Source organism: Uloborus diversus, chromosome 7 (genome assembly GCF_026930045.1).
Source record: "Uloborus diversus isolate 005 chromosome 7, Udiv.v.3.1, whole genome shotgun sequence".
NCBI lineage: Eukaryota > Metazoa > Arthropoda > Arachnida > Araneae > Uloboridae > Uloborus > Uloborus diversus.
In genome coordinates this window covers 88357882-88429970 of record NC_072737.1, presented here as the reverse complement: position 1 = coordinate 88429970, position 72089 = coordinate 88357882, and the positions used below count along the sequence as shown (strand labels likewise).

At 32.0% G+C, this 72089-nt stretch overlaps 1 protein-coding gene across 1 annotated transcript; it reads left to right on the top strand.

Annotated features, from left to right (window-relative positions):
* Positions 1-26900: 26900 nt before the first annotated feature.
* Positions 26901-41740, top strand: LOC129226782 (chaoptin-like). The gene is made up of 6 exons (XM_054861411.1): positions 26901-27155; positions 27880-28026; positions 30301-30600; positions 35383-37697; positions 39715-40130; positions 41370-41740. Exons 1-6 carry the CDS (start codon positions 26901-26903, stop codon positions 41738-41740), a joined length of 3804 nt encoding a protein of 1267 aa, XP_054717386.1.
* Positions 41741-72089: the final 30349 nt, after the last annotated feature.

Below are 72089 nucleotides of genomic sequence, written 5' to 3'. Positions count from 1 at the left end.
AGATAGAGGTTGAGTGGACAAAAAATGTTTTTGTTTTCGAATTAATACTTATATAAATAAAAAAAGATTGTACTGTCAGGAGGTAGATATGCGCAGATCGTATAGATTGATAGATAGACAAATATAGAGTTCGATATAGCAGATGGACAGCAAGAAAGAGGCATGCCCGTCATTTAAGGAATTTCAACGGGGTGTCAGTGCCTCCCTCCCCCCACACACATGACTTTGAAAAAACAATGCTTTCACATAAAAGTGGAAGTGCTTTTTGTTATTTTTCGACAAAATTTGCATGAAGAATACGTCGTACCCCCTCCTTTAAAAATATTCCAAACGACGGAACTGGAGATAGATCTAGAAAATATTTTATTCAAACTACTAATGATATACATAGATATAGATTGATTGATACCGCCACGAAATTTTTTTAAGCAGTAGCCGAAGGCGGCAACATCGGTGTAATAAGGCGAATGATAATATTGAGAAAAAAGAGAAAAACATTGATTAATACCGTCGCTAAATTGTCTAAGCAGCCGCCGAAGGCGGCAACTCTGGCGCAAAAAGGCGAATGGCGTAAAAAGGCGGACCAGCTGGTCGCCGCAGGCGGATAGTTTAAAATAAAACTTGAGTTGAAACATTATTTTTCATTTTTGGCAGTTAAATTGAGTCTTCAAAAAAAAGTGGAAATTTTTCGCTTTTTTTCATGGGACAAATTGAAAAATAAAATCAAAATAAAATAAAATATTTTCGATTCCACTATAAAGCACATTTTTGATTTAAAAAATATCAGTAAATAAAAGGTTGAATGAATAAATGAAAAGATAATGAAGCAATAAACGAAAAATTAAATGAATAACTCAATTAATACATGAAGAAAAATAAATGAGCGAATAAAAGAATGAATGAATGAGTAAATAAATGAATTACTAAATGAAGGAGTGGAAATAACTAAATTAATAAATGAAAATTTTGAAGTGATTTATATTAAATGATTAAGTAAGTAAATGATGCTATTTCACTTTGCCCCGTATGTACTTGAATAATTGTACAATTTATTTAAAATACAAATAAGCTTAATACTAACTAAATAATTACTGCATTGAATATTAAGAGGTCTCAATTAATATTTTAAATGTTAATAACAATAAGTTTATCATTTTATAGTAACAAAAATAATTTTTGACTTATAACAAAATATTACAATATGAGTATCAATTTTTTAAAATTGCCTGTATTACCAAATGCTTTAATCTTGGGAGGTATTTTTTTCCTGACTGGAATAGGCTACATATAGTACTACATAGTTAAAGTGATACCAAATAGGTGGAGCTAAAAGCAGAGTAAATATTCCACCATTTCACTTCGCCACATGTTCTCCTACTTTAATTTATTTGTTTACATTTTGTTTATTTATTTATTTATTTATTTATATTTGTTTTTGACAGATATATTTTTCAAAACATTGAAACATATGTTTTGAATTCAGAATAAGAAAATTCGAATTCCCGTCACAAAACCAATTTTTTCTTAAGTAGCATAAAGTCTCGACTTTTTTAATTTTTTTTAAAAATAAATTTAGCATTTCACTCTACTATTTAATCTGCCGAAAATTAATAGGTTTTTAAAATTTACGATATTAATAAAATTTGAAATTGCTACAAGTAAAAATGCATAAACATACTTTGAAGGTAATTTTTATTGCGCTTTATTCGTCCATCATCAATTAAATTTTATAAGTCACATAATAATATGCGTTTGACATCTTTTTACGAATGTCAGTAGCACATACTTCAATTTCTAGCGCCACTTTGAATACCAACACACCAGCCCCAACATCTAAATTTATCTTCAAATTACCTAAATTCAGTTGTTTCATGGCGCAGTGACATTTATCTCTTCTCCTTTTCGCCCTTAATTCAGACAGTGTTGCTCCAATCGCCGTTTGCCCCTTAAACCCTCCTAAGACTCGATAACAAATGTTGTTAAACCCCTCTGAAATACACACCAGCGTTTTGGACATAATTTGTTACTATCAGCCAGCCATTATGGAAAAGGTTTATGCGGATTCTCTTTGGTGTTCTCTCCCGCCCATTCCATTTCGCCTGGGAGGAACTAATAGCTTTCGTCGAAGCTTGATCGTTATCGTCCCCTTCACTCCATATATTTGTCGGATGGGGGGTTTACTTGCAATCATACAACGGGGAAACTATTGCGCGCTATCGGTTTGCGAACGAGGCGATGAGAGTTGAGGTTGGTTTTCGGATCAAATGCTGCAGGCTTTTCTCGGCTGCAAACATTACAATTTTTTAGCCTGAAATAAAATGATGATTAGAGGCTGAGCGTAAGACTGAGATTAAATGTTTCCAGTGGCGGCGATTCGAGGAGGGGGGGGGGAAATCCCTCCCCCTACATTTTTACTGTTTATTTTTTATTTTATTTTCTAATTTAGAAACCAAAACTAGAAATTATAAAAAAAAAGTAGAAGTGTCAGAGTTTTCAGATCATTATTATTTGTTTTATTTTGTAGATGGGGTCATTCTCCAGAAAACGTAACTTTTGAACGCAAATATTACATAAAAGTCTTACCTACTAGAAGTAACCATAAACAATGGCCCAGCTAAGTTCCAATTGTTTTACTCATAAATAAAAAAATAAAAAATGCCTTACTTACGAAAATAACAAAAAATAAAATAAAATAAACTTTTAATATTTAAAAATCGAGGTCAATTTAATATCAAAGTAGTAATTTTGTTAATTGTGACAACAATAAACTATTTTAATGATGAGTGGGAACATAATATTAAGCTCTCTTAATTAAAGTACGGCTTAATTAGTAGTTTCAAATGTATGTTAAAAATAGTATTTAGTCAATTTGAGGATATACCGGCAGTTTATAATTTTGGTAGAATGTCTATTATTGATGTATTTCCCCTCAAACATTTATTTTCACCTCAGAAATAATTACATTGATAAGGTCTGTCACGGAGGTGAGGAATTTTCCATTCATATAGACCTAATTAGACATATTTTTCAGGGATTTTTTTTTTCTTCGTTGCTACAATCTGCAAATGTTAAGCATGTGAAAACATGTTCACTTTTTTTACATTAATTTACACTCTGAAATTCATGTTCATGGAGGTGAGAAGTCAGAATAAGCACACTAAGTTTTTAAAGCAAAATCTATCTTCTTCTTTTTCGACAAAAATCTCACAACTTCAGCTATGACTGAAAATAAACAAAGTGGCTCTCTTGTATCACAGAAAATAAAATTTGATATCATTCTGCCACGTGTTAATGAGGAATTGCATTTTGTGTTTAGGTAACGGAGGTGAGAATTCATTGTGTGACATGACTCTTTGTCCTACTAAAACTAACTAAAACACAACATTAAAAAATTAAATATACTTAAACAATTAGTATTTGAGACACTTGTGAAACAGGGTGGCGACAGATCAAGGAAAAAAGGGAGATCAGGGAAAAGTCAGGGAACTTTATTAATCAGGGAAAAGTCAGGGAAATATCAGGGAATTTTGAAAAAAATTACAAAAAATCAGGAAAAATTGATTTTATGAAGAAAAAAAAATTTTTTTTGCTTTACAATATTAAGTACTTTAATTCCCTACAAATTTTCCGCCAATTATCTGTTCAAAAAAAAAAAAGTAAAATTAATGAGGTGCGATTGTAAACTGCCGCATTTGTGCATCTTTTTTCCTCAACGTCAAAGTATTGAATCTTACTTATTAACCACAGGAAGAACTTCCTAAGATTGCTTCTGTGTCTGTTAGGTTGTTTATTTTACCTAGCTTGTAATTTCCTTTTACGCTTTCAATGCTACGTAAAATAAACAACCATACAGGCAAAGAGGAAGCCTTCATTAATGCCTTAGCTCCTTGACTTTATTCCATTGTCCAGTGTCTTTCGTCCATAAGCTCATTACGTTTTGCATTGAGAAAGGCGTTCCCTGAAACGCCAAAACACGTGTCTGCTGAAATCGGCAATTTGTGCTTTTTTGACGTTGTTTTTTCTTACTTTAAATATCTTTATTTTTTTATTGTTAAAATGCTGTATTAATTCATTAAAACCTATGTTCTTGATTAGAGAAAAGCTCCCTATTAATGGATGTCAAATAGTTTCATCTGTTTTGCATAAATATGTCAATTAATTATATAAGAATAACTACATTACTTCTATTCTTTCACTATTACTTGTTATTATTGCAACAATTATTATACTGTTTGGAAACTTAGTTCAAAATAATTTCAATTACTTTTTAGTTCTATCATAAATACACATGTTTTTAAGAGTAATTTTAATAGTTTCTTAAAATTCTTATGCTAAATGGTTTCTGGAAGTAAAGTTTTTTTTTTTTTTAATTTTCTCGAATCTTTCCATGTAGAAAAATTTAATATACTGTTTCGTAGGGGTTTTTTTTTCAAAAAAATTGACTTGATATGTTTACAATACTGCATTTTATACAAACATACAATGGATTTCAAGTAGAGCAAAGAAAGAAAACCATTATTATTGGTAATGTAAATCAGGGAAATTTGGTGAACTTAATCAGGGAAATCAGGGAAAAGTCAGGGAACTTTTTTCACAGTTCCTGTCGCCACCCTGTGAAAGGAATAATAAGTATATACTTTTAATTAAACAAGTTATTAAGCAACATAAACAGTCACACAAGGTATGTGACGTGCCACGGACGTGAGAATTCACATGTTGTGAACCAAAAATATACTGAAATAACCATTATTATTAAAAATTTTTTGGCAGGTTTTTGATGAAATTTAAAAGTATTGTTAAATGAATTGTGTTCCTTAAATTTTTTTTCTGTAAAAGGCGTGTGACAGAAAAGTTACACTTTTTGAAGAATGACTCATATCTATTTTCGAAACATTATTTAGCACAAGCAGTAACCTTTAGTCTATATATTCATTGTTTAGATATTAGTAAATCAATTGTTTTACTTAAACAAGTCATACTTGCTTAATGGAATTATTATCAAGTGTTTGTGACATCTCAAAATGCTTAGGGATAAATAATGTAAGTTGAGCTGTTATATTTGCATCAATTACCACTCATGTGCTTTTAAAACCTGCCTTAGCAAAATTTTGTACTTCTTTTTTTCTTTCATTTTTTTTCTGCCGCTAAAAATTCTGTGGTTAGTACTTTTTTTGCCCCCTTCCCCCACCCTCACCCCCACTTTTCAGTCTCAATCGCCACCTGTAATATGATACGCATGGCATAGTTTCGGAGTATTTTAAGCCATTCTATATCTGTTGTTTCTTCAATACTTAGAAAAGTTTTATTTGCTAAAGAAATTAAATAAGTTTAAGAGTTGGAAAATTGATCAAGCTCCTAAAAATCAGTGCTGCTCAGTCAGGATGTATTTTTGGGTAAAAGAGTAGGAGTTGGAAGTACGTATAAGGTATAAAGCTCCAAGAGGCGATCATTTTCCCTCAATGTCCGTTCCTCTGCCAGCGCTTGTTGAGTCGGAATCAGATTCTGACTGATTTTCGGGTTAAGAAGTCGGAGTCAAAGGTTCTAAAATTTCCGGAGTCGGAGTCTGTCAATCAATTTCCGCCCGACTCCTCAGCCCTTCTAGAAATACTAATACTTTTGTGCCGAGTTCCCACAAAAGTTTTTAAAAATGAATAAAGACATGAAAGAAGACTGTATGTATAGCAAAAATACAATCCCATCCTACCTAAAAAATAAGTAAAATCGGTAAGGAAACAAATATTTTAAAAATTAAAAATTCGGCATCAGAGTGAAAAGATGAGGAAATGTATCTGTCACTCTCTGTCCATTGTTTGTGGGCAATTACTGGAGTGCTAAATTGATTTTAACTATCAATTTTAAGGTAATTTCAGTTTTAACGAGAGAACATCTGCCACCACCTTGGTGATTGACTCTTCCCGACTGATCATTCCGTATCAAGGATGAAACTGATGTCTCTGGATGTCATGACCGGGCTGTTGGTATATGCGTGTAGTTCTGACTTAACCTAGAATGAACAGCGGTAATTTACAACATATTACTTAAAGCTGCGCCGACAGAGTGGTGTAGTTGTTAAGACGCTGGCCTCTTATGCTCAAAGGCGCAGGATCAAACCTGGCTCCAGTCGGTGGATTTTTAAGATGCAGAAAGTCGACAACGTCCATGTCGTCTGACTATGCATCATGTAAAAAACCCCTCGAGTACTGCATGGATTATCTCTTGTCAAAATTAAACTCCTAGTGCAGTTTCGCATCAAATGGAGCCCAAGTGCCTCCACCTAGTGGAAAAACTGGACGTCAAAATTCTCGAGGCAATGGCATCGCACCGATAGGGTGCTACGTGAAAGAGTGGATGCCAGGCCAGGGGATCCCACTTAGTCTGCAAATGGCGGTGCATCTACCGAAGCCCCATTAGAAAGAAAATTGTAAAGCTGTCGCCTTCCTTTTATGAGCTGAGCCGCACCACTACTTGAGGACTCTCGCTAGAGTGCTAAATTTATTTCGCTACCAGTTTGAAGGTAATCATAGTTTGAATAAGAGAACATCTGCCTCTAGCTCGGTGATTGAAAATTCCTGACTATGAAACTGATGTATCTGGATCTCATAATCAAGTTGTCGGTACATGGATGTAGTTCTTCCTTAGCCCTGGCTCGTGGAAGGCTTAATGTAATAAAAAATATCGATTTACAAAAAAAGTCAAAAATTTGCCTTATTAGTAAATAAACATTGAAAATAAGAATCATTGGAAGTAGGGTTTCGAGATGGGAAACTGTTTGTATGTCGGTCTATCTGTTCTTATAAATTATATAAATAATTCGATTCGAACAAGCTTTTTTTTTTTTTGAGCAATCGCATTGCTTGTTGTTCTCATTTGACTGTTTTGAATTCTTATAATTTTATTTTTCCCCGCCTCCCTCTGCAGCATCACCGTCGACCGGCCTCCCGATGCTGCTCCTCTTGCAAAAACCGTCTCCAGGTTGCGTCCATATCCTACACACACACGCATACACTCACACACGTACACACACACACTCACACACACTCACCCACCTACACACACACACCACCTCACACATACACAATCCTACACACACACCAACTCACACATACACACTCCTACACACACACACACCTACACGCAGACACACTCTCACACACACACATACGCACACACCTACACACACATACGCAATCATGCCTGCGCACAGACACAAACACACACGCCTACACACACACCATACTCGTGATTGCGAAAAACATAGTTTGAATTACAGATGTCAAAATTCAAATTAATTTTCAATATTTTTTTTTCGAAATATCGACAATTTATAATTTTAACCTGTATAAATACAGTGAAGCACCGTTTATACTTTTCTCTTTTTGCATTTTTATCATTTATACGTTTTTTTAAATTGGTCTCTGCAGAGTCCAATACACATTGATGTATACCTGTTACACGTTTTTTCACTTATGCACTTTTTTCATGAGAGTTTTTCTTTCATGAGTTTTTCTTATGAGTTTAAAAAGTAAAAAAAAATAAAATAAATGCTGAATACACAGATATTTAAATCGAAAAACCCACTTGGATATTAATAGATTAAAATATTTTGCTAACTTAATTCTGATGTTTTTCATTTGAAAAGTTTGAATTGCAAATCATATTTACACAAACAATCAGTAACAGGACAAACTCTCAATGGTAAAATGGTAAATGAAACTATAATGCTCCACGTTACTTTAAGCCAGCGGTACCCAACAGTTTCCCCCTTGCGAACCCCTTCCAAACTTCGAAAGAAGTTGGCGAACCTCTTGGGTACTAGGTAATAAGTAACAAGCAAAAAAAAAAAAAAAAAACACGCACGCACACAACTATACATAGACAATAAAATTTGTGAGAGTTTTTTTAGTTTGAGCTGCTGCATATATAAAGTATACCAAGAACGAAAACATAATTGCAAAATATAGAATTACAAATATTGCTACGAACTAAAATGATCGCTAAACAATGAATGCAAAACAAATTCACCAAAAAGTAAACACAGTGATTATTCTGTGTTGAGCTTCAATCAACTTTGAAAAAATAATGAAATTGGGATATTTGTGAAACGAGGAAACTCAAAGTTGGGCTGAATTATTTCTGACCCTAAGGTACATTTATCTATATATCTGATCTACTAAATCAGAAATTAATTTTAGAATGATATAAATGATAAAATACCTTTCAGGGAACTCTAGATTAACTAAATGAACTTTTTTTTCTTACAGTAAAATGAAAAAGATCTAAGTTTAAGTCTTCTTGAAAAGAACTAGGAGCCTAGCAGTTTGATAAAGATTTACTGCTTACATTAATCGTTTGATTGCTGAAGAATTTTATAGTAATTATGCTATAAGTGCGGAGTAAATTGCGTAAATTGAAAAATAATAGATGCGTCTATTTTCAAAAAACCAATTTACTATCATTTTTACACAAAAGGTAAGTTTTAACAAAACAAATATTGTTAAGCTCACACACTACAAGAGAAATTTACTACACAAATTTCATACACTGTTAAAAAAATTTCCTGAAAATAACGGATAAAGTACCGGCAGCAAAATTGCCGTAAATATTACGTTTCCGTTAAATTATTTTCCGTGACTTAACAGAAGTTTCGTTTTTCATTTTTCCGTTTAGTTCTGTTCTTCCGTTCATAAATTTTCCGTGATTTATCGAAAATTCCATTTCTCTTTTTTCCGTTGATCTATTTTTCCGTTTTAAATTTTCCGTTCATCTCTTTTTCCGTTTTTAAATTTTCTGTGTCTTTACAGAACTTTCGGTTCTTGATTTTTCGTTGCGCTATTTTTTCGTTTTTCATTTTCAAATATTTTACTGAAATTTCATTCTCGTTTTTTTTTATCCTATCTCTAAAATGTATTTATTACTCAAATATATTTTAAGTGAAAATTTTGCTTGATAACTTACCTACCATACACCTTTAGATGAATTAAAATAATCAAATAGTACCAGCAGAAAAATTGATGGATTTGAATATGACACCAATTATCCCTGCTGATACTGTTCGATATTCCCTTCGTCGTACATTGTCTGGGGTGGCATGGAAAAGCATATATGAAAAATAGAATATTTTTATTTGAAGAATGAGTCAAATAAAATACCATTAAAAACTGGTTGACTTTATCATGGAATAATATACCTGGTTGGAGAGTATACCAATTTACTGTGTTTAAAAACAGAATCATTAACATACACGTAAAGAATTTTTGGCTCAGATGATGTATACCCCCCCCCCCGGTGATTTCCTCATTTTTCACTCATTGGAATACAACATAGATTTTTAGTGCATAATCATTATACTTAGGCTAAACATATCAATCAGTTCGTTTTACCCGAAATGTTTTTACAAGAAATTTGCAATAATCTCAAATAAGTTGTTGGATGAGATCCTAATAAAATAAATTAAGTAATTTATATTTATTATTATAAATGAAATCCCGAAAGAAGTAATGAATGTTTCCAGATTTCTAAGTAGTCAAGAAAACTTATTCTTGTCAAAATTTTAATCGTATTTTCAAAAATTAACAATCTGCAATGCCTTTTCGCAAAAAATAAACAGCAAGAAATACTTTTATTTAGAGATTTAAAATGTTTACTTTCAATCAGTCAAAAAAAAAAAAAAAAAAACTGAGTGATTTTTTTTCTGCCTTGCTCGCACACCGCGGTAATCTCCGGTTGATACGAAATGTTGGCATTTAATGTTTTAATGACTTTCAAAAGAATACAATGCGTTAGCGCAAAAACAATAACTTTATAATAGTTCTATAAATTCTAAATCAGCTACCATAGGAATTCTATCAAATGCATATTAACAAGAAAAATACATTTGTATATTAACATATACAAAGATATTCAACAATATTTACATGTGACCAGCGGTGCTAAATTTAAGAATCTCCATTGCATCTGGATACAAGTAATCCAATAAATAGCCTTTATTTTAAATGGATAACACGAGATCCTAAAATTATTCTCACCGCTAGAACGCACAATATGACTAACGAATAGAATTGTTCGAAGTATTGAGCAAAATAATACACCGCAATAATATTCTGATACTGACTCAGTAAAACCCACAACAAATCACCGGAGGGATCAAAACACATCTGCCTGTTTGAAAATGGCGCGATCATTTTTTCCAAACCTACAAAGCCCAAAGGCGTAAAAACAATTTCGACATACGAGTATATTACTCTCCAGACATGAAATAGCAAGCTACCTAGTTTGTCTACGACATCTGAACTGTTATTCTAAATAAGCTTTTAATGAACAACATGTAACAGTGCGATTTAATAAGCACTATCAAAAAGTGACGTTTATCATAACTTGAAGGTTAGGAGAATACTAACAAAGTACAGCACAGTGGCAACCCTAAAAATGGAAAAATTCCGTTTTCGTTATTTTCTTTCGTGATATTTCTGTTGTTGTAAGGAAAAAAATACGTTTTGAAGCTATTACGGAAATATTCTGTTAAAATCAGTCAGAAAACTATCTGAACTTTCAGGGTTTTTTTAACAGTGTAATTCCTTATTTACATAGAGCGCAAATTAAGTTGCATGGTTAAATTCTGTTGATTTTTTTTGTTTTACTGCGTAAACCTTACACTGCCAAACTTTTACCCACGAAAATTGTCTATAATAGTTAATTTTTCATTCTGTCTGTGGTATTTTTTTGGTTGCCAGCCATTCTTTAAATTTCTCAACAGTAAAGTTCGAATAAAGTTGTAGTCTACGTAGTGCGAAAATTATAGCAGCAGACAACAGCTTGCTCACACTTCTATACATTTTTGACTCAACACAAGAGAAAAGTTAACTTTTTGTCAGACTCAAATGGTAAAGAAATTAAACATCAAAATGTTTTAGACGCTCGTATATGCTCCATGAAAAGTTTTTATCAAGTTTAACCAATCTTTCCGATCAAAAGGTTCTGAGAAAACTTACGCTTTCAAATTATTTCATCTGAGGGCATTGTATTCATAAGTAGAGCTTTTTCAGCATGACTTCAGGGCATCACCTATTATTTTCAATGGAAGCGCTAAAACCGGCACTTTGTAATGACAGACTAAAATTTTGAAATGTAAAATATGTCAAGAAATATGCGAATATTTTCAAGCTAAGAGTATCGAATGTGCGAGAGACAGATGAATAAAAAAAAGGAGAAAAATTTGCTTGAAACCGCTTGAACATAAAACTTCATCAGAAACAGGCATGTTAAAACTCCGCCATTACAATATTTTTTTCGCGAACACCCAGGGGTTCGCCAACCACCGGTTGGGAACCGTTTTTTTTTTAAATTTGGAATTTGAAGTTTGCTCACTATGTGGGAAAAGGATTTTTATAACGAGGGTCATTGCATCGTATATTAAAGGTAAAAACTTCATTTGCTTGTTCTGAAAGAGCAAACCTTCCTATTCCTTCTAATACAAAATACTATACCTTCGTATGCTTAAAACTCGACAGGAAAGAAGATACAAATCATGTAATAGTTTTTTTTTTCCTTTATAGACATTGGTTCCTGATTATTTTCACGAAAAATGATAGAAGAAATATAACGGAAGTGTGTTTTAAATAGCAGAAAATGCAATCAGTAAACGTATTTCGTCAGTCTCAAGTATTATTTCTTACATTATTGTTTGTAATGAAAAAATAGAATATTGTTTTATCTCATAAAGTGCTTTCGAAAATCTTGAAAAATAGACAACAGAAATGTTCTCGATGAAGTCATAAAGAAGCTCGTACTATTTTAACTCAGTGAAAATAACTTCGCTACATTACGCTTTCGCTGAAACTTAGTTTACCTATTAAAACACACATAAAACGAAGTTTGATTTTTTACACTGGAACGGACATGCGTTTCAATAGCCTTTATCAGATGAAAAAGCTATAAACACCTTTTTAGCGGCAAATTCACCGTTAAATAATGAGAGCGTATAGCCTAGATGGTTATAAGCACGATAAAAATCTGTTACTGAGTAATAATTGAAAGATGTAGTTGTAAATGACAATAGAATTTCTACAGCCTCCACAGAAAGTTTTAGAAGTTTTTGTTTTGAAAGTTTTTTTTTTATTTCTTATAATGTGCTAGACATAAATGCGCTCTTAGCAGTTTAAGGCATCTTAGATATTATAAAATCTTTTTAAATTGCGTCAATATTACAGTCAACATCATTGAAAGAAAAACTGACATCTTGTCAATATTTTCCCCGACAATGAAACATTATCGTTTCTCAAGGAGATGCAATTCAATAATCAAAATATTAGTAAAGTTGCTAATTATTCAACAAAACACTTTTACATTTTATGCTTGAATAATAACTTCATATGTTTTAAAATAAAATAATCATAAAAAACAGGAATTTAAGAAAAAAAAAACATTTCCGTTTCAAATTATGTTATTTGGTATCAAGGCAAAGTGTCTTACCATATTACTCCGCATTATCCGGCATGCTGGAAAAAAAGTGAGGTTGACCAGCATGCTGGAAAATTCGAATTTTCCGGCATGCCAGATAATTCGAGGTTTATTTTGCAGCAATACGAAAGTAAATTTCCTTATTCAGTTCCAATCAGAAAGCAAACCACTGTAAGAAAAAAAATAAATAAATCCCGAAAGCAATCTTCTTTCAAAAAAAAAATTTGTCTTGCTTATAATATGTGATTGTTATTCATGGTAGGTCATTATTAATGGATTTAATTATATGCCAGTAAAGTAATCAATAGCGAAGCAATCATTGTTACTGCGATTTGTTCACAATTGTTTTAAAAATATTATCTTAGGTTCCTTTTAGAGAGGTAAGTTTAATTTTTATTTATTGAATAGCTATGGTAAGTTCTTTAGCACTTGTTTAGGGGTGGTAAATTACTGCTTAAACGTTTGCTTACTTAGTTTTAATTAAATTTTTATAAAATTATTCGTTATTAAAAAATATTTTTCTTGTTAAAATAACAAATGACTTTGTGAGTAAATATTTTTTAAAAATTAAACTGTTTCTTAATACTAATAAGATACTCATATGTATAGAACTTATGAAAAATCAGCTTAAAAATGAATATAATTTTTTTTTCCCAGCCTCGATTTTTCCGCCATGCCGGATAGAACCAGGCAAGTGTTATTGAAAATCTGTTGACCCCCGAAGTTTGCGGCATGCCGGATAATGCGGGGTAATACGTTATTAATTTTCCATGAAGATGCCGTAACAGATTCTATCATGAAGATACGAAAATGGAAAATAATTGTTTTGGCGCATCACTTACTTTTATAAACCAAATTTCACAGAAAATGTCTAGGACAAGCAAGAACAATAAAAATATATGCAAATTTTTTAAATTTGAGCATTAATAACGTTGTTTTTCCTACTATTATATTGATATAGTGCCAATAGGAATCATAAAGAGACGGGGGAAATGTATAATATTGTAATGTATGATATTTTCTGTATATTTTGCTTTCAAATCTTTATTGTAATTATTTCTTTTTCAAACATTAGAGGTCCTGCTCCCTAACGCTCACCAACCCCCGAAGATTGCTTCGCAATCTTATTTGATTCGCAAAGATTTAAATCGTCAGTTAAAAAGAAACAGATTAGAAACGCATTATGAGCTCTCTTTGGAACAAAAAGCACCCCTTCGCCGGGTTTCAAAATAACTTGTACCAACTTGCAGAGCCGTAAGGGCTAAGGGGCTCCTGAGCATTGCAGAACTGCAGTTTTGTACGTTTGAAAAGTCGCTTTCATATTCGTGGTCTCTAGAAATATATTTTGCTCTTTAGCTTGAACTGAGTTGAGCCTAAGATTGTCCGTTAAAATTGAAACCCTTAAGATTTGTGAATAAGAAAGAAGAAACCAGCGAATCGAAAAGACGTAACTATGGCAACGCCAAATAAAACATCAATAATTTTAATGGAGATGAGATTATTCGAACTTGATTTTTAACGGCTTGTAACTTTTTTCCTTTGGGTATAGAAACTTAGTTTATTGACCATTGGTCGAGTTAGATCTGGAGTGAAAAAAGCCGCTCTTTCCAGTAGTATCAAAAAGAAATTTGTGGGAATTAGAACAACTAGTCTCCTTTAAATTCAGAAAAATGTGAATTTTTGAAAGTGCTCCAGTATTTTGGTTACATAGTACAGTGAAACCCCGATTTAACGTTTTTCAAGGGACTGTGTTAAATACGTTAAGTATGAGAAAAACGTACAATGTAAATACATATACTGTTAAAACTACAGGATGCATTCGGCACCTTTCAGGGGAGAAACGCTTGTTCACCAGCGGCACCCAATACGGAGCCGAAATCGCACCTCTAAATAGGGTGAAAAACAGGCACCTTTTAAAAAATAGACAACCGGAGTGAAAAAAAGGAACCTTTGGAGATGGCACCCTTACTATAGATCCTCCTCCCCCCCCCCCGTATTGTGTGCGTTTTTGAATACAGTTGTGTATATTTTTTTTCTTTTTTTAAGCTTTGTTTTCATTTATGATATTCTACGTTTTGGACATTTTTCACATTGAACTCGGTACTGGAAATGATTAAAACATGTAATTACAGCATTTGATCATATTTCAGAGTTTTCAACATAGTTAAGAAGTGCTTATTGCTCTAACTCGGTGTTTCTCAACCTCTTTTGACCCACGGGCGTGGTAAAAGCGAATGAAAAAATTTTCGGACCAGTGAAATATTTATCGTTTTCTTAAAAATTCATAAAATAAATAATATTAATAATAAATCTGAGGTCGTTAAAAACATGTGAAAAATTCAGAGTTCTGATGAGTTTTTTTTTTTTTTTTTTACAAAAAGTAATGTTAATAATTAATAAAACAATAAATATCTACCCTTTTACTTGGTATCAAAGATCTGTCACAAATCGTTATCATTTAAAGACGAGTAATTATTTAAATAATGTGTAAAATTATTACTAAAACATGACGCATTCCGAATATGAAGCATAGCTGTACTTATGAATAATTTACATGAAAAGCCAAAAATATTCAGGGATATTACAGTTACGGAAAAACAAAATCGTTTCATAAACGTTAATCCAAGAGTAACAAAATCAAATGCACATGAAGTTTTTCGACAGTTAAAAAACCAAAAGAAATTTCTAACGCTATCGAGACATTAACCACTAACAGGAAATGATTCTAACACTTGAATGAAAAAGCAAAAAAAAAAAAAGAGCTAGACTGAGAGAGATTTTTTTTTCGCTAGCTTTTTGTTATAATCTACAAAGCATAAGAACCATTTTTATTAAGATTCTCGCTTGTTGATTATTGATAATCTTATATAGCAGGTGTTTTTTTTTTTTTTTTTTTTTTTTGGTGATTAATAAAAGCTGCTTATCGAGTACTCAAGAAAATAATGACAGATATTTTTAGTAGCGTTTTGAATGATGGAAATTTCACGATAGTAACGTTAAACATGAAACGAAAAGACAGTAACGGTAACTGAAAAGCAATAAATGCACTTTCAAACACTTAACTATATTTGAAAGCAGTAAAAGCTACAAAGTGATCAAAAGCTGTACTTACTTGTGATTTCGGATGATTAATCCTAGAATAGTTGTGTTTTAATCCAATAGTGTACTTCATTCAATGTGAAAGACACACAAACGCAATCATCATTTGTCCGCCATATTGAGGTGGTTTGAATGTATGTCTAAGGCAAAAGCGCATGCGCAATGAGTCTTTTTTGTGATTGCATGCTGTTTCGGCTCCTCTGCTCTATTTTCTAGCCTGCATTGCACCTTCAGGCACTATGCTTTCACCTTAGAAGGAATATTTTCACTCGTCTGGAACCCCTGGTTATAACAGTGTAGCAGCAAAACCGATGATGTACCCGATGGAAAACGTTAAATGCGGGAAAAGCGTAGATTCGGGAGACGTAAAATCGGGGTTTCACTTTGTATAGATTATCAGTCCTCAACGTTTCTAAATTTTTAATTTCTAATTTTTGTCCTTCATGATTATATTTTCCATGAAACAAAAATACTTAATCTACTTATCAAGTAAATGAATATTTTTTTTTCTCTTAAATCAATTTTGAATAACTTTCAGAGAGCCATTTGATTTTACATTTTTCATTAATGTATCCGTTATGACAAGTACTTTTCTAATACTTTGTTCTAAAAATCATTTTACATTTCGTAACAGCTTTATTCATGGCATTTACTTCTAGAAAAAATGTTTTAAATATTCTTCAGTTACAGCTTCGGTAGATATTAACTTCACCATCACTTAGTGGTTTATAAAGACAAAACTACAAGCATCAAATAATTACTTTCTTCATAGAAGGGGAGTAAAAATAAATGCCCACGTACATAAAAATTAAAAGTTTTTATTCTTAATTTTCCTCGTAAAATTTACTTAACAAATTCCACATCAAAATTGCAAATGCGGTTAACGCTGGAGGATTTATAACTGATGTTTCCTGCGCATTCAGAAATATAATTAAAGAAAGTTGACCCATTTCAATGAAATATGCGGCTTTATCTCTTCTAAAAGGTTTCTTTTCTAAAACTATAGTGTATCATTACCCCACAGAAGTGTACTTAATTAATGAAATCTTAAATTTTATGTTTTGCGGCTTAACTGTAATTTATAATGCTATTTAAAGTTGTCTCCTTTCTCCCTCGTTTTAGTGATTTTAATGACTCTTTTATGAGGCTTTCTGTGCATGTGATAAAATTTTTGGAAAAAGATTCTTATAAAGATCCATTTTTTTTTTTCCAAATACTAATGGCAACAATGAATTATTAATTACTTGGTTTTTATAAGGAAGGTAAATTTTAGATGAAGGTGCACATTTTAAACGACAAAATTTATTATTCATTTTATTTCATTTTCCTCTTATTTCTGTTCAAACATATATTTTTCTTATATAAAGATAAACCTCTGCCCTATTCAATATTCAATTGCAAAGGGAGTTTTTCGTTACGAATGGAGTTAATATTTCAGGAGGTTCTGATATGTGTTTTGGAGCACTTAAACAAAGTTTGTGTAAGAAACTAAAATTCAGACAGACAACAGTTTTTTTGGTTTGTGTTTTTCAATTGATGCAAAGTAGGAAAAATGTAATTATAAAATGGAATTTCTGATTACTTGTGACCAATGTTTACGTAGGTTTCTGAGACAGTAACACACAATAGAATATTATAAACAGAAACTAAAAGGGGGAGAAACACTCAAATTTCTTCAATACAAAAAAAACTGTGTCCAAGAAAAATTAATAATAACGTATTTTTTTATGTCTTAAAACAGGAGTTTTACATTCCTTTTCTCCAAATTAGTTGCTGCATTTAAATGGTTTTGTACCGATTACTGATAGTGATGATTTTATAATTTTGTTTAAACATCTTGTAGCGATTCAGAATGCTAAACTATCAATCAGCATTATTTACTAAGCATTCCTTCCTTCCCCCATTTAATCAGTCAAAAATCCTGAGTTCGCATACTCTTAAGCCACTCTGTTTTGACGGGGTTAACATTTAGAGCTAAATATTATTAAAATAACTGGCCTCTGGCCTAATCTTAAGTAAGTGATGGTTCTGGTAACAAGGTCCATACATTCTGTTGAAGAGGAACTTTCTCACTTCTTTTTATTCGCATTTTCTCTAAATCAACTTAGTTTTTAGAAGAGAATTAACCACACATAATTTACAACACACAACTAATTTATTTTTCTACACACTGACACAGTTTACATGATGGGCAGCGAATTTGTCCTTTTCCCCGAATAGCGGTCAAAAATATGCTATAAATGTTATCCCGCTATTCGGTCAGGACTTTTTCCAGTCATGCCTTCACGAATGTCTAAAGCCATATGAACCCAGGCGCTTGCATCTGCGCAGTAAGCAATCGCGGAAAGCCCCATTAAATCAAAGTTATAAATCAAGAGATTCTTTTCAAGTGTTACGCAATGTAACCGTGTGGAACATATAATTTTCTTACACATTCAAAATGTCATTTCTTACATACGAAAATAAAAGTAAAAATCAAATTTTGGATTTTTTTTGTGTATAACTTGGTGATGCAATATACAAATCTGTACAGAGTGATCTGAAAGTTGGTGTACCTCCACTGACTTTTGACATTATAGTAGTTATGGTTAAATGTTTCTTATATATAGTCACTTTGCAGTCTTTAGAATCAAGCATCTGCAGAACACCATCTATAACGTAACACAGCTGAATTCTTCGACATGCTCTCAAAAATGTTTCGCGGCAAGTTATCTCCGAATCCCCGTAACTCCGCACGTAGAGTATTCAAAAATTATCTTATCTTCTATGTGTTTTTTTTTTTTTTTAAATCATAACCAACTTTATATGCGTATAAAATACCACACCGGGATCGGCAGTATGTGTTGAAAACAAGAGTTCTGGGGAGCTGCGTTAAGACATTGATGTTGTTCTACCAATGTTAATGACCCTTAAGACTTCAAAGTAACTGTCAACAGCAAACATTTAACCATAACTAACATAATGTTGAAAATTAACATAATGATTGCGGCTAACTATGTTTGCGGCAAAGCATCTCCGAATCCCCGTAGCTCTGCATGTAGAGTGTTCAAAAATTACCTTCTGGTTTTTTTTTCTACTTTTTAATCATAACCACTTTTATATGCATATATAATACCTTACCAGGATCGGCAATATGTGTTCAAAACAAGAGTTCTGGGAGCTGCAATAAGACATGGAAGTTGTTCTGCCAATGTTAATGACACTTAAGGCTTCAAAGTAACTGTCTACAGCAAACATTTAACCGTAACTAACTTAAAGTCGAAAATAAAGGATGGGTGTGGGGGGAAAGGGGGGGATTTAAACTCACTTTCGGACAATCTGTATGATGTGCTCTGCAAATCTGTTCATTATAGTAAGATGCTTTTATTTTTCTTTGCACTATGAATAATATAACTAAGGAAGCTGCGTATAAAAATGCATAAAAAAACAGCCGGACCCCGATTTAACGATCCTCTATTTAACGAATTTCGCGATTTAACGAACTTTTCTTTTTCCTCGACTAAAATAAAGGCAAAACCCCCTATTTACCGAATTAACAAATTATTTTAACAGCCGAAAAATAATTTTTTTTATTATTGATTTAAATTAGGAAATATTGAATTGTTTTTCAAATGTTTTATCCATATTGTCCGAAATAGAAAACGACTTTTCTTAGAATCAGCAATTTTTGACGGGCGAGGGGGCAACCAACGAATAATGATTTTGATGCTGAAAGAGATGAGGAAACTCCTATTGAAATTTACTTTTTCAAATGCTTTACATGGTTTGGAAACTATAAATACATATCTCATGCAGCAGGCTGCAAATACCACAGTATTTTCTTTTTTCCATAAAGTCGAAAGAGAACTATTTCGAGTCAAGTAAGTATCATGGAAATTGTCAAACATCTATTACTCAGTAGTTTAAAATTTCAAATTAACTCGTGTGTAATATGTCGTGAAATGCTGAATAAAAGTGTACACATTCAAATTATGAATATTTTTGCACAGTTGCTTATCAGGGTTTTTTTAAAGTAAGTGCAGTTTTAAAAAAAAAACATTTCACATCCCGATATTACGAATAACCCCGATTTAACGTATAACATATTCGGTCCCGATGAATTCATTAAATCGGATTCGACCGTACAGCGTACATACAACAAGCTTATCTTAACGCAACGCTTTTAGATCAATATTATTCAAAAACATTTTATCTCAAATTTCTTGTTGTAATAGTTTAGAATCGAATAATTTTTATTCGTCGAAGAAATGATTCGTTTGCGAATGACTCTACATTTTTCTGAAAGACAGATTCAGAGTAAGAATATGACCATTAAAATTAGGGGACCGGAAAATCCCCCTAATGCAGGGAGATCTAAATGTCACGCAACCCAATAGAAAACATTTTCTTTCTTAAAACGATATTCAGTTTTAATATAAATTTTTTGGCTATTTGGGTACAATGAATTTTAGGAATAATACACCTTTTTTCCCATTCGCCATGAGTCTTTCAGTAGCTTTTAGTTTGTAGCAAGGTCAAGATATTGTTCTGCCAGGACTAAGAATGTTTGCCGAATGAATGCTTTTTTATAATACAAGCAAGATATTATTCGAACGATTGTTATCTTGATTGGATGCAAGGCATTCGGAAGTTTATTAGTATATGTTTCGAAAATGGTTTTGAGTAAATGAGTTATTAATTATTCCCCAATAAAAAAATTTTTTGATCCTGAGGAAAAAAAACATCTGGATCACATTACAAACTAAAATGTACCAAGTGTCAGTACAGGTGCAAACTAAAGTTTAAGTGCCTTGTCATTTCTTTTGAACAATATTGTAAAAGTCCACACCATTCAAGGTGAACCTCGGCAAAAGTAGGGAATTTCGGTGGCTGCCTCACGTACTCTATTTGCCCGACATTACACCATCCGATTTCCTTTGATTCTGATCGCTAACTGACAAAAAAAAGTCAAAAATTTGGCTGATATCCAAAATGTTAATCTCCAGTCATTTTGTTCCAAACGCCGACTTATTTTTATCGATCCAGGATTGAACATTTCAACACTAGATGGAAACAGGTTGTTGATAACGAAGACAAGTACATAATTGATTAAAAATAATAGTTATTGGCTTCAAAAAAAAAAAAAAAAAAAGCCCCGAAATCACCTTTTAATCCGCTAAATACTTTAAAACATTGAAAAGCAATTCGATTTTAATTTTTTATTAATACAAATAATTTTAAAAAGTTTTATAGCTTTAATTTTAATGCAGTTTCGCCTCTTAAAAAACAACAAAAGTACGTATCACTATTTGCCTACACTATTGCCCTTCTTTATCTTCGAAAACAAATAAACCGTGTTTTCCCTATCTTTTGAAATTCTCTTTCTAAACAAAAACTTATTCCGGGAGCCTTGCGCAGTTTATCATCTGCATACACCTCTGAAAATAGCCCCCGGGTCGAAAATAAATAGGTATCTTCCCACCAAAGTTATCTTTACCAGGGACCACGGAACTCCTGAAAGATGCGCAGATCAGATCATATTTCTGGAGAGGAATCAATATATTTTACTTATTTTTTGGGAAAGGAAAGCATTCGTATTCATGGAGGAAACTGAGGCCTACATATCTTAGATTATCCAATATTCAAGACAATTGTAAATTCAAATCTTTTTATTGCCTTGAACCTTACTTTTCACACTTTTCAAACGAAGGAAACGTGACTTGTCTCTGATATTGCGGTGAACATCCATATTGCAGCTCACTAAATTTGTAGCACTAAAGTGGCTTAAGGATTTAAAGCACGAGTTCTTATTCACTTAAAGTAAACTAGTTCAGCAAAAACTATCTTAAAGATTTATAATATCATAAAGGCAAATTTATATAACACATATTTGTTTAAAATCGAGTAAAACCGGTGCATTTTACATTGTTGATTTCTACTCATGTACTATATTCCTTCATTTTCTAAACATAGTTTTAAAAAAGTTTTGAAATAGCAAAAAAAAAAAAAACTTGAATAAATAAACATCCGATAAATTAAATGTATGACATTCATTTCAGTTATAACATTTGTTTGAAAGAATGTATTTCCCTGAAAGTATTAGATGCAAATATCGCAGAAATTGACTTTAATAAATGCTAATAAAAAATAGAATCTCCCAATGCAATAAATTGTATTCTACATGACAAATACGTTTTTAGCTCCCATTAAATATTTCCGAATCATTGTCTACGGGACTCATTTTAGTTTGGAATATAATGTAATTGCAAATGAATCTCCCCCGCATTGGAAAAAGTTCTTAGCTGAGTCTACGGAAGGAGCACATAATATTATGTTATATGATACTAGGAATACCCGCACGGCTTTGCCTGTAGTAGAAAATTGAAAGGTCATTTGGTTCTCCTGTACATTTACAAATAATGGATGATCAATTTCTCGCCAATATGCCATGGTAATTTGCTCGTCCATGTTATGGTAATTTGCTCGTATTGCTATAGAGGAGTTAAATCCACCAATGGTGACTTAAAATTTTAATAGAAAAAGAACAAAATCGAATTTTTGAAAAATCGCTTCTAGGTGCTCACCTCTATGCTACGAACTAATTCTAGGCCAAATTTTATGAAAATCGACCGAAAGGTATATGCGCTAAGCGCGTAACAGACATCCCAAGACACAGACTTTCAGCTTCATTATTAGTAAAGATATCAGTATGCATTTTTAGAAAAAGAAAAAAAGGAATGAACTTAATCCAGAAAACACGCACGTTGAGGAGTTTTAACTGGATACTGTAGTTTATCATCGGGTATATTTTCAAGATTTTCTTTTTCAATTTCCGTGAACTTTTAAAAGCTTACTATTATATTTTTAATGTATGTTAAAAGTCTTTAAAGTTATTCGCATGCCTGAGGAATGTTTGCACTTGAGTAAACACTTCAATGTTAAGACGAATTATGCATAATGCTGTTTTTGTTTCTGTTTTCAGGTAGATGATATTTCCCTCGAGAGAGATCTCTGACTTCCCCGTATCCTGCATTAGGCTAGACATGATAAAAAGGTAAAATAAAATGCGAGATCTATAGCTAGACAAGATGAAAGTGTAAAATGAAGTGAAACTTCTTTAACTAGACAAAAGGGATACATTCAAGAGCCCATACGTGGGACAGTGTTGAACTTTTACCTTCAGTAGCATATTAATTATGTTTCCCGTTTGCACGAAGTATTCTATTTTCAGGATGTGTCTTTATACTTCACCTCAGTACAAAATATAAATGTGTCAAGGTATAGATGTGCAGATATGTCCCTTTAAAAATAAAACAAAAAAAAATGTTCACTGTCCCAAGTTAGAGATTCCTCTCCCTAACTTAGGACACTTAACATTTTGAGCTTTCTTTCAAGTATACAGCAATAGATAATAGTTTGGGGCAGCAACTATCATTTTAAAGAAATCTATTTTACAACTTAATAAAGAAAAAAAAATATCATTAGATAGGAATAATATAATCTTTTTAACATTCAAAGATTTCAGAATTTATACTTGTCCCTGAAAATATTGAATGTCACAACAACCTTTTAAATTCTTTTGAATGTAATATTTTCGCGTTCTCTTCTACAGATAGTTATCAAAATAATGGAAACACCTGTGAATAAAAACGACAACTTTGAATGTGCTTCGTATGTAATAAAGAATAAAACTAGAAATCTGTTTTTTTATATATTTATAAATAGCAATGTACATATTATGATAGTATAATGTGGATTAACTAAAGTCTGGGCGTCTTGGATTTTTTTCCTGTTCGTGAAATATCGGGCGTCTCAAATTTTAAAAGAGGTCTAATTGTTGGAGTACGTCTAGCTGAAGCAAGTGTAACTGAAACATCTCAACTTTTTGGTGTTTCTAGAGGTACAGTATCTAAAGTTATGACAAGCTCGGCAAAGTAAAATACTGGACTTAAAGAGAAGCTTAGTAAAAGAAACCGGCGGTATTGAAGAGGTTTGTAATATCTAAAAAGCGAACAATATCAGCAAAAATGACCAGAGAACTCAATCACTATCTGGATTCACCAGTGTGAGTGATTAGAGTCAGAAGGCACCTTTATCAATAGAACATTTGTGGCAGAGTAGCGATTCCCAACACACTTGTCACAGAGTGTTTCTATTATTTTGATAACTACCTGTATATTTGGAAACATAAAAGCAATTGGTGAACATTAAAAATTCTTTTTAGCTCATTCTTTTCAGCTGATTTTTAGCTCTCGATGTTCCACATTTCACATCTTTTCACATTCATTTTCATTCCTTCATAATAAAGTAGTACATATTATCTACTCGTATACTTACGCATTTTCATTAGTACGTACGTGTAGCGACCAATCATTTCATTTTTACCTCATTTACAAGTTACTCGAGTCAATTCAAATCAAATTAATTTTGGTAAAATAAAGAGCTTCACGCGGACTCATATAAACTTTTAATTACGACACTCAAATTAGTTAAAAATACAGCATTTTTCGGATATTTTTCAAAAAGACGGGTCCGCGTACCGCTTTCTTTTTGTAACAGTTTAAACCTTACGATGTCTTTACAAGTTGTTCGAAATATCTATAAATGAACAGAATGAAATCCTTCTTTCCGTGACATTTTTCTCCCATCAACATGACTCCCTCTTTTTTTTTTTTACGTGTAGCGACCAACCATTTCATTTTTACTTTAGTTACAAGCTTCGCCACTCTAAAGCGGGATTTGAAATTGTGGAGTGAGAATTTTTGAACGGCGATGTTTATTTTTTTCCCGATACTTTTAAACCAGACTGGAAGGAAGAATTCCGCAGAAAGAAGCAAAAACGATAAATAGGCGTCTTTTTTGAATGGACAGACTGTTTATTCAGCTGTGAAACACTGCACCCGTTGCTGCTTTACCAAAAGGAAACGTTTATAGGATGAATATTTTTCAGAAAAGATTTTTGGTGGGAGCTCTGAAAAGTTTGAAATTTCAGTCGCAGTATTGGAAAAAATGTTTCCTTTTTCGAATTTCTTTAAATTTCTTTATTATGTTTTAATCTTAAATGTGAACTTTTTTTGCTCCGTTTATAAGTTGTGATTTCGGTACAGTATTTACGTATAGATAGTTAAGGTGTCCGTTTTGAAAACGAGCTGATGTGTGCATCACATGACTTCCTTTTACTCCAATTTAATGTCATTTTCTCATTATTGGCAGTTTTAATGTGATTCAATAGTTTACTCTCTAAATATCACCAACAGTGGCCAAATTCAAACCAGATTTAAAAAAATAATAATAAATAAATAAATAAAAGAAATCGCCAAATTTGTCGCCAAGTTAGCGACAAAACTTGGCGACCAAAAGACTGGCGATGTGTCCGCCAAATTATACACCACTTGAGCTTACATCGAAATTAACAATAATTTCCCCCCAAAAAGGAGCAAAAGACCCCCTTTGGAGCATCCGAATGCAACCAAAAAGGGAGGTGCACAACTAGACCCCACTAGGAGTCTGAGTACCGAATTTCCACTTTCTAGGACATTCCGTTCTTGAGTTATGCGATATACATACACACATACGCACATACATACGTACATACAGACGTCACGAGAAAACTCGTTGTAATTAATCGTCAAAATGGATATTTCGGGTGTCTGTACGTTCCTATGCATATATCCACGTGTGTTTGGGTTGAAAAATAAACTCAACATTCATTCGGAGGTGAGCAAAATGGAAATTAAGGCCGATTTTTGAGTGAAAATTTTTTCGCGAATACAATACTTCCTTTTTTGTAAAAGGAAGTAAAAACACGATTTGGACTTTTAACTTAAAATAAACGATATTCATAAATCTTTTCAAGTATAGCAGTTGCACCTAAATTCAGGTACTCACTATTGGTTTATCTTTACACTTAAACGCATTAAAACTTTTATTAACAAATGATGGTCTTTGAATAAAGATCTCTGATAAAATTTCTAATCAATGCACAAGTTCAATCAGCATTTATTGTTTTGGTTGAGAGTGATAGAACAAACTTGATCCAAATTTAAAACCTTCAATTCGTGGTCAAAATAAAAATCAATGTAAATAAAGCACAGATTCTGAAGAAAATTCTTATACAAAGCTATTTTAATTCAACAATAAAGCGCACAATACTAAAAGCGCTTAACACACAAGAAAGTTGCAAGTGAACACGATTTTCTTGTTGTTGGTCTTGGCAAATAGTACTTCAAATATTTCAGTTTTTCCCCAGTTGCACTAAAATAAGGATTTAAAGTATACAAAATTCCCATAAGTTAAGTTTTAAAACTAAAATTTTGAGAAATCGTCAAATGAGGATTTGGATTTATAATGGTTACTGATATAATATTCACGACACAAATTTTTCCCAAAACAAGCCGTTTAGTGCGCTTTCATTTGTGAGAAGTGTCACATATTAAAACCATAAACATATATCATAGTATCTTACGTGTCATACTCAAAACAAGACGAATGCAGAACATTTGTACCGCAAATTCACTTTTGCGCGGGGGTGGTCGGTGAACGCATTCCCGTTCTAGTAAGTTCGACAACCTTTTGAGCGCATTTAAACGTGCGAAGAAGTCTTAGTATCCTCTGCATTACTTGGTTCGCTTGTCTGATGTTACATTCTTTATTCTTAAATTTTAAAAACTACTGCTTTTATGGAAAATAATTTGACCATCAGCCTTCTTCCTAAAACAGCAAAATAGAATCGTCTGATATCACGTGTCGAATGCGGAGCCAAGTGCCTTCTCCTTGTAAATGGACAATACCTGCAAAAGCTATAACCGAGCTGCAGGCAGATGTCCTCCCGCAATCTGCTTTCATCTTGCACTTTTGAAACTGCGGGTTGCATTTGACACCTTTTAGGGGAAAATGTAGTAGCACCAGCGGTACCTCCTGAAGATTGCTATTTGACTCTCTATGACACCCTTAAGGGTACGAGAGGGAGCCAAACGGCATCCTTAGAGGTGCCACAGAGTGCCATACATAACAAAATGGTACCTTTAAGGGTCACATTAGGAGTCAATTGGCACCCTTACGGAGATGCCGCTGGTGCTACAACGTACCCTAAAAAGTCCCATATGCAACCCGCAGTTTTAAAAGTGTTGCTACAGCTATTTCAGACTGATGATCCCCAATAAGGTTGAAACTGTAGCTGCAGGATGCTGTAATCAGACTGCCGAATATATGCTAGTTATCTTAATATACTGAAATACAATTTAAAAACTTAATAAAGTGCAGAAAACTATTATTTTTTGACAAAATAAAAAAAATATTTATTGAAGTGTTTTCTTTTTTGTAGCTTAAGACTAAAAATCAAATTTCCACCGTCGTATTTCTTTCAGATGACGTTCCATCTACCTGCTGCAGCAGTTGCCATTTCCTTGACATTGATCGCCATGACAATAGGGACTGTCCCAGTTTTTGGCCATTCCGAACCCTGTCCCTTCAACCCCTTATGTACTTGCTCAAACTCCCTCCGTGACGTCAGCTGCATCGGCGTTCCCTTTGCTGAAGTCCCTTTGTTGCCTCTGGAGGACGTTTTCCAGCTTACGCTACTCAAAGCAGGAGTCGAAATTTTGCATGATCATTCCTTTCAGGTGAACACATTTCTTACCAACATTACTAGTAAAGATCAAGGTAGTACATTTTTCCAGTCTCAGGTGGCGAGTAGATACAAAATTAGTAGACATCAGGATTTTTTTTTCAGTCACCATTTATTTATTTACTATTACCATAAACTACTTGATTTTCTAAAAAGAAAAAAAAATGTAATTTTGTATTGGATCTTTTAATGTTTCTTTTCTAAAATTTGTTACGTTATTTTAAATTTTTATTTAAAAGGACAGGTTTTTGTGAACAAAAGAAAATCACGAGTAACAACTTTCATTTCGCTATGATTTGTCTTTTATTTTACATTTATTAAAATAACAACGTACAATTTTAAATTTTTTTTAAGGTTAATTTTTTTTAATACTGTTTCTACCGTAAGTTCTTCTGTAAAATACTTATAAGGTATTTTGAATTAAATATTTGAAAGTAATTATTCTAAACTCAAATTTAAACTCTTATTAGCTACACAAATGCAGAAAAATTGAATGTGATTTTCTTATTTTCCAAACTGTTGAAATTTCTTTGTGAAGGCGAAATTTTGTTTCTCATTTAAAATAAAATGATGCTAATTTCAGTTAAAATCACTGCAAATTAAAAATTATATATATAGATTTGATGTAGTTTTACAGTTTCACTTAAACTGAGTCAACTTTTGGTAACTACACAGATTTCGAGTTTTGTTTCAATAGTACGCAATATTTTGTTCAACAGAGTACTCGAATATCATCTCTGAGAATGATGCAGAACCAGCTTTCACTCATCCACAGTAAAGCGTTTCATGGAAGCGAGATGGCTCTGACTACAGTAGATCTCAGTTTCAACAAACTGCATAGGCTTCCCCAGGAGGCTCTTCAGAAAGTAATTAAAATATTTTCTTTCCTACATTTTCCTTCTCGTTATTACATTTATCGTTACATTTTTACTTAAATCATCATGTATTTTTAAAATGCTTCCAACTGATTCGAAACAATATCTATCTATTAAAGTAACAAGTATTTATACTCTACTCTTTTTAATCCTTAAAGGATTATTATAGCAGTTTTATGATTTTTAAAAATTAATTCAACCGATATTGATTTCATTTTTAAAAAAAGTCTTGAACAAGAATCGATAAATTTTCTAGAGACAGGTTAAATTCAGTTCAATTACCAGTAGATGTATCATTATGTTTCGGGTCAAAAGTATGTCCCTTTTCAAAATTTTCATACATATAAACTTTTTTATCTATCCTTGAAACTATGCTATTTTATATAATAAAAAAATTATGTATGTTCTTTACTAGAGCTTTCTAATCAAATAAAGTCATTTCTCTTATTTTTCTTTGGTTAATATTTTGGGGTAATTTTCAGGGTTTCGTTTGAATTTTATTTGAAATATAGTTTTTTTTTTTAAATTAATTTAAGTATGTAATGAACCTAAGTGAAACATTTGAATTTTAAATGGGATAACTTGATCATCTAGGTTTATAGGTTTCAGGGGCCTAATCTAGGGTATAGACTTAAGTCTAGGCCACTGGTTGTAACAATATTCGAAAACAAAAGTAGAAAACATCGACATAAAACACACACTCAGGTTTTATTATTTGGCGAGATGAGAAAAAAAACCATAAACTAAATTGCAAAAGAAATTTTAAAAAATCACAACTATAGGACGTTTTTAAATAAAATTGAATTCAACACAGAACAAATTTCAAAAGATTTTTGCAGACGGTATGGGAAGAAAGTTACTGTAACTAATTATATATATATAGTTAAACATTACTTTCATTGCAGCTCGAAACCATTTAAAATTTTATGTTGAATTTAGTTACAATATTAAGCTAATTATTAGTTTATTTAGTTAAAGGAATGCATTAGTTATGAGTTTGCTATTAACGTTTGAAATGATAATTCTATTCATTGAGAATTCTTACATATTCAAAACTTGAATTATTTTTCAAAAATTCACATAAAAGCGATCAGATACGTCGACGCGATGTTCTTCCAGAATTCAAAAGAGTTTACTTTTCCGTACAACAGCATTACGCTTGTTACATGTTTACTCAGTTCATGGTTCGATTAACTCGCATAGAATTTTAGAATATTGAAATTAGTATTTTGAATCTAAGCAGCCGGAATTATTTTTAAAAAGCTTCTTCTCTAAATGTATCAGTTTACAAATTTTCGCAATGTTAATAACGTAAAAATTTTCACTATATTAAATTAGCTTCCATATTTTATTAAGTATATTAATTACCTTTATCATATTTCCCTTATGTTCTTCATTCATTTCATCTTTTGAAGCAAAGCATTCAGAGCAGTAAAAAAAAAACATTTTCATGTGGTTAATTCCGAAATTTTAAAAGTTTTTTTTTTTTTGAAAGAGCTTTAAAGAAATGCTTTAAAACACAGGATTTGACTATTTTCTTTCAATAATTTGACAATGTTTAATATTTTTTGACAATTATTTTAATCGGTGCGCAGATTGAAATTCATTTTTTACGCTTCTGCACATGACGTCACAAGCGATAAATGCCTTTCACTGATGTAATTAGCGCACAGCGCAAATTATCGTATCCTGGCAACATGGTTGTCAGTAAAGCGTTAAAATTAAGCGCGGCAATGAAGTAGTGCGCCAAAGTACATCACTTGTGACGTCATAAAGACCACGCCTTATTTCCAAAATCGGACATTAAAAAATAAATTAAAAAATAACTGTTGAGAATGTTGTGTTAGTTTAATAACTTTACTTCTGGAAAGAGCTATGGAATCAATTGCAAAAAAAAATGTTAACAGTGATCCAAACACGTTTAGCAGTACGCCAAAATGCAGTTTATTAAGAATTATCTGCAATTTCAGGAATTTGGATTTTGAAAGAGGGGAAAATCTTTTCGTTTAGCAATACCGCATCCGTATAAAATCAAAACTCGTCTGTGTGAAATAAAATAAGTGTGCCAAATGGCCAAATCTTAAACTGCGTAAAATCAGGGTCTACTGTGTTTTCAGTTTTTAATAGTTTATTTTACATCCTATATTAATTCATTTTCAATGATTTCTACAATATCTTGTATAAAAATATTATTGCATTCTATAGTCCAGAGATTAACTCCTTTCAGCAACTTTCTCCTTTTAATAAATGTTTTTATGCCCGCAGCTGCGCCACCTCCAGTGGTTAAGTCTGCATTCAAACGACATCGATGATTGGCCAAGTCTGAACACCAAACCCAACCTCCAGAGCCTGTTTCTCGGGGACAACCGCATATCACACCTTCCCGATGGAGCTTTTTCCGGACTCCACAATCTTACGTCTCTGGATCTGGATCAGAACTGCCTAGTGCAGATTGATCGACAAGCATTTCCTGTCTCACTCCAGACACTATCTCTCTCCAATAATCTTCTTCAGCGCTTACCTGCAGATGCCCTTCACAGTCTTCGGAATCTCACGTGGCTTCAGGTGAATTTTTAGTGGAGTCGTTAAACATAAACCGATAAAATATAGTCATCTATAAGAATGTTTTTTTTTTTCATCCTACGTGCGTCTGCTGCATTTCTGCCATCAATCGACGAGCAGCCCAGTGAAATGAAAAATTAGAACAATAATGTGAATAAAATTTAGCAATCTTAGAGTTGTCGCTTAAAAACTTTAAAATAATGGGGCTGTTCCTGAGATGATCACCGTTCATCTCACCCTGGCGATACAGAGGACAACAGGGCGAATCCTTTACTCCAATTCTATGCAGATATTTTTGCAAATACTCATGTCCAGTGATTACACGAAAACAAGCCACTCCAACAGACCTTGGCAATGAATTTGGGATTTTATTATTTTTATTGAGCAGGGAATTCCACTCGTTAAATCTATAATACGTTATGTTTAAGAACGTGAAATAGAGAAATATCGTGATTATGGTAACTTGATGTCACACTATATAGTAAGTTCTCATTTACGGTTGGGTTGAAAAAAGAAAAAATTCTTAGATTGGCAGAACACTAATAATCGTTACTGCGCAATGTCGGTTTTCCATACCCCAATTTTAACAAATAGAAATGTGCACGCCCCAGCGGATCGGAAATCAACTTATCAGAGTCCGATTATGCATTGGAACTTGGAGATTTTTTTTTTTTACGATCTACCTTGTCGAAAACATAAAAATATCGTTTACGTTGCTATCATGTTTGTTCCCCATTTCACATAGTAATAGAATTTTGATTGATTTTAATGGTATGTTTTTTTTTTTAATTTGGTCGACTGTTCTGTTTTAATGGAGCGTTTAATATTTAATTGCTTGTTTTGATATGTGGCAATTATTTTACACATAATGAAGGTTTTAATCTTTGTCAATAGTTGTTTCATTCATTTTTTAACTTAAAAACAGAATTTTTTTAAAAATACGAAGCATTTTTCATAATGCACTCAAAAGGACAAAAGAACTTTTCTGTGTCCAGAAAGGACAATTTAAGAATTCATGTAGTTTTCGAAAATTCCAAGAAAATGCTACCACAAACGAAGAAATGTTCTGCTCAGGTCATGAAGAGAATTTCTTATCATTACCTAGCTTTCAATCATAACTTTGAGTGCTGAAACATGTATATTTTTCAAATTGGGAAAGTTTGGTTTGAAATGACTGGAACCGCACTTTTTTTTTTCGTTTGTGGTGTTATTTTCTTGGAATTTTCGAAAATTACAGGAATTCTTCGGAAGATAATTTTCCTTTCTGGACCCAGAAAAGTTATTTTGTCCTTTTGAGTGCATTATGAAAAGTGCTTAGTATTTTTTAAAAAAAATATGTTATTTTATTCTTTTTAGTGCAAATGCATTCCAGAAATAGAATAATTTTACCATTACGAAACTTCATCTATTTTTTCATATAAATGCTCGGTACTGAAAGTGAAAAAAACCTATATGGGTCATTCTTCAAAAAGTGTGACTTTTCGATCACACGCCTTTAACAGTAAAAAATTTAAGGAACAATTTATTTAACAATGATTTTTAATTTCATTCAAAGTATCTCTTATAAAATTGCCAACAATATTTTGATAATAATTTTTATTTTAGTAAATTTTTGGTTCACAACATGTGAATTCTCACCCCGTGGCATGTCACACACCTTGTGTGACTGTTTATGTTGCTTAATAACTTGTTTAATTAAAAGTATATACTTATTTATTGATTTTTCCTTTTACAAGTGTGTCAAATACTAATTGTTTAAGTATATTTATTTTTTTAATATTGTGTTTTAGTTCGTTTTAGTAGAGCAAGAAGTCATGTCACACAGTAAATTCTCACCTCCGTTACCTAAACACAAAATGGCATTCTTCATTAACACGTGGCAGTAATGACATCAAATTTTATTTTCCATGACACAAGGGTCCCCTTGTTTATTTTCAGCCATAGTTGAAATTGTGAGATTTTCGTCGAAAAACAAAAAGATAAATCTTTCCTCAAAAACTGAGTATGGTTATTCTGACTTCTCTACTCCATGAACTTGAATTTCATGGATGTAAATTAATGTAAAAAAAGAAGTGAACATGTTTTCATTTGCTTAACATGTGCAGATTGTAGTAACGAAGAAAAAAAACTTTTTTTCCTGAAAAATGTATTTATTAGGCATATAATAATAGAAAATTCCTCACTTCCATGAATCTGAACTCTGTGACAGACCTTATCAATGTCATATTTCTTAGGTGAAAATAAATGATGGAGGAGAAATTCATTAATAATAGGCCTTCTACCAAAATTATAAATTGCCAGTATATCCTCAAATTTACTAAATACTACTTTTTAACATACATTTGTAACTACCAACTAAGCCGTACTTTAATTAAGAGAGTTTAAAATTATATTCCCACCAATCATTAAAATAGCTGATTGTTTGCACAATTAACAAAATAACTATTTTGATATTAAATTGGCCTCGATTTTTGAATAATAAAAGTTTTTTCTTTTTTTTTATTTCTATGAACAAGGCCTTATTTTATTATTTTTATTTATGAGTAAAATAATTGGAACTTAGCTGGGACATTGTCTATAGTTACTTCTAGTAGGTAATACTTTCATGTAAGAACGACAAAAAAAGAAAACAAAAGGTTTTGAAATTGGACATATTTGCGTTCAAAAGTTACGTTTTCTGGAGAATATACGTGTCTAAAACTTTAAGCAGTTGGCACTAAAATTTAATCCTTGTTCCTCTCTAGGATTTATGCTTGCTAATTTCATGCTTGCTTCAGAGAAGCCTTGATTCAAAAAAATTTCATTATAATTGCTTTTAACATTATTGTTGCAAGGCAACAAAATTTGTAACAATGGATTTTATATTTAAACATTTAATAGGGAAATTACATGAAATTTGCTGTTTTCCATCCTAACTGAAATAATAATTTTATTTTAGAATTAGCGAAGCCAGGCGTCAGATTTCTCCGTGACAATCAGGCCAAGTATAATAAAAGTGCTTAAAAAAGGGGGGGAGGTGGAATAATGGGAGATGGGATAATGCATGGCGACAAGTACTGAAAGAGTTTCCATACAGATGTAGAATGTTACCAAATAGAAAATCCTTTTAGTTCTTGAAAGCAATTTATCCATTGTATTGTCAACGTACTCCTATTCTAAACTATACTCTTATCATCAGATTAAACTATAATAAATCATTAGTTGGAGGGCTATCTGTCATAGGATTTACACTAAAATGGACAGAACGCAGATAAGCTACGTCCATCTTTCCAAATGGCTATGCTTCGAATTCTTCGGGAGAAATGTCGCGCTTCGTCCGTGGAGCTTTATGTTCCATTCTATTATTTCAATTTTATTAATATAATTTATTATTTATTTACAAAAAATGTTTAAAGTTAATTATACTGAAATCGTTTGGTAATTTTAATGTTGAAAAAACTTTTGAACACGTTGCAATTTCTAATGAAAAACATTTTGCACGATTTAAATAAGTAAACTTACGGGCCATCCCACCGTCACATGCGGGACAAAAATACGCTTAAATTTCATTAACATTTCGTCATGTCTCTTAATATTTTAATGAAACAGGGGTAAGCAATTTTTTTAATCTTTACATTTGATACAAAGATACTCCAGACACAACTATATTTTTATTAAACAATTTTGTTATTTAAAATAAAATTTATTTACATGCGTCACGTGCGGGACATCTAAAGTCAACCTCTGGTAATTTGTTTATGAATAAGCTAATATTTTTGCTCTATAAATACAGCAATGACGAAACAAATTGTAAATTTTGAAAGCTATGGTTCCAACGTAAAGGAAGCATATCTCATTTTTTTAGAAATAATTATTTAAACCATTGAAAAAAAAATATGTATATGCCCATTCCATTCAAAATGGTCATTTTGTCCCGCACGTTAGAGTTCCTATATTTCATAAAAAAGAAATAATTTTTGAAGAAAGTTTTTGCTTAAGAAGTCAAACATGCGTTTGTGATTTTTTAAGCAACAAAATTTTGTTCATCATCCTTTTAAATCATTATTTTTTATGAAATATACGAATCATCACAAAATTACCGTTTTCTGTGTAATGGCCCTTACTATTCTTTCCACGCATTTCAGCATTATTATCTGAGCTGTTTAATTTTTTTTATGCGCTGTATTCAATTCGATTAGACGACACAGCAGTATTAGGATAGCATTTCATTTACTTACATACCTCAGTGTATTAAATTTGAAACAAAAAGGTGATCTGCTGTTGACTGTTTTTTATTGATTGATTTGCAACCTAATTAAGTCTGTAAGAAAAATAATACTAAATCATATTCGTCAAGTTTTTTAGATCAATGTACACAACTTGCATTCTTCTCTGAATTTCTTATGCAATCTGTGAATAGAATAAAATAGATATAAAAGACGTGGAACCAAAATACATTGACAGTTCGTGAACCTCAAAACTAAAAACATACTTAAAATGTCAGCAATTAGAAATAAACTTTTGGGGCTGAGAATAATTTTTGGAATTCTTGCTTGCGAAAAAAGAGGTTATTTCTCCCCCAAGCTTTAATGTAATAATTTATTCAAAAAATGCCTTAAAGAAAACCAGATTAAAAAAAAAATTTTGTGCATGTTCTTAACCTGTGCGTAACAACTTTTTTGTGAATAAAATACGAGAAAATTCCGATTATATGTCAAAAGGTAAAGATAAGCAAAGTATTGTTTTTAATAATTAATGAAATATATTCATTTTATAGATTTTAAGCGCATTGGTTCTCTTTTCTAGCTTGGTGGAAATTTGTTTGATGAAATGCCAAAGCATTTAAGGCTACCAGTCAAGCAGCTCCGCAAACTGGACCTCAGTCACAACCTTCTCGTTGCTATCCCTGCTCGTTTCATGAATGACACTGATGTCGTCATCACGAACCTCCACCTCGAATTTAACTACATTGAAACAATATTTAGCGCAGCCTTTAAAGGTTTAGTCGTGGAACGATTGTCGTTGTCTAACAACAGAATATCCTCTGTTCCAGATGGAGCATTTGAAGGACTTCAGGAAAAACTGAAAGCACTAGACTTAAGTCATAATCTATTAGAAATATTCCCAAAAGCCCTCAAAGACTTGACATCACTGAGCCATTTGTATCTTCGCGGTAATTCCTTGAAAGACCTGGATCAATACGACCTTTATGGATGTCGCTACGATTTAGAAGTTCTAGATCTTTCTGGCAATAGACTAAGAAAGATCCCTCGTGAGGCGTTGAAAATAACACAACGAATATCACGATTGAGTTTGCAAGATAACTACATTTCTAGCATAAGTGCTGGAGATTTCAGTGTTTGGGGACAGTCTCTAAATGCGATCAATTTAGCTAACAATGAGTTGAAAACAATATCAGCGGATGCATTTCTGGGGACCACTAAGCTGAGAGAAATTCGCCTATCTTACAACAGTTTAAACTCGTTCAATTCCAGCATGTTTAGGCCGTTAAAGTCAACTCTAGAGATACTAGAAATAGGAAGCTTCAGCACACCTGATCTAGAAGCACTGCAAGGGATGGGAAAGGTGAAGTGGTTGCAAATGGATCATATTAATCTTCTAAAGTTGTCGCCCTCAACTTTCGCGGACATGCCGTCTTTAATCCACTGTGATTTGGAGGGCAACAAGTTAAAAATCATTCCACTGGAGTTGTTTCGAAGCAATGTACATACACGCTTAAATAGCATTGTGTTTGCAAATAATGAAATTGAGAGTGTTGAAACTGATACTTTTAATAAGTTACCTTTACTGACAAACATTGTACTGTTCGGAAATAAAATTAAAGTTCTGCGTACTCAGTCATTCAGAGACATGAGCATCTTGAACACTATAATTCTGGCAAGGAATGAAATTCAGTACATCGAAAAAGCAGCGTTCATGAATTTGAAAAGTGTTACTAACATATTTCTTCAAGATAATCAGTTGACCGAGTTTTCCTTTGAAGGTTTTCATAAAGTAGGTGATGCCAAAAACCACGTATTTTTAAATCTATCGAACAATAAAATCTCTCAGTTTTCCAAAATATATGAGGAAAAAGATGGAAAAATATACATTAAAGTTAGAAGTTTAGATTTCAGTTGTAATCTTTTGAGTTATATGAATGGTAATTTTTTCCGCCCTGTAGGTGCAACGCTGCATTATTTATTTTTGTCTTCGAATCGAATAACATCTTTGGATTCTTCCACGTTCCTCCACCTGCCAAATCTTCAGGTGCTTCATTTGGATGGCAATCTACTATCCAACTTGCCAAACGGCGTCTTCCAAAACTGCCTTATGCTGCAAATCATTCATATCGGTCACAACAACTTAACTACAATATTTTCAGGTGCTTTTCGAAATCTCAGTTCTTTGCGTATTCTCGATTTGAGTTACAACAACATAAAGACACTTCCAGAAGACGTATTCATTGGTACAAGTTTAGAACGGCTCAATTTATCCAACAACAACATATTCCATGCACCAATTCACAGTTTAGCCCATGTGCGGTCGACGCTGCGATACTTAGATCTGTCTCATAACAGAATATCTAGCATTCCAACAAATGGACTAAATCATCTTCATAACTTGCTGAGCCTCAATCTTTCTTGCAACCAACTAAAGAGCTTATCAGAAGACGCTTTCGGGAAATTAGTCTATCTCCTGTACTTAGACTTGTCGCATAACAGCCTTTGGAGGTGGGCTCCCCATGATGGACCGCTCAAAGCGCTGGTGTCACTCCAAACACTCCTCCTAAAAAATTCCAGTCTGTCTCTTGTGCCCAATTTTCCTTTGCCGTCATTGCGTGTGCTAGATCTTTCATACAACCTGTTGAACAATATATCAGATCTCTCGTTCTCCAGCGTTAAAGAGTTGAGACAGCTGGATCTTTCTCACAATTATTTGAGTGAAGTTCCGTCTCATGTGTGGCCCTCCACAAGCAGACTGACAAAACTGGATATATCATATAATCCCATTCAAATATTGCCAATGAATACTTTCCGGAAGCTTGAAAGACTTCGAGAACTGGATCTTCGAGGACTTGATTTGAAAGACATGGATTTCCGTATTTTGCACAACTTGAAGTAAGTGCTTTTTGCTTATGCTTGTAGCATAATCGTTTAATCTATGGAATCCACTTTTCAAAAAAAGAAAGCAAAGAAAAATGATCCTTTGAATACGGGAAAAATATATTACTTTCCGCCTGCATACTGTTTCGCCTAGTTTATCGATTTGACTTTTATTACTCAGGTTATTATAATTATCAAACTATTATTGAATTTTGATTAATTAATTAACCCTCTTTGCACGTTACCTACTGTTACTTTTGAAATTGAGTGTTTAGTCATTCCCAACTAACGTTTTTTTTTTTTTTTTTTTTTTTTTTTTTTTAACCAAATGCACTTTGTAATAATGCAATGCTAATATAAACAGCAATTTTGAAATTACAACCGTAGACATATCACTTGTTTGGAAGAAGAGAGCCACAACACGAAATTTTTGATTTATTTTTTTTTCCCTTTAAAGGCATCAAATGACGTTATTTTCTTTGGAAAATAATGACAGATATTTTACTCCAATAAAGGGTGTTTTTTTAGAGGTATAGTACTTTAAGTCGGGGACACTGTTTGATCTGTGGGCTATTTTGATAGTTGTCACTTGTTTTGTGTTTAGTTTGGTTTGCCATTTCATCATGAATAGACAACAGGACGGTGCAACACGCCACACAGCGCGTGTCACAATTGATTTATTGAAAGAAACTTTCGGTGAATGATTAATTTCGCTTAATGGACCCGTGAATTGATCTGCGAGATCATGCGATTTAACTACGCAGGACTATTTTTTGTGTGGCTGTGTGAAGTCTCAGGTCTACTCCGATAAGCCACTGACGATTGACGCCTTGGACAAAAACATTCGCCACATATCACTCACATACGGGCCCCATTGCTGCAAAAAGTGATAGAAAATTAGATTTCCCGATTAGACGTTCTCCAAGCCAGCCGAAGTGGCCATGTACCAGAAATCACATTTAAATGAAAATGGCAAAGAATCATCTTTCGAATAAAATCAAATTCATGGCGATTTATATCATTTAACGGTGTTTTATTTGAACCTAAAGTTCTATACCTCTAAAAAAAACACCTTTTATTAACCCCAGGAGAGCACAGCAAATTTCCTGAATAGTTAAACTTAAAGTTTCTTCTGTAAAATTTCATTTCTTCGTATTGCTGCAATCTTCTTTCAAACGAGCAATGTAACAGTAGAAAGTTAGTAGTTCATGAAAATTGACACGTTACTTGAGGATTTTTTTAAGTGTGCTTGTCTTATGCAGTTAAAGCGATTTCTAGCATAATGAGAAACACCTTGTGAATAAAATATTGCTATATTACATAGGTTTCAGTAATAAATACATATTTACTCCTCTGAAGTAACAAATTCTGAAATAAATGTATTGCCTTTACAAGATAAATGTTTAGATTAATTTATAATTCATTGATTATTAAGTTCAAATTGGCCTAGTACCATTCATCAAGAGTTTTAATGCAGTATATCCTATTAAAGCTAAGGTTCCACAAAACTCAAAAATAATTTTAATAACTAATAAATGCAATATACCGACAACCTGATTATCCTATTAAGAGACTGAAGTTTCGTTTTTGTTTGGACTCTTGAGTCTTGAATATGGAATAACCCAGCTGGAGGCAGATCTCATTTCATTGAAGCTCAGAGTGTCAATAAACTGGTAGATAAAGTAAATTTGCCTTACCAGCGAGAGTCCGCAGACACAGTGCGGTTCAACTCGTAAATTGAAGGCAAAGCTAGGGTATTAACCAGTAAGTTAACCTCTAAGCTAAGGCTAAGGCAGGGTACATGCAATGTACCGACAGACTTTTTGTACTCCTGGTTGATGAGTCCAAACAAGGATAAACTTGCATTCTCTGGAGAAGATGACTGGACTATCGCTATATTGCATGTAGCCCTGGTCTTAGAGACGGTAACTTACTGCTTAACATACAAATGTTTCTTTAACCCTTAAGATTTATGATTTCCTGCACCCGATGCAAAAAAAAAGTTTTAAATTTAATTATTCTCTGCTTTTAGATTTTTAACGACGTTCAAGACAAGCACATATGTCGGACTCAGCTCGTTCCGACTGCAATACCTGCTCTCAAAATCATGCAGCCTTCGTCGAGTGTTGGTTGAAGTTGAAGAAACTAATCTATCACACCAACTCCAATGGTCCTTCGGCTCAAAATTACGGGAGTTGACGATCACAGGAAGAAACTTACAGTACATCTTACCAGATGCTTTCCAAGGGCTACGTACCCACGAGCTTGTGCTGCGGATTACAGGAACCAGCATAAGCAGGCTTCCCAGTGGCCTACTTAAGTACTTGGCTGACATACGATACTTGACTCTAGATATCAGAGGCAACTATTTAACTACTATGGATGAAGATGTGCTAAGCCCCGCAAACAGAATAAAGGCTGAAGGATTTACAACTCAGCATATTTCGGGTAATTTCCAATTTTAGTTTAATTTTCATACTTGCTATTTATCTAAAAGTAAATTATAATATTGTGACAAAAATTATCTATAGGAAAACATAAATTATTTTAAAACGTGTTTGTGAACATTATTGTTTTTTAAAAAATATCTCAGCATGAGTACTGTTCTTTTTCGCTATGTTTAGTGATAGAATTTGAAGTTATGTAATTACAATGAAATTCGTCAAATCTACTAAGAGGGTAGTTGATAATTTGAATTTTTTATGAAATAAGCTAAACTTCGTGGTTGAAAATTTTGATTCGCAATTTGGCAATGGAATAAGTTTAGCAGTTTACAAGAAAAAAAGTTGAAGTTTTTCTTATATTCCTCTATTTTTTTTATTTTTAAATGACTGATGAAGAGTGTAAACACGTTCAACAGGAAAGTTTTTTTTTTTTTTAATTCAAATAGTTTTTCACGTGAGTAAAGCCAAGACAAATAAATAAACTTTAATAATTTTACCTAGTTTCCTTTAATGCAAAGACATGATATTTTTCAATGTCCTTGATGGTTGACAATGAAATGAATTTCACCTGTTCACGAATAATGCTATCACCATTAAAAAACAATATTAAATCGTCGTTTCATTGATTGCGCTAAATATATAATTCAAGACAATCAAGGATACGGTCCGGTGTAGTCCAAAAAGCAGTACACTAAGGACACATAGGGTGATTTTTTACTTTGTCTTTGTATGTTATAAATTTCAGATGACCACTGCGAAAACTAAAGATAACAACCTTTTCCAACTTTTTTCAATTTCGCGGCGGCCGAGACAGCATGCATTTCAGAGATACTCGAAGCCGTCGATGAGGAACGAAGAGCTTACTTTCATGATTAACGAGGAATGGTGTACCCAGAAGTGTAAGTCTGACTCAGCTGCTAAAGAATGTTTTACGGGGTGGGGCTATTGACCGTACCAATTACCGCAGAATTTTCGTCGTCTCTTACGACATGCATTGGGATACATTGGAACTATTCTTGCCCCCTGGCAACCACATGGTCTCCTAAGGGCACCCCGACCACAACACGGGGCACTTCGGCACTATTATTATGTACTTCGGTACTTCTGGATAACGGAGTTAAAACACCAACCAGTCGCAAGCGGCTATTATTTTACTATTCATTGTTATTTACTTTTATCTGACGGAGAAAGTTAATATTTTAACCTTGAATAGGACTTATATTTTTCAAAATCATCATTTCAGGTGGTGTACTTTTGGACGACAACCCTTGGGTGTGTGGCTGTGGCTTGGTGTGGCTAGGCGGCTGGATCCGCCGCTGGATGCGCGAGACACTTCGAGTCCAGATGCTGCATTTTGACGGATTCCTGTACGCGCAGAACCTCGCCCGAAGAACGTACTGTATCCACCCTGGAACGAACGCAACCATTGCCCTCGTGGACTTGGAACCCTCAGAATTCGGGTGTCGAGAGGGGGCAGATAATGGCGCATCCGTTGCAAATCTAGGAGTTGTCTCCTTGCTCAAGGTCCTCAGCTTGCTCGCGACAGTTTGGTGTTACTCGTGTTACTACATAGAAAGCAGCTGCGCGGTCTTTTCAGACTTCAGGACTTCATAATATCTGCTTTGTATAGGAATATATTGAATTTCAATTGAACAAGGAAGATTAGGAAGCAATAATGTGGCCAATAGTCAAGTTAGAAAATGTGCATCCAAAACATTTTTCTTAATTTCTTAACCTGCATCGACTTTTGGCTGATTATTGAAAACATAACTTTTATATTGATTTATAAATAATCTTGGGCAGGTTAATGGCAGTATCTAAGAAGAATTAACGCGAGAGGTTTTTGAAAAAACAAGTTTTTGATCTCCCACAAAAATCAATGAAATACTGAAGACTGAAATTAGATCTTTGGCGATACAAAAAAAAATGTTTTATTTTGAGTGAAAATCAAATATAAACATGTTTCTACAATAAAACTGAAATAAGTTAGATCATATAGCTGATAAAAAAAAGTAAAAGCGGAAATGCTACATCCTTTTACCTGCCCAAGAAATATTGTTTTCACAAGTTAAATGGTATTTTATCATTTGCTTGATAGGTTGCTCAAAATGAAGTAACACTACAGTAAAATCAAGTTGATTATAACTCTCTGCTAATAGTAGAAAATGTTATGAAATGTTATTTAGGAACTATATTCTACCTTTATGTTGTACAACTTCGAAAAAAAATCAGTTTCTTGAAACAGGGGAAGTTGGATTCAATCTTCAACTTCACTTAAATAATGCTCAAAATTAAAAAAGCTACAACTACCAATTACCGCTTTACCTTATCTAAATGGAACTACTAAGCACAATTTCAAATATGTTACAGAATAGTTTACTAGTATTACTAAGAATGTTACCACTAAGCGTAATATATTTTATGGCTATAACTGATTGACTCCACTGAATTGAAATTCCATATCAGCTTCTTGAGCAATGCTTTGTCTAGAAATTTAGGAAAAATTAGGGAAAAACCATCGGATAAACCAACCTCTACTTTTTGGGTAATACGTGCTACTGTCTTATAAAAAGAATTAAAGTAACTGCTACAATAAGTAGTTGAAGCTGAATTTAAATCTGTCAGTCGTTTTGTTCAAGAAAGGTTGTTCAAATTTTTCACATTTCTTCTGATTTTAAAGTGATAAAGATCTTATTTTCTATGAGTATCTAATACATGAATTCATTGCATCCAGTGTTATATTTAAGGTTTGTAAAGAAATTCTACGTTTTGCTATCCCTAGGTTATAATTGGCAAAATGACGGTTTCGCCCCGTTCATGGGACAAAAAATTTATTTTTCAAATGTTGACCAAAAGCCAATAATTAAATAACTAGATACATCAACACTTCCAAACCCACAACATTGCCTCTCAAATACACCGACTAAACTTCATCGTAGAAATATTTCTTAATATCTTTAAATTTCACTTTAAAGCCCAAAAGTGTAGTTTTTTCCCTACTTTCCCCTATTTTCACCTGAAATTTTGAACACAAAGCACATTCATACTTATTCTTCGGCATTCCCGTATACTTAAAAAAAATATTATCGTCGAGATAATGTTACTCTTTTTACTGCCATTCCAAATTCTTTTTTTTTTCTTAACTTCCTGGCTTTGGTTTTGTTTTCATTATCTGCAATAAAGTTAAAGACATGAATTAGGATTTTAAGAAAACCTTTTTTCATCATGGATCACATATTTTTATTTCATCTTGAACATTCTATGTCTGTCTTAAACTCATTCAAGTGATTCTTACGTGTTCCCGAAAAGACGTGTGCATCTTCGTTCATTTTCACGATATTTTTTGCCCGTTTACTTTACAAAGCAAATATCAAAAGTTATCAAAAAAAAAAAACCTGCATATCAACAAAGTTAAAAAGTATTAAAAATGTTTTGCTTTTGCTATACTATTTTTAAAATTTTTAAATTGGATTTATCATTTTTCTCTTAGTAAATTAGTTGTAAATGTCAATATTTTTAATAATAAACTATCTGTGTTGTGTATATATTGTATGTTATGTCTTCCAAGAGCCTAATGGTAGTTGTTTCATATTAATTCAAAACGTGCATAATTGATTACAAAATATTTAGTGTTTTATATCTAAAATATTTCCCTTGAAATTAAATGGATTTTCAATAAAATAGCGTTAGTACGTATCTCTATTATCAAAATTTTGTGAATATGTTAGAAAAAGCAATTTAGAAAAGCATTTCTTTACGTTTATAAATTGACGTAACTAAAAGTAACACAGATAATAGAGTAGCCCTTCGTTACATTGCGCCTTGTACTATCGCTCATTCGGATATATTGCTCTTTTCCTTTGTATGCCGAAAAAATATACTTTAAAAAATGTTGCTTAATATTTCACATCACAAAAAAAGTTATAATTTTCAAAAAAGGTTTTTTTTTCTTTTTTAATCAATGAACAAAACTAATATATGTTTTCCATGTATCTAAATTCTTGTAGCTGCAACTTTTGATTTGTAATCGACCGTAAAACAATCGAAATTTTTATGTTTATTTATTTATTTATTATTTGAAAGAAGATTTCACAATTTTCTTTTGTTTGTATGAAGAAAATTATCCCAGTATGATAATAAACTAATATTTTTGTAGGAGCACAAATCATTTGTACAAATTAAAAATCATTTTTCATGACCTTGGTTATATCTAGTTTTCCGGTATATTGCGCTTTTTTTTTTTTTTTTTTTGTCTCCCAACAAGCGCAATATAACGAAGGGTTGCTGCAGTAAAATGCTTTTGTTTAACATTTGTTTCTTTAGCTATTTTATTAAACGCTTGATAAATTACACCCGAAGCAAAAATGCATAAACAGTGATAATGAATCATACAGACGGGGAATATGCGTAATCATATGCAAAACGAAATTTGGTTTTCTTGAGCAGTCTGGGGCTACTCACGCTTAATGAACTATGTCTCTCCATTCAAATCCACATCTTTTGCAGACTAAAACGGGCAAAGTGATTTATTTATATCCTTATGTAAATAAACACAGCGCAAAACTCGAGTCTCAGTCTCCTGCTTCTCGATTTGTTTTTGCTTAATGATGAAAATTAATGCCTAAGCATTTACTTAGTTAAGTAGTGCAAAAACAAGACAAAAATGAGTAAATTTTGCTCCGTGAGGCATTGTTTCGTTTTCCAAGAATATAGTTTCGCCCTTCATTTAGCAATATTTTTTACATTGCTAATGAATAGACTGATAAAATATAGCTAAAAGATTTTGATTTAAACAAATTTAAAAAAAACCTAAGCATTGTTATTCCTATGTTACATAGATGAGATGAGAGTGTTATTTAATATCATTCACCTTTCGATAAATAACTTAATTGGTTTTGAATTAAAATCCCCACACTACCGTGGGTACATGGTATAACTTAAGATCATAAAATGTAAATTGTTAAAAAAACTAATATTAATTTTTTTGTCTTGTTATAAAAAAAAATATATTTGAGAAAAGTTTTAATGGAAGTTAATATGAAATTGAGTCACTTAATACAGCATAGGTCACTTAAACCAGCAGCACTGATGTTGGTTTTCGTTTTTCATCGTTTAGTCAGTGCGTACTAAAAACCTGTTTCTTATAATCCTGAATCAAAAACTCGCATTTGAACATTTTATATTTTATTAAACGGATAAAAGATTTCGCCCTGAGAGAAAAAGAAAAGGAATCTTTCTCACAGAGTGGAAAGAAAATTAAATCTAACATGTGTAACATTTCCCAAAGTTTTATTCTTTAAAACATGCTTTTCTGAAGTGCATAAAATATAAAATTTATTTTATATATTTATTTTGATGTTATTAAAGAAATTAAATATATTTTATTAGTTCAAATGATAGTGTATTTACTAGTGTTAGAATTTAATTAATTTTAAAAAACTACACGTTTTTTGAGAAAACTGTTCAAGTTCAAGGTTTCAAAGAAAACTGCCACACATTAAAAGAAATCAAAAATAAAATTGTAGTAGTACATGGTACGATCCAAAAGTAATGAGCCTCACGTCATACTGACGCATGCACACCCTGCAGCTCGCTCCGCTTGTCAGCGACGGTGGTGGGGGTTGTTGGCTTTACAGCGCAGCGCAGGTGAGTTGCCTCCCAGCTTTCGGAGCTGTACCATCAGCTTTAACAGTAACCCCTATAAGGTGGTACGTGACAAGGCGACATTGAAAAGTCGTCAGAGCAACGCAAAGAGACATTTTGCTTCCGGTTTCCTTCCCAAACGTTCGTAATTCTTCTACAGGCGTTTGGGGCTGAGTGTCTGTCCTAATCGCAGGTGGAAAAGTGACGAGGCTTTTCGTAAGGCCGGAAAGTGGTGACTGACGAACCTCAGTCTGGCCGCCTGCCTCTGCCCGTACTTAAAATCAGCGCTGAAAAGAGAACGATTCGACCTCATCGAGTACATCCAAGCACATGTCAAAGCAGCCCTTTCAGATATCCCAGAGCAAGACATCAGGGATGCCTTTGAGTCATGGAAAAGTCGCCTACAGATGTACATTGTTGCAGAAGGTGCCAATTTTAAAAACTATTAGTCAATTGTACTGATCAGCTCAATAAATCTGCCTTTTTAAACGAAAGCTCATTACTTTTAGATCGCAACATGTATATCTTTTGGATGAAGAAAAAAGAAAAACATCAGTTGAAATTCATGCTCCAACGACTGATATTTTTCTCGAGTTCAATCATTGCTGCAATTCAAAATGATTTTGAGAAGTTTAAAAATATATATTTTTTTTATATTTACATTTCATTAAAAAGGCTGACCATCAATTTACATTCTTCAATTTTAAGAAGCAATTTTTATGTAAGTTGATTTACTTTTTGAAAAATTGACTAAAATGTAAGAGTGTCATGCTTATATATTGTTTCTCAACTAGAAATAGGTCTCTAAATTGATTTTTACAAAATAAAAAAATGTTTTAATAAATAACCAAAATGAAAATTTGTTAAAACTTTAAAAACACCAGTTTGAAAGAAAAAAAAAAACGAAAAACAATAATTCAACTACTTGCACTTTTTAAAAGTTAACTACACTAACTGCTAATTTATCTATCATGTTTTTGGAAAGAAAAAAAATAATTACATGTACTATAAAAGCTTTTAAAGTGGAAAAGGATCTTTTTTTGTGCAGAATTGTAAAATAAAACACAATGTAAATTAAAAGATTTAAACCCAACTAATTATACCCCTTGTGGGAGGAAAATTAAATTGAAAATCTTTCAGGGAAATTACTTTTATATAAACAATTAAAATTTATATTTTTATTAAATTATTAAAGGAGTTGAAGGAGTATAAGGTAAACTATTTATACTATTAAAAATCAATTAGTTTTTGTAAAGTTATGCTCCGACAGGAAAAAAATATAACTATAATGTGTTTACGCATTACAATGAAAGTGCCAAAATTAAAGTTGTTTCTATTTTTTCATATTAGTTTAAACTGTACATTTGTACAGTTCATATCGTAACCAGAAATTTTATAACGAAATTCGATGTGATTGGGAAGAAATTTTTTGATCTCTGTAGTAAAATGCATAATGAATGTTTTTGTGAAAGTAGAAATAAAATAAATATATGTGTGAAACATATGATGTATGCTTTATATCATTTAAAATGTTGAAAGAAAAGCTTTAATATTGTGATGTACCAGCGAAATATATATGAAACACATGTACATAATTATACATGTAAATAATAAACTATAAATAAATAAATATATATATATGGTCTGTACAAAAACATATCTGCAGTGTAAAACTAAAATGTGATTAAACTTCTGTTGCATGTAAATTTTGTGCATTTTAGTCTTCTTTACTCCAAGAAACAAAACTTACATAACATGACACTTTTTATTTAAAATGCATATCCTAACAGACGACAATAGATATACATTTTAAGAGAAAAAAAGGAAAAAAGTACGTTATATGTACTAACTTTAAAACTGAAGTGAACGCTCTTATATGTATTGAGTAAGTTTTCTTTACGAACACGTTGGCGTATGAACGATATAATCATTAGTGGCATATCAATAAAATTTAAGTTTTGAACATTTTTTTTAAAGAGTTCAACTTAAACTATTTATTTAAAGATTACAAAAGCCAACCAGTTATCATCCGTAACGTCATATTTTTATGCGTAGTTTGTATAGCATCTGAAATAAATTGATTTCACGAGTATGTAAATATTATGTAAAACCTTGGTTTTCTTAAAAAGTTCCATCATCTTTTTTTTTTTTTTTGAAATGAGTCATTATTGTCGGTTGTGAGTGATATAATTGCTATTTTGGCAATTTAGAAAACCACTTCTTGATTAGTGGAGGTATCAAGTTCTTAACTCATTCATAATCAATTGAAACAAAACATTATGCTAGTAATGTCTAACCGCGAGGAGTTGACCTTTCACTCCGCCTTGATTCAGAAGTGTCCATTTTCGTGAAGGGGTGATATGGAGAGGAAAGTTGAAGAACGGAATTGGTAAGTGCGTTATTGACTTTAGAGCTTGAATACGTCACCTTGAAGTTTAAGAAATTTGCCAAAGAGGTGAAACATTTCAATTTTGTGCTGTTAAGGCAGATGTCTCATTGGACAGGTCATATCATACACAAGTGGGTGGGCCTTGGTTTAATATCTTTCAGCAGCCATTGCTCAGAGAAAACAACGCCTCCTATAATTAATTTGAATTGAAACCTGGCGAGAGTAGGGTTGCAATAAAGAATGCAAAGTTTGCCATTTTTACCTTTTCGCCAACTCAATGCAGTTATTGCTGAAACTTTTTTCAGGTCTAAATAACCACATAACGAAAATATACTAAGAGCACATTTTTTTTTTCATATCGCCAAAATGTCGCTAAACATGAAAATATGGCCTTCGTTACTTCTTCCTTCTCAACCTATTTTAAGGAATGGACTCGATTTCTCAAATGACTGACAAGAGTCATTTGTTCGCAGTCGGACTAAATTAACATTTCTCTTTTTTTTTTTTTGGAAAAGTTGCAACTGAAAAAGAAAGACGAGCGGGATTTAAAGTCTCATACAGTTCTAAGCAAGGCAGCGAAATCGGAGGCAAAATTATCGACTCCGGCTCCGATATCGACACCCCCAAAATTTGTCCAACTGCGACTTTTTCACCTCAAAATTAGTCCAACTCCGACTCTTCGACTCCGACTCCACACCCCTGATTCTAAGTGCAATAAAAGCAATGAAAGGGATAAATGATCACTTATAATGCTGAATCCAACATCCTAAGACAGAAAAAACTATGTTTATTTAAATGGAGCTTTCCTATGTAACAACAACAACTATGAGCCGAAAATTAAAAATTATTTATAAACAGCACTACTAGAGACTACACAAAACATGCAAATAATTATTGTGTTTCGGAGTTGCAAAGAATCCCTTTTTCAATTTAAAGGGATGTTGGCCGATGCTGCCGAATACATTGGACAAACAACTCGAGGCTTTTGACAAATCTATACAAGCTGATGCCCTTTTGCACGGAAAATGTGGTTTCGTGTATCTCTAAAAGAGATTATGCAGTATTTTGCACATGTTGTGATACTTCTAACTTTTTTTCTTTTTGTTATTTCAGTTTATTTTTATTTATTTATTCATTTTTTGTTTTTGTTTTTTTTCCTAGCTTTTTCCTAGAATACAATAACTCCTAGTCCTTTTCACATCCTTGACGAAGTGGAATATTTAACTGTTAATTTGCACATGAGAAGAACGCGCCAATGAATAACGATTGCTTGCCCTTAACTTATCTACGTTACACATCTATGTTTTTCATTTTCTCGTGCACCTCATACCAACCATATACAAGGCAATGGTAAACAACTTTTCACAAAACTCAGCAAATGCTACTGTCCATAAAAACTAATTTAACATGTGTGATTAGTTACACTGAAAAAAAGAAAAAAAACTTTGTGTTATTTTTCCTATTACTGCAGCTGTAACTTTATCTGAAAGCAATTCACGCATTTCGGAACAATTTAATATCGTGCGCCATGTAGTCAATAGAAAATTCTTTAATAAATTTCCTCGTATAAGTTTGTGTCAAACGGCAACAGCAAATTCTTACATTAGTAAATACTGATGGCGTCACCTGTGATCGCAACGTCTCAGTGGCAGACTAGTCTGAGCAATTGGGTGAACAGACAGGGCTGTTTTTCAGGCTGTAAAGTCTTTAATTTAAATATGTAATCCATGATATTGTAATTACCATATGTAACATAGGGAAAAATCTAAAACATTTCTTTTTTTCAATTACGCTCAGCAGTGCACTGCAATATTCCCGGCACTGTTAGAAACAGCAATCTGTTTGAAGCCCAGGAGCCAGCAACTTTTACTGTAAAATACATGGGGATATTTTTAGTGTAATACTTTTCTAAGACTGAGCTACAACCAATCTATCACGGTTTAATTACACATGAAGCATACTCCTCCTAACTCTTGGAAGTAAAACGGTACGAGTGGAATTTAAGTTGAATATTTTCAGTAGTCTAAAGGGCTAAATAAACTGTTTTTCCATATCGTAATAAAAACACTTTTATTGCAGTAGAAATATAGAACAATGATTTTGTAAAGGGTTGACTTGCCCGTTAATTTTTCAGTGACGTTACGTTGGAAGAAAAGAAAAACCTGTTACGAAATCCTGTTTTAAAGTTAAACCCTTTTGATCGGAGCACTCGTATCTTAAGCAGATGTAGTTTAGAGTTAATATAAATAATTGACGCTGTAAGGAAAATTTAGTCAACATGAACACTTCAAATAAAACATGAAATATAAGTAAACATTTTTTTCTCTATTGTTCTTTTTTTTAATGAACCTAAATAAAATACTAACCAGTCGGAGAACTAGTCAGTAACCAGTAAAATTAGTCAGTAACTAGAGAAATTAAGCAACGACTGTTTAACGCGCAAAACAATTGCGTACAGTAAAGTTTTAATTTTCGGGTATAAAGTTGCGCTAAAGCACAAGTAAGAAAACTTTGTTTTAGGGTTTTAAGGCACTGGGGTTTCAGTACTAAGAAATAGAGACTTTAAAAAAATGGAGATAGCATCATAAATAGCTAGGTTTGCAGCAAAATTAGAAGACATACTATAAAAAAAATATGACAAATATATCATAAAACAACAATATTATTCAATTGAACTGGTGAATAATTAGCCTATATCTCTGGTTTGCATAACTTTTTTGAGAGTTGATTTAAGTTTATGAGTATAAATAAGCGTAGTGTAGTCAAAAAAAATCATAGTAATTTTTCACCATTCATTTCTTTAACAAGCATTATCAAAGTTTATGTCATTCTGCATTTATTTTCTGAACGGTGAGACCATATACATCAATATTTGTCAAACATTAGGTACTGGGATAGAATAGACAACGAATTATCATTGAGTAAGGGTTCAGATATTTTTTTTACCTGCAAAATTTTATCTAATTACAACCACTGCGAAATTTTTCAGTAATGATTTGTTTTAGTAAGGATTTTACTAGTATTGTTTAAATTAACCATTAACCAAAATAATACCGAATAATTCGACGTCTAAGTAACTAACAGTTAACATTCTGTCATAATTTACGATAATTAGGAAAGCGGTATGTCCAAAAATCGTTCATTATAAACATTCTGGCCATAATAAGAATATTTAGAAAAAATATTATTTTTTCCACCTCACTAAAAAATCTTCAACAGCAACTAACTCAAAAATTTGGGCTTTTGGAAAGAGCTTTATATTTAGAAGTGGCTCTAATTGGAAAGAGTTTTGGGCGACAATAAAGCTTTGGTAGCATTTCTTGAAAAAGCCTTTCCTAAATTATTGATTGGAATTTGAATTTTAGTAGAAATATAGCTCATGGTGAATTACAAAGACATTTCAGGATAAAAGAAGGCTTTGTGTATCCTATTTTTCCACCTTAGAGAGCAACTGATGCATTCCATGCACAGAGAAAAAACGTCCGTATTTAATTCGAGAACACTTCTGCTGGTAGCTGGCCCACATTTTGGTAAAAAAAGCTTTTTAAAGGAAAAATTAAAATAATTTCTTAACCCTGAACTACCAAGAAATACTAATTTCCTAACTCTTATCTAACAAGAAAATCTACATTGTTATTTTTTCGTCATAAATCTGAAACACATAGCTGTCCATAATGAATACACTAGCAAGAAAACGTATGATGTATTGTAGCACTGAAAAACTGTTGAGATTAAGCAATTTATTTGAATACTATCTCACTTTTTGTGGTTTAAAACTGTATTGTTATTGTTAATCAATTTCTCTAAAACACATGGGTATCACTAAACTTAAGGGTTTCAGCAAGAAAACATGAATTATAATAGGCATACTCAAAAGTTATTTGGATTAAACAACAAGAAACTTTTTTTATCTCAGAGATTCTTTCGATTTTGGGTGAGTTAAACTACATTGTCAACTTTTTCATCTTTACGCTCAGGCACACATACGGGTCCATGAATTTGGATGCATCAGTAGGAAAACATAAATCATCTTAGTTCTTCTGGAAGATTATTGAGATTAAACGACGAAAAAACATTTTATTTAAAGATTATCACGAGCTTTCCCCCAATTTAATTATACTTTGTTAGTTTTCATCATTAATCTATAACAAAGGATTTCCATGAGTTTGTATTCAATAGCGAGAAAACCTAGGTTATGTTGATTGTACCTAAATTTCGTGTGGAAAACCTCTTAAGGAAACAAAGAGTGCCAAACAAACTGGTTGCTAATACAGAATTAGCACTGATCAGACGAGTGACCGAAGCAATGGTTCGGTTCAACTCGAAGATTGAAGGCAAGGCAGATATATTCAGTAAGGTAACGCCCTATAACCAGGACTAAGGCAGAAATACATGAAAACGCCGCCAGCTCAGTCAATTCCAGCCGAGGACTGCCTTAGCCCTGGCTATAGGGCGGTAACTTACTGAATAAATAATTTATTTTAAGCTTATTTCGTTTCTTACGGTGATTTTCTTCTTTGTCTTGAACTACATTAGTTAGCATGTTTCAAACATTTGAAAAACAAACACGTTTGGCAAAATATCTAAAGAAATTCTCCATCAGTGCAGTTTCTTTTTATTTGGAGATATCATATTAATGGCAAACAAAAAAGAAAAAACATTTTATCTTTCACGCGGACATTTATTTAAGCAATATTGCCACGAAAATGAGTCTTTTTTTTTCCTCTTCCCGCAATTTTAGTCTATAAATAACCACAAAAGCTCCGTCGTCCTTGGTTCTCCATCCAATTTGAAAACCTAAATACCGATGAAATCTGCACATTCCCGCTCTTAAATGCTTTAGTTTCGTTTCACTCTCACGCGTTCGGACAAAAACTAAAAATCCTGCCACATAAAATTAAACGACCGTCATAAAACACTAAAAATACACTCATTTCAGTGTAAAATATTGCTAGCCTTAAACACCTCAACTAATACTGCATCGCTCTCGTTGCTATGGCAACAGCTATCCGAAAGCCCGTTGACGAAACAGTTTCCACTGTAATGATGCTTATTTAAATGATCAAAGGGGGGCCTGCTGCCAGGTATGCATTTTGCCCGGACGTACAGATTTCTCTCTATCCATATTCGTGTACAAATGCCAAGCATACATCGCCAGGACCATTAAACGGCGTTCTGTTATTGAGTTGTTCGGTGACTTTGAGCAAAGTATTATTTTTGACGGATGCGAAATTTTTGGGGTTATGGCTTTTGTGGTGTGGTTGGAAAACACAAAAAACTTTTTAAATTAGCTTTGAGTGATAATGAGGAAAAATTATCTGTATAAAATTATGGTGCAGGGTTCTCCGCATTTGTAGCTATACTGAAAGTTTAAAAACATGTTGGATAAATTTAATGTAGAAAATTAAAATTAAAATTTAGTATGAATAATAAGGTATACAATTCTCAGAAGTAATCTACTTTAGGGATCTCTATCAATTTAGTGAAATAACAAAATTAACCTATGTGTGTCCTTTGCATTTTAATGCTTAAGAGCTTTTTCATTTCATTTACATACAAACACATTACAAACACAAAAACTTTTAAAATTAGCTTTGAGTGATAATGAGGAAAAATTATCTCTATAAGTCATTCCATATCAAATCAACCAATAAAAAATAAATTTTGAAGATCCATGTTTTGGATTGTTATGATTTTTTGTCTGTTTATTATACTTACCTCCAGGATGAAAAAACTGAAGTTTCAAATCTTTTCAACAATTCTTTGCAAAGTTATGCATTTTTTAAATTTTGGTGGAATCCGAAATTTTGCATTGATTAAAACCTTAAGAGGGCTATTATTAGAGTACTATTTGACGTAGAAGTGTACATTTGTTCAGTTTTTTATGAGGTTTTAAAAAATATATAACAAAGCCCAGTTGCTAAAAAAAAATTTTAAATAAATTTTTTAATAAAAAAGTTTTTTTTAATTTGTAAAAATTCAAAATCGAAATTTTTAATTTTCTCGAAAAAAATTTATGTTACTTAGCCTTTTGTTAGCAACATTTTTTCAAAATTTCAAGATGGCATTCTTTTGGTATCATGCAGAAAAATTTTCTTTCCTCTTTCAACCAATAAAAAATAAATTTTTAAGGTTGATGTTTTAAATGTAATGATCTTTTATCTGTCTATGATACACATCTCCATGATGACAAATCTGAAGTTTCAAAATTTTTCAACAATTCTTTCCAAGGTTATAATTTTTTTTTTATTCTGGAAACATTATAAATTTGACATCGTTTAGTAATCTTTAAAAAGGCTATTATCAAAGAACTAATTGAATTAAAAGATTAAAACTTGTGCTGTTTTGTTCAGTATTTTAGGAGGTTTTAAAAAATATATAACAAAAAAAAATTTCATTTATTTAAAAAAAATTATTCTGTAAAAATTAAAATTTTTAATTTTCTTGGGAAAAAAAAAACAGGATACTTAGTCTTCTTTAAGCAACATAAATTCAAAATTTCATGATGGCATTTTTGTGGTATCATGGAGAGAAAAAAATTTCTCTTTCAAACAGTTGCTTTAATTTTATTTGAAAAAAACTTTTGTTCTAATGAAAAGTAGTTAAAGTTTAAACCGGGACTATTGCGTAGAAAAACAAGTACTTGGCAGTATTGTAAGCATATTTACAAGTTCAAACAATTTTTTTGGTGAAAAAATATTTATTATTGAATAAAAAATCTAAATTTTATTTAAATTTGAAAACTTCAATTTAAAAGTTACCAAAGCGTTTTTAGCCACATTTTAAAAGCAAATTTAAGTTTTATTTATATATAATTTAATTGCTACAATATAAAATTTAATATTTTTTTTAAGTCCGTTTAGAAGCAGTTTGAGATGTGTGTAACTCACTTTGCTACTATAGAACTCAATTTGTAAGTCCTAGTATAGATATACTTTCTTCTTATGTAAGATTTCAGTTGCTTTTGCCATCTCCTCTTTCGAGACTTGGTATGTTCTGCTTGTAGCAGTGACAGGATGTAATTTGCACAGAACAAAATTTTTAGGAATGGTCAAAATGTCTGCTTTTCTTGGATAAATGAATGACGATGATGGTTCGCTAGGATGAAGGAAAGAAACCTGGATTTCTTCTTCTACCTGACTTTCGAAATTACATATCCTATCCACCATTTGCTGTCATAGGCACAAGCAATATAGCCCACAATTTCATCAAACTGTACATCCCCATTATGAGGGCTCATGAACTCGGGATCCTCTGTACTAGAGCCTGGTTTTGGATCTTTGCTGAACTCACTCATAACATCATCAGTTTCAGGAACTGAAGAATGTTTTTGCTTACTTAATTGTATGCGACAAGCAGTACAAAATTTCATTCCTTCTTCAATGCCATATGTTAGTGTTGTCATCCACAAGCTTGCAGTTCTTAGATCTTTTTTCACCCAATGTCCTTCCTTTTTAAATGGATTGCAGCAAAATATGCTCCATTGTTTATCCATTTTCAACTGAAAATTGGCTCTTAGCAACAAAAATGTGCATAAATTTAACATTAAAATAATAATAAAACTTGGAAAAAAATTTCTCAAAGAAAGCAAACAGTAAAATTTAGAATGTGCACTGTCCAAGAACATACAAAGTACTGAAAATTTCAATACCTCTTCCTCGTTACAGCTGCCTACTGTAACGAACCCGTCTGAGAAAGCAGACGGGTTCGTTACAGTAGGCAGCTGATGAGTGGGAGTGGCTACTTAGGGGATGGGTAGCAGGGATGTAGGTGCTGAAGCATGACTCATGATGGTCAAGCCTTTCTACTGTATCAACCCATGAACATAGGAATGAAAAAATGTTGATTGGAGACCTTTGCTTTACTGAATTATTTCTACACTTTCGATTACGGACCATTTACCATCGATAAGTAGACTAATATATTTTCAGTTAATAAATTTTAATTCTGGCTATTTAAAAAAAACCTGCATATATATATTTATACATACATACATACACACACACACACACACACACATATATATATATATATATATATATATATATTTTTCTGTATAAATAAACATCTTTATGTATATATATAATGGAATCAAGCGAATTGTGCCAATAACACCTCCTCAAATACTGTACAGCCCCCCCCCCCTCGCAGGGATGAAACCTCTTTACAGAGAGAAATGCCCCTTAAACATCCCTTTAAAAGTCTTAATGGCACAGTCTTTGCCATCCCTCCACCCCCTTTGGATGATCCAGCTGATCAAGCAGTATGAATTGTTACATGAATAAAGATGCTGAAAGAGGAATTTTTTTTTCTTATGATACCACAATAATGCCATCATGAAATTTTGCATAAATGTTGCTAAAGTAAGACTTAGTAACATAATTTTTTTTCAAAAAAATTTAAAATTTCGATTTTGAATTTTTTTAAATTGAAATTTTTTTTTTCAAAAAAATGTTAAAAAAAAGAAAAAGGTAGAAGTAGGTCATGTCACATATTTTATAAAACCTTATTAAATCCAGAACAAAACACTACCAGTTTTAACTCTTTGAGTCGAATAGTTTTTTAATTACGGCCGTTTAAAGAAAACGTGTCAGGAAAAATTTTCAACTTCGTCAAAACTTTAAAATATTATAACTCGAAAACAAATGAGTGAAAAAAATCCAAAACTTTGTATATTTTCTCTGTTCTGATAATACTCCATTGGAACAAAAAATGAGCAAAATCTAAAGACATGACGTTTAGACCATTGGTTGATTTGATATTTAATTACCCTATAACATTATGTGCAGGGTTTTCCTCAAGTGTAGCTACTAAAAGTTTTAAAACATGTTGGATAATTTTAATGTAGAAAATTAAATTTATAATTTAGTATAAAATATAAGGTATACAATTATCAGAAGTAATCTGCTTTAGGGATCGCTCAATTTAGTGAAACAAAAAAAAAATAATCTAAGTCTGATCTTTGTATTTTGATGCTTAAGATTTTTTTCATTTTATTTACACATTTATTTTTGAAGGCGAGAAAATATTTAACATGTATACAACAATAATGAAACGCAATATGGGTTGCATAAAAAACTGCATTATATTCTTAAAAAGCCAAAAATGTTAAATTGCTTCTTATCATTCGTTTTCAATACTATAACATTTCGCTCCCCGTTGACTTACAGCACATCTCATTGATACAATATTGGAAAAATCAAAAATTTGAGTAATACAAATTTAAATAGATTTCGACTCAGAGCGTACAGCATAGTCAAAGTAATTGTGATAAGCTATGCTAGCTGTCTGCTTTTTGCGGTCTAAATTACTAGTGTATATATATATATTTTTTTTTCCTTGATATACTGAAATTTTACAGATGTGCTACTTTTTATGATAGATTGGTTATATGCCACACTAGTTATATAAATTAGCATCGGACCAACATTTTAAATTAATAGATATGTCATTTTATTTTCCATAATTGTTAACTTTTTTCTTTTTTTCCCCTTCATTTATGAGGTGTGCCAAAATATGTTAGAATTGTATAAAAAAATTTAATCAGTAATGTAAATTTACCACTAAATATTACTTGAAATTCTCATCTGTAGCTTAATATAGCAGTTTTTCAGTCAGGTATGGTACATTCCAACTTGCACTATAGAATGACTTTAATTCATTTATGTATACAAAGTGTCCATATTTAAATGACCGTACTTTAAAGTAGTCTAGCGGCAAAACTACGTAATGCTCAGAAGTTAATGAAATGTTCTGACGAACTTAATAAAGGGATGAAATTGTTTGAGTGAATGAAAAAAAAGTTCAAAATTTCGTTTTCGAAGGGATTTTACATTACTTCCCGATAATCAAACCTCAATCTAAGTGACTTTCAGCTTTGGATTTATTTGAAAAGCATCTTAAATCCTGATAATTCAAGCATTTTAACTGATCTCGAATACATCATGTCACAACAGGTTTCCAAGATCACACTGCAGTCAACTGTAAGGGAGATTGGGGGTGCATGATCCCATAGATTTTCCCAGATATGATATTTTCACCCCCATAGAAATGGTCCCTCATGATATTTTTTCAGTGGGATCAAGTATCCTCCATGAAGGGATCATAGCCAAAAATGTACCAAAATCATTAAATAGAGATTTGAAAACAGAGAATTAAGTTAAAGTTTTACTTGTACATAAAAGATGGCAACACTTTGTTTTTTTCAGCGATTTTGTCAGAAATGATTGAATGTGTCAAAGAAACTTTTTTTTAGGAAAGCATTCTGAAGTTTCAAATTATCTAATATATACAACTTAAAAAAAATACTGAAGTGTAATGTTAAACTTTTATAATTAAGACACATTTTTAATAAATTGCCACTGATTGTTAATAATATAACAAGTATGTTTGTAAGAATCGTATATTAAGGATACTTGATCCCTTCGTTTAGAGGAATACATGATCCCAGGGATCAAGTATCCATATGACAATATAAACACAATGAAAACACTATAACTGTTGCTTACTTAATTGACATTAACTTTAAACATTCAAAACCATATTAACATAATAAAATTTATCATAGTATGAGTGATAGATTTATATAATCACTGCAGTAAATATGCTGAACAATAAAAATATTAGTTCGCACAGTAACCCACATTACACCTCAAACATCTAAACATAAACTAACTCTACTGATGAGTTAAGTTTTGTTCAGCCAAATGAGCTTGAACAAGTTGAAATAGATGTCAAGTCCTTGTTTGAATGAAAAAAATATTTGGCTATCGTTTGATTTACATCAAAAAAGTTATTTGCCAATTTTGTAGGCCCATTAGCGGATAGAATGCCAAGTTGGATTTCTAGAGTTTGAAATAAATTTTCTAAAGCGAAAAGATAATATGCTTAGTCAATCTATTTTTCTTGAAAAACTGACAAAAGTGTAGTAAATGAGAATGAATGTGTTAAGTTGCACACATCCAGATGGGTTGAGCTAAACTTTGAGAACTACAACAAACGAATTGTTCGCATTTGACTTTTCAGGTTTTGAAAATATGTGCTAGGCTTTTTATTCTTTTCTAAAAGTATGCTGATACTTACATTTTTCATCCCTTTTTTTTTAAATTAATTTAATTGATAAAACTCATAATTGTACTATTGCAAGTCAAGAAGCAAATAAGTTGATTTTTGTGCTTGTAGTCCATTTTCATTTTTTATTTGCTGTAATATGAGTTTCATTACGCTACTTTAAAAAAATTGTTAGTTTTATTTATGAAATATATTGTTCACAACTGTATTTGAGAATAAGTTACTGATCAAACTTATTCTCTAATACAGTTGCATCTTAGAATGCATCATAAGTTCATTTAAGTTGTGTACATTTATTTACAAATGTCCTAGTGGAATTTAAAACAATGTTATTTTGTAGTCACTTTATTATAATCCCTTAAAAAAATAGAAATAGTGTTATTCTTTAGAAGAAACATTATGTAAAAAACTAAAATCCATAAATAAAGCTGATCTAACGAAAAGTTTATGTATTTTCTCAGTGGGATCAAGTATCCCCCACGAAGGGATCATGTATCCCTTGATGTGGGGGGATACATAATTCCTTTATAAAGTTATTCAAAACAATTATTTTACCATAACTATATGTTTAATTTCAACTAAAAAAAACTGTCAGATATAGGAAAAATTTATCTTTCTTTACGTACTTTCTTTTTTTGAAAAAAAAAAAAAACCTGATAATTTGAAGCCGAGAAAAAAAAAATTTAAAACTAAAGTGGGGATCAAGTATCCCCAGTCTCCCCTATTTGTTAGAACATCTTATCTCACGATTCTAGAAAGTTGCCGAAAACCATGACTGTCATACTGAACATGTTTTGTTGCAAGACGTTTTTTAACTCACCTTAAATTTATAGTAAATGTGTAAGCCATAAAACATTGCTCTCTGGTGACAAAATTTTGAACGATTTTTTCATTCGCTCAACCAAAAACATATCCCTTTATTATGTTGTACACAAAATTTCGTTCATTTCTGAGTAGCAACTTTGCACCTAGACAACTTTAATGTAGGGTCGTTTAATTATGGATACCCTCTATATTTTTTAATTATAAGGGTAATATGCGGTTAATAACCATATTTTTGCACAAATTTAAAAATTCAAGATAGTAGCATGTCAGAAAAAATTTTTTTGATCGACTATGAGTTTGAACTGATAGCTACAAAAATGTATACGTTTTTCGTTGCATTCTTTTATTGGCAAATTCGACGGTAACATGGTCGATTTTCTGATTATCTTTCGTCTTAAAAAAATATCAAGTATATAAAATCTAATCAATGTAAAATCTTTACGGGAAACAGCAAACGAATAGAATAATATTTCCTTTTAATTTCCATTAAACTTATTGAATAAAATATTAATGCCTTTGATATTTCACTTCTTGAAAAAAAATTAAACCGCAATGATAACGCTTCTTCTTTTTTTTTCTGTGTTAGAAAATATGCACAAAAAAGGTAACACTCAAGTTCTTTTGAAATCTACTTAGTTCAATGTTTCAAAATTAGCCTTCATTAAACGTTAAATTCCAAATGATTATTTTGATCATATCTAGGTAAATTAAATTACTGCTGCTAAGCAACGGAAGGTTCGTATGCAGTTTCAGATGCATTCTACTTTTAAATATTTTTCAACTTATTATTTTATTTCTTAACGATTTACAAATGGGGAAAGATTTTATAAACGATAAATTGATGGGGAATCAGGCTTACTTTCGCGGCTTAATTTTTTTCATTTTTTTTAATTGTTAATTTGAACACTAGAGCTCTATGCAGTCTGCTTTCCAACAAAAATAACTAACGAGATAAAAAAAGGCACATAAAGTTTTGAACAATATAAATTTCTCGTAAAATTCACCTAAATCAAAATGTTGATTTAGGGGAATTTTATTCAATCAACTAGTGGTACCCGCACGGCTTTGCCCGTAGTAGAAACTTAAGAGGTCTTTTGGTTCGCCTATATATTTACAAATAATGTATGGTGCATTTCTCGGCAATTGACTTGCCCATGTTACGGTTCCACGTTATGATAACTTGGTAACTTACTCGTCCATCTTATGATAATTTTTCTCGAGAAAATGTTCTTAAATTGGAATAGAGAAAGAATAAAATCGAATTTTCGAAAAATCGCTTCGAGGTGCACACCCTCATGCTATAAACTCCTGACAGAGATACTTTTAGCTTTATTATTAGTAAAGATAATGTTGAAAAAAAAGACAATTAATGTAGGGGAAAGGGGAGCACGAGTGAACGTGGTATGTTTTACTAGGATAACGTCAAGCAAAAAAATCTTGAAAAATTCTCAAGTAATGGTAGTAGCAGTCACTTTTTTAACGAAATTTTAGAGCAATGAGCAAGTTTATATTCCTGTAGCTTCTTTGTTTTAGCTGACGCTGATGTACTTTTATCTCTCTCTTCTTCATGTAAAAATATATTTTAAGCTAATTGATAAGTTAAAACTTGATTATTGCAAACCACTATATCAACAATTAAGGAAATTTATGACATTGTTTATTTTCTCCATTTAATTAAGAATTAATTATTTTTTCAAGTAAGTTCTAAAGTAGAGGATGGGGCACTGGTGATAACAACATTGGGGGCACATGTGAACAGTTCCCGTAGCCTTCCCGTAACATTAATATAGTGTCGGGTATTATAAGTGTTAAAAAATTGAGTAATTGAGTAAACTATTATTTTTCTATACTCTGTTCGTAAATTTATTGATAACTGTTATTATTATTTTTTCTATAGTTGGTCAAAAGATTAGTGCTATACAGTACTTAGTTAAAGAAAAAATAAAATGTAGTTCACTTAACTAAAAATTGAAGTTTCAAATAATTTCAAAATTTATTATCATATTCTTTATAGAGTTTAAACGCTTTCCCCCCCCCCCCCCATAGAAATAATCTTTACACAATAAAATATTCTTAGCATTATACAGGCTAATAAGTTTTTTTCTTGTCTTTCTAGTGATCAGAACGTACTACAAAACTTAAAAAATGTTACAGCGAGCATTTATATAGTGCGGAAAAAAAAGTTTCGTAATGACACGCTTTCCATTCAATATTCTAACGCAATATAGGTTAACCCTTCAATGTAATTGGTGTAACCGTATATGTTTCATATTAAAGAATTTTTCATTAAAATATAATGCTTGTCCTGAATTTTCAATCGTGTTCATAAGTGCCCCAAGCTCGTGAATCCGGGACACATTTTGAAAAAAATTTTATGAAATAATTTAGAGTTTTGAAATTTTTTCACTGATTTACCACCTATTTAATAAGGAAAATCATAATATAAATATTAAAAAAAATTATTTCAATTTAATTTGTTTTTTTAACAAAAAATGGGGTTGCTTTAAATTGCTATAACTCAAAATATTCTTGGTCAATTTTCAATTTTTTTTCAAAAAATTATGCACAAATATCTAAACTTTAATTTTTATTAGGCGATTTTAAAAGTATTATTTCAATAAAAAATAAAAAATATTTGAAGGAAAATTTCGAAAAATTCAAAGGTACTTTTTTTTAAAAAAAATCATATTTTTTGCAGTAAACGTTTTTTTTTTAAATTCGCCGAATAAAAGTTAAAGTAAACTGTTTGAAAAAGATATGCTCCAAATTTCATTACTTTATTTTTATCGGTTCCTGACTTATAAGAGTTTGAATGCAAGAAATCGAGAAAAATTGCATTGTGGAGAAAAACGCGTTTAAAGTTTTGAAGTTAAATACACATTAGTTAGGAGCATACAACAAAAATAATTGTATCTTTCGTTCTATTTAAGATAGAAACAATATTCAAACGTCCTTTTAAGCAGAAGAAAACGGGGTAATTTTTCAAATGATAAAAAAAATTTGCAAAATTTGACGATTTTTGTGTCCCGGACCCCTTTAAAATCCCATAAAGTCAAGAAATATTTTTTTTTTATCTGGAAAAATTTCATGACCCAAAGAAAAAACTATTCAACCATGGGGATATTTTAACTCTGAGAAATTTATAATATTTTTCAAAAAATAAAAAACTGAAAAAAAAAATTGTTCACAAGTGCCCCCTTTCCCCTACTAAATGTTTATACAAACCAAAACATATCAAAGGAAGCTTTTGAGCTGGAGAAAATGTGTTTCTACTAGTCCATCGGTGCGGCTGTTTCCTCCCCCCCCCCCCTCCAGTTTCCTTTTCTTTTCATCAGCTACGCTAGAAGTGATATGTCGCGAATAGAAAAAATTTCATTCCAAAGAGTTAGGTTTAAGACACCACATTCCTTTGTTTTCCATACTTATTCATTTTATGAAAATGACCCCCATATTGTCGTTCAGTTTTAAATAGTTCAAAGAAAAAAAATAGGATTCATTATTAAATTTGAATCCTGTACAAATCTTGATATAAACGGTAAATGCGTTTTCCAAATTTTATCGAATATTTTAATTGTTAAGCATATACAAAATAGGAATTGTCTTTCAAGATTAAAGAGCACTTTTGAACAAGCAATAACTAACATAATAAAAATATGTTACAAAATAAATTCCCTTTTAAAAGAAATAATTTTATAAGTTTTTTTATTACACACATTTATTATGAACTAGAATTTCTTTCTGAAGCACCTTTTATTATATTAGTCTTCTTTTATCTTAACTAATAATAAAGCTGAAAGTCTCTCTGTCTGGAACTCTATCTGGATTTCTGTCCGGAGCTCTGTGACGCGCATAGCGCCTAGACCGTTCGGCCGATTTTCATGAAATCTTTTTCTAATAATAAAGCTGAAAGTCTCTCTCTCTCTCTCTCTGGATTTCTGTCAGGATCTCTGTGACGCGCATAGCACCTAGACCCTCCGGCCGATTTTCTTGAAATTTGGCACAAAATTAGTTTATAGCATGGGGGTGTGCAATTCGAAAAGCGATTTTTCGAAAATTCGATTTTGTTCTTTTTCTATTCCAATTTTAAGAACATTTTCCAGAGCAAAATTATCATAAGATGGACGAGTAAATTACCAAGTTATCATAAAGTGGAACCGGCAACATGGGCAAGTCAATTGGCGAGAAATTCATCATACATTATTCGTAGATATACAGGCGAACCAAAAGACCCTTTAATTGTCTACTGCGGGCAAAACCGTGCGGTTGCCTTTAGTGCTTAATATATTTGTAATAAAATAGATTATCACTTCTCATTCCACTTATATTAATGAGGATTTTTTTTAAATAATGTTTTTTTCTCTTGCATTGAAATTTTTCTCCGGCATGTAGATTGTGTATACACTATACAGGTGCTTCTCATTTGCGTACACATAATAACAAAAATTCCCTTTCCGAATAAAAAACATCAGTAAATATTGAACTGCTGATCTTAACATTTGAATACATTTCTAGAAGATTCATAAAAAGTGATAAAAGCCTCAAGCACCAAGAACTCATCCAATGAGAAGAATTGTTTTTTTTTCCCTAAGCCAACAGCATCAAGGCAGTTATTGATATCATCAATCAATAACGAGAAACGTGCTGAAAATCATGAATATCATGGGAAAAGATTATATGAATCAATAAAAGAATTCTCTCTTCTCTGGAATAATAGAAACACAATATAGAAACTTAATATACAACGTGGAAATTTTCCACCACGAGATAATTTATTTATTTATTTTATTTAGTTTCTTTTAGTTTTATTTATTTATTTATTTACTTTTTATTTTTTAGTTATTTATTTATTATTTATTTATTTATTTATTTTGATGAAGCAATACTTATGGTTGAGAAATTTAAAAAAAAAAAAAAAAAAAAAAAACATTTTTGTGCTGATCAGTAACAGGAAATAACCAACATTCGGTAGCACAAATATACAGATTACTGCAGACTCGTACTTCGGGGTTTCAAGTAACCCCTTTTTCAATGCAAAACAGTGAGCTTTTGTATGCAAAGACATCCCGTAAAAGCCAAGCCGAATGTCGTTTACCGGGTGTTTTTAAATCCAAAAGCTCACCGTTTTACACTGAAAAGGGGGTTCCTCGAAGCCCCGAAACACGTGTCTGCAATAATATGTACATTTGTGCTACAAAACGTTGGTATTTTCTGTTAATACGTATGGTTCTTTTGATAAGACATATTGTTTGCCATTTTTAAGTTCCTTGATTTAGAAGTCGGGGTATGCACTGGAAAGCACCGGAAGTGTTAAGAAAATGGTAGTATTTTACTAAAAATATGGCTTTATTATTTTAAAAAAAATCTATGAAAAAATTATTTTTCCTTCAAATAATTAGTAAAAATTTGCTATTTATGTGATTTTTACTAATTGTATAAAATTTTAGGAAGGTGCAATGAACATTGAAGGAAAATATACTTAGGCTGTTCGCCTACCTTAAAAATTAGTTACCATTTGATCTTTTGTGATGGAAAGCCGAGAGATTTTTTCTGTATTTATTCCTAATGTACACAAATTCTGAATTAGCACATACACATTAACATTAAATTTTAAGATTAAAATTACGAATAATCTTGGTAATTTTATTGATTCATATTTATGTGAATTCATTCTCCAACAGAAAAACATCTGGGTCAAAAAGTGATTGATCCATGTCAGATCGATCACTTTTTGACCTCACCATCTCCGATTTCAACGAAAATTGGTGTGAGGGACACATGTGTCAAGATAAGATATGCTGCCAATTTTTAGAATTCTACTTTAAAAATTTTAAGAAATACAGGGCTGTTAAAAAACTGAAAAAGTACGAAAAAAACGAAAAGTTGTGACATTCAAATGACTGTAAGTATTTTCCTTCAAAAACCATTGCAAAGCTAAAGAATAGAGCTTTTTATTGATATAAAAGATTACTTTCTTACGACATGTTTAAGTTTCAAGGTCATTCACAGTGACTTTTGACCTTGAATATCTCAACATCGAAATACAGGGCTGTTAAAAACTTTAAAATTGCAAAATAAACGGAAAGTTGTGACATACATATGACTGTAACTTCTATCGTTCTATTCTAATTACAGTAGAATAAGAATTTAAAATCCATTGTAAAGTTAAAGAATAACAAAGCAAAATAGCAATAATAATAATAATAATAATAAAATCACTATAAAGTACTTGCACACTCGCATACTGTCTGTTGCTTTTAAAATGTTTTAGTAACTTGATTAAGGTCCTCACTGTATTACTAATATACTAATGTACATACTAATGTAATTTAAAAAAAAATTAAAGTACGTTTAAATCAGAAGCTCTAAAGAGGTGGAAGCAGAACATGGAAATGAATATTAAAGCGTTTTTCATCTTGTGCAATGCTTATTTCGTAACACTTTACAGCTGTGAATGACAGAAGAATTTAAGCATATCGAAAATAGTTCTTTAAAGGCATTATAAGTCTTGTCTAACGAAAGTTCAGATGTTTTTCCCGTTATTACAATGTTTTAGACATTCTATTTGCTTCATGATAGTTATGTTGCTAAAACATTCGCTGTACAATAAAAGATTTAAACCACATTAATTCATTCATTTTCGACAGAAATTTGTAGAGTTAGAATCTTAAGAACTTGTTTTCATCTATCTATTTATTTATTTTTTGCTTGTTACGTATTTTTTTATTACTGTTAACAGAGATACAGCTTCGGATTTTTCCAAGGCCTGAAAATACGACCCCTTACACACCACGCGGTTAGTTGCGCCTATTTTTCAGAAAAGTAGCCTGTTAACCAGTTTACTGACGTTTTTCGCTGCGTTCACACGAGTCAACTCTGTTAAATCAACTTTTCATCAAATAAGCCGAGTTTATTCGAGCAACTGCTCCACAAAGCTGTTAAATGGACTCAAACGCTTGGCAATGCCCCGATAAGTTGAATCAACTAAAAGGTTGATTTAAATCAATGGGATGAGAATAGTAGCGGCACGTGTGCCTGGCGTGCCTGATGAATTGACTGTCCATGTGAAAGATGCCGGATACTTCCTTCATTTTTCTACCTGGTTACACTTCCTAATAACCGAACAATTGCAAGTTGATTCAACTAAATTGCTTCGTGAGTTAGGCCTAATAGTTAACATTTCAAAAATAAAAGAAAAAAAGAAAACGAGCTGATGTGTGCATCACATGACTTCTTTTTACCCCAATTTAATGATAATAGTGCCTTAGAGTAAGCAAGGACACACTTTAAATATTTTTACCCCTATAGTTTGTTGCAAACCGAAGCAAAAAAAAATTTTATAAATTTAATTTCAGCAATATTGGCAAATTAAAGGAGATTCAATGGTTACTAATCAAAATACACTAGTCAACAAAAATGAATTTTTTTTCTGCATCCTGATTTTAAATAGTCAATTCCTACTAGTTTTGGGTCGAGAAAAACAAATATGGTATTGGATTTCCTTTATTAGCTCTTGTTTTCAAGATACATAAAAGCCGACTGGAGAAAGATGCACAGCAACCACACATAGATCTAAAGGTTATGTTAAGAAGGAAAAAAAGACACTGTGCAATAAATGTTATTGAATGGGTCCTGTTTTATTAAATAATGCTTATGTTTTGGAAAGCAGTGGTTGTTTTTGGCTTCTTGCTGTAAACGCTTCATTTTCGATTGCTTTTTGTGCGTCAAAGAAAGACCACGGCTTGTTGTTTAGCAGCATTTGGTGAGCATTAACTCAATCCAATAACCCTGATATATGCGTTTCCATTGTAAAGACATCTTGGCGAAACCTTTCCTCATGCTCACTGCTCATAGCTTTAGTTTTTAAACAAAATATCCTGGAAGAAAAGAACAAAATAGAGTTTCAGAGTCATATTATTCATCAATGGTCACAGAACTTCCGCAAGGAATGTTTGACCAACTATTTTTAGTTCTCGTCTTCTCTGCTGCTTAGAAAAACTTGTAATATACCATAAAAGGCTGCTTGGGTGTTTTTTTTTTTTTTTTCTCTCCTCGCAATTTGTTTTCCAAAAACACTAATTTTTATAATTACGCCTATTTGAAGGGCCGTTAAAATTTCTCTCCTTAACCTTAGCTTCAATATATCTTGGAAATTCCCCTCTATGGTATTGGAAAATTGTCTCTGTTCACAGCTTTCGCGAAGTTCCATTATTCTAGCAGAATCAGCATGGTGGAAGCAAAAATGGGTGGATCTACCTAGAACTCCAAATTTGGCTTATTTTGGGCATTTCTTTTCCCACAATTTAATTTTCTTGTAGTCTATTTCGGTGTTAACTAGTGATATCGCCAATATTGGAGAAAATTACAACCAGATTTTATTTTAAAAAAAAATTGATCTAAAAAAAACGCAAATTTGTCACCAAGTTGGTGACAAAACTTGGCGATACTTTGCCAAGTGTTCGCCAAATTATAACACTACATGAGTTTGCTATGAAATTAACAATGATTTCCCCTCAAAAAGGTGTAAAAGGTACCCTTTGGAACGTCCGAATGCAACCAAAAGGGGAGATGCATAACTGGCCCCAATAAGAGTATACGTACCCAATTTTAACTTTCTACAGCATACCGTTTTTTAAGTAATGCGAGATACATAAGCATATACGTACATACGCCTTTTACACCTTTTTGGGGGTCACGCGAGAACTCGTTGTAATTAACTCGGGGATCGTCAAAATGGGTATTTCGGGCGTCCATATGTTCTTAGGTACACTTAGATATATGTGTGCTCGGGACGAAAAAAAAAACTCAGCATTCATTCGAGGGTGAGCAAAATGAAAATCAAAACCGATTTCTGACTGATATTTTTTTTTTTTTTTTTTTTTTTTTGCGAATACTATACTTTCTTTACCTTGTAAAATTAAGGAAAAAAAAATTCATTTTCTAAGGATAAAATGGAATACGACCAGAAAGAGAGAGATGTGTTAAAGAGTTTGTGCGTTAAAGAGAGTGTGTTAAAGTTTTACAACTTAGAACGTTTGACATTTTGTATTTTAAAAAAATGCAAAAAATTCATCTGTAATGTCTGTGGCAGGTAATACAACTTTTTTTTTTACGTTCAAACTAAGAAGGATTAGCATTTTTGATTAAAAAAATTATTTTCAGTCATATTTTTATCAGTTTAAAAAGCCTAAGCTAACTTTTATATCTGCATTTCAAAAACAGAATTACTTCTGGCACTGTTAACAGCCAAAATAACCTTTAGCCATTGTATAAACTATAGAAATACAGTAACTAGTTTTGTTATTCACCTAAATAATCATAAATACTATTTTCTAGCGGTGAAAGCAAATTATGCATGCAATGTTTAAGTCAGAAAAGATTAATGGTTTCATGTGTCTTTACCCCAAATAAGTATATATCACAACTTTCAACTAGTCTTACTTTCAAACTAATTTCGATAATTCTTTGAAAGTGATCCTCCGGAGAAAATGGCAAATAGTCATTTTTCATTTGGAATCATTCATTTATTTTGTGCTTTTGTAACACCTTTGCCGTTAAAATGCCGTATTTAAAACCTTATTCATATTCAGAAAGCATCGTGTCTGAGTTACAGATAGGGCAACCGAATGTTTTCCACGCTGATGACGCCATTTTAATGATATTTTGCTTAAGGTTCCTTTTAAATTCTTCATTGTTTTGTATTTTGTTCAATAATAAACTGAACGTAGATAATTACAGTCAAACCCGCTTATTAGAACATCGGTTAAAAGAATATCCCGTTTAATGTAATACATTTTCAATGTACCAAATCAATGTAATGCGTTATTTTGATCCCGCTTAATGGAATATCCCACTTATTAGAATATTTTTTCGTGGCAAAATGGCTATTACATTAAGCGGGTTCGACTGTAGTTTATTTGCCTTTTTTAACTTGAAAAGGAAGAAAAAATAATGAAAATGTACACTGTAACACAATTTCACTTAAAAGCTGCAATCATTTTTTTTTAAATTCCGCAACAAGAATTAGAAAGAATAGTGCTTAAAATTGTCCAACACACAAACGCAAATATTGCACGTGCACATATCTAAATACACACACACATACAAACACACTCCCAAGCGCGCACTACAATTAGACACTAACTCTCACACATACCCACATACAAATCGCTAACATCTGTATTCATGCTTATAATGAACATTTATCTGCTATATAAATAGAAAACAGCTTTTCAATTTAATGTTTACTACACATGAATAACTAACATGGATGTTTCATTAAACCAACTTAAATATCTTAATACACTTCTTACTTCGATTATTAAAAGATAACATTAAAAGTTTCCAGTGCCTTAAGCGATACGTATGTCCCTATAACAAGTTAGGTATTAAGAACAAAATTGTACAGAAATTTAGAAATCCGATTTTGCTTTTCCATGGTACAGAATGAAACAAAGTTCCGAGCGCATTATGAAAGATTATTTTTATATCTCACCTTTTTATTATGTCTAACGATTGAAGAAATGCAGCATGTACTGTCGAAACTACTTGTATCTTTCACGTTTTCAATACAGAGCAATGCATTTGAAGACAAGACATTTATAAGAATTTTTTTTTTAAATCATTTTCTAAAGGTTTATTATTTTAAACTGATTTTCTTTTCCAGAGTATATTGTTCTTCCTTGGGGGCTGAAAGTTCACGATCTTACGACTAGGAAAAAAAATTATAAAATAAAATGTCAGTTTTTCATTCTTTTTTCCTATCTTACTTTTTCTAACTTTAACTTGCCATTTTAATGAAATATTTCTTGTGCTCTTAATACATTTGAAACAAGAAATGGCCATTTTTTTACGATATTTCAAGGACTTAAACATTCTTTCAAAATTGGAACCTTTTTTCACTAAGGTGTTAAAACAGAACTTTTCTTACATGGTCAGGTTCTTTACAAAACCTTTTCCTTCAAAATTTTATAGTTTTAAATTTCTTTTAAAAAGAACAGCTTATTCATATTCAGCTTAGTGTGTGTAAAAATACTTTGGCTGAACCACCTATTTACTACAGAATATATATATATATATTATATATATATTAGAACAAAATTTCGGTTTTTTTTTTTTTTTTTTTTTTTTTTTTTTTTTGAGCAATTACGATTGTTACGGACGTTACGGTTCCTTTTTCAGCTTGGACCAGGGCTGCAGCACCACCGTCCTCCGGCGGCGGCGCGGCTGGTCCTGAGCACTGTCCACCGGAATCCACTTTTTCTGGGCGGTGGCGTCCATGTCTTACACACGCATGCTCATATACACTCCCCTACGTGCGCACGCCTTTACACACATACACACGCCTACGTGCACACATGTAAGCCTACACACACAACTATACACACGTAACCACCCAGGAGGAGGGACATGCTTGGGGGGGGGGAGCCGTTTCGAGAAACAATAACTCTAATCAGTAGGGTCTTGTCGCAACTCGTGATTGCGAAAAACATAATTTGAATTCAAAGTTTCGGAATTCAAATTAGAATTAATTGGGGGAAGTAGGTCACAGATTTTATTTTTCTTTTTGGTGTGTGTGTGCTTGCATATCTGTGATTCTGTGATTTCTAGGCAACCGTATAGCACCTTACAGCCTTGAAGTATGGTAAAAACTCCCGCACCCTTTAATATTCTGTTTCATTCTAAAAACATTTTTTTCCTGCACAAAGTAAGGAATGTCTCTATTTTTTCAATTAATTAAAATAGGAGACATAAGGATTTCTAATTTAGCAAAAATCCTTGATTAAACTGAATACAAACACTGAGCTGAAGACCAAACTAATACTAGTGGCCTCGAATTTGAAAACAACTTTTCAAACGTTAAGTACAGCCGTTTTGCAAAAGCCCCATTACCACTTACACCTGTGAAATGTTGTGTACCATTCCTTCGTACCCCGAGGGGTGTGCACTTAGAAAGATAGTTCTTTCTTTCTTTCCTTTCTTTTTTTTTTTTTTTTTTTAACGTTTTTCTTCTAGTGGGAGCGGGAGTTTCATATTGTT

Coding starts and splice junctions, on each gene's coding strand:
- LOC129226782 (XM_054861411.1), top strand. CDS start 26,901: ATGACGTTCCATCTACCTGCTGCAGCAGTTGCCATTTCCTTGACATTG. Junction 30,601..35,382: donor GGAATCTCACGTGGCTTCAG/GTGAATTTTTAG, acceptor TCTCTTTTCTAG/CTTGGTGGAAATTTGTTTGA. Junction 40,131..41,369: donor TACAACTCAGCATATTTCGG/GTAATTTCCAAT, acceptor TCATCATTTCAG/GTGGTGTACTTTTGGACGAC.